The sequence below is a fragment of the Oncorhynchus keta genome, chromosome 11 (genome assembly GCF_023373465.1).
Source record: "Oncorhynchus keta strain PuntledgeMale-10-30-2019 chromosome 11, Oket_V2, whole genome shotgun sequence".
Lineage (NCBI taxonomy): Eukaryota > Metazoa > Chordata > Actinopteri > Salmoniformes > Salmonidae > Oncorhynchus > Oncorhynchus keta.
The window spans coordinates 36221128-36293216 of NC_068431.1; the positions used below are offsets into that span (position 1 = coordinate 36221128).

General features: G+C 41.5%; 3 protein-coding genes across 3 annotated transcripts; 2 read left to right on the plus strand and 1 right to left on the minus strand.

The window, feature by feature from the left end:
* Positions 1–12864: 12864 nt before the first annotated feature.
* Positions 12865–23801, plus strand: LOC118390152 (very-long-chain 3-oxoacyl-CoA reductase-B-like). The gene is made up of 11 exons (XM_052457035.1): positions 12865–13289; positions 14998–15044; positions 15171–15246; positions 15365–15475; positions 17268–17335; positions 19501–19545; positions 19824–19858; positions 19957–20038; positions 23183–23248; positions 23359–23508; positions 23657–23801. Exons 1-11 carry the CDS (start codon positions 13121–13123, stop codon positions 23792–23794), a joined length of 987 nt encoding a protein of 328 aa, XP_052312995.1. The 5' UTR covers positions 12865–13120; the 3' UTR covers positions 23795–23801.
* A 9278-nt stretch (positions 23802–33079) lies between these two features.
* LOC118390151 (chromatin complexes subunit BAP18) lies at positions 33080–49452 on the minus strand. Its single transcript, XM_035780422.2, has 6 exons — positions 49166–49452; positions 48941–49035; positions 34589–34690; positions 34067–34293; positions 33744–33848; positions 33080–33609 (listed from the first exon to the last, which is right to left on the minus strand). Exons 1-6 carry the CDS (start codon positions 49184–49186, stop codon positions 33545–33547), a joined length of 615 nt encoding a protein of 204 aa, XP_035636315.2. The 5' UTR covers positions 49187–49452; the 3' UTR covers positions 33080–33544.
* A 74-nt stretch (positions 49453–49526) lies between these two features.
* On the plus strand, positions 49527–60077 carry LOC118390155 (ribonuclease kappa-B). The gene is made up of 3 exons (XM_035780426.2): positions 49527–49743; positions 59023–59105; positions 59270–60077. The coding sequence occupies exons 1-3, from the start codon at positions 49666–49668 to the stop codon at positions 59412–59414; spliced, it is 306 nt and encodes a 101-aa protein (XP_035636319.1). The 5' UTR covers positions 49527–49665; the 3' UTR covers positions 59415–60077.
* Positions 60078–72089: the final 12012 nt, after the last annotated feature.

Consider the following 72089-nt stretch of genomic DNA (forward strand, 5'->3'; position numbering starts at 1 on the left):
CTCGTCACCACTGTAATATTTGTGTTGTGGAGAAATGACCAGGCAGGAGACGGGAGTACAGTTAGTTTTCGTTTAGTCAAAACCCCTCCTGCTCTACAGTTCGCGGCACCCCAGTGCACATGTGCATTTCCTATTAGGTGTAGTAACATAACACTGCCGTAATGCATTACTGCTTAGTAACAGCACAGTAACTAATATAAACAGATGTAGATCACAGATACTACAAAAGTTTATCTCAATACTTTGTTATATACAATTTGTTGGCAATGACAGAGGTCAAACGTTTTCTGTAAGTCTTCACAAGGTTTTCACACACTGTTGCTGGTATTTTGGCCCATTCCTCCATGCAGATCTCCTCTAGAGCTTTGGGGCTGTTGCTGTCACCCAACTTATTGTGGGAAACTTGTGGAAGGCTACCTGAAACGTTTGACCCAAGTTGTAAAAAAAATTAAGGCAATGCTCCCGAATACTAATTGAGTGTATGTACATTTCTGACCCACTGGGAATGTGATGAAAGAAATAAAAGCTGAAATAAATCATTCTCTCTACTATTATTCTGACATTTCACATTCTTAAAATAAAGTGGTGATCCTAACTGACTTAAGACAGGGAACTTTTACTTGGATTAAATGTCAGGAATTGTGAAAACCTGAGTTTAAATGCATTTGGCTAAGGTGTATGTAAACTTCCGACTTCAACTGTATGTCATGACTAAACACATCTTGCTTTCACAATTTCATATTTGCTAAACAGCATCCGCTTTAGGATTCTGCAGCCTCACTCTACCCGTGATAAAGTTGTTTTTGATAAGGTGCGAAAATGAAAGAAGCGATTTGGTGTCATTTTATTGTGAAAGATGGAATTAGTGTGCTTCAAACTGTTTGTTTGAATGAGTTGTAACTATCATCTCTATCTGTGCATGAGAGTACATCCAACTGAGTTCCCTACCAGAAAACACGTGATATCGTAAAGTGGTGTGTATTCGGGTACCCACATTCAGGAGACTGAAGCGCGATGACTTGACTGCTTTTTTTTGCGAGTGTCTACTCACTTTACCGCAATGATATTTACAGCTTTTATTGCGGGACTTTAACTGTGTGAAATCACCTCACTATTAAGCCTATTGTGGGATTTGGACAGTCCTATTGCAATGTACATTGCAATATGAATGTTTAATACACATAGGTTGACATATGAGCTTAATGTTGCTAATTTCAGTGTTTTCAGAGTTGCGCAAAAAGAGCTATGATGCTAATATTTGTGAAAACTGTTCACAGTTGTGCTCTGTGAGAGTCACTGAGAACTCCATTTCATGGATCAAAGATCCATAAATTAGGCTGAACATTGCGCACAATAGACTGAATTGTGAGGTGAAAGTTAAAGCCCCACAATAAGAGCACACTAATATTTGTGTAAACTCTTTACAATTGTAATATGGCACTGAGTAGGCTGATACCCTATTTCATGGACCCAAGATCCATAGGTAAGGCTGTACATTGCAATATAAGAATGTACCTATAAGGGCACAAGGCGAGACCCAGATGCAGACACGGGAGGCAGATGGTTTGAGTATTTATTACATCCAAAAGGGGTAGGCAAGAGAATGGTCGTGGACAAGCAAAAGGTCAAAACCAGTTGAGAGTCCAGGAAGTACAGTGTGGGAGGCAGACTCGAGGTCAGGGCAGGCGGGTACAGAGTCCAGAAAACAAGGCAAGGGTTAAAACAGGGAGGACTAGTAGACGATAATAGAAAAGTAGGAGCACGGGAAAAACACGCTGGTTGACTTGGAACATACAAGACGAACTGGCACAGAGAGACAGGAAACAGGGATATATACACCAGGGATAACAAGTGACACCTGAAGGAGGTGGAGACAATAAGCATTACAGGTGAAACTGATCAGGGTGTGAATGTACCCAATGCAATTCTGAAGACTAATACATCCACAGTGCCATATCAACAGATTTGTTACATTATGTTTGTGTAAAATTAACTAATTATAACCTTTTATTGAATTTATTCAACAACATTCCAACCTACACATTCATTATCTAGTCCAATTGTGGCAGGCTTCCACTTTTTTTATCTGTTTGCATTGGTTTCAATGGGGGACTTTTATGTTGAATTCTCTTTTCCAGCAGTAATAAGCGTGCAGATGAAATGTAGATGCCTTTAAATCCATAATAAACTAATAATCCTGTGCTAAAAATCGTGGTGACGTCCTGTTAGTTCTGATGTGAAGGCTATTTAAAGTGCCATCACCAGGTGTCAGTTATGTATGATTGAGTTATAACATGGCTGTATATAGACAGTCAGGCCAAAAATATGACCATTCTCAGAACACTAGTCAGGTGTAATAAGACTGGAATGGAGGTTCCACCATCTGTGTATAGGAGGAGTGTTTATAAATGGCCACCTGATTATAGACTGTCTGTGATATGATTCCTGAACCCATCATCGGCCACAAAAACATGTTAATCTCCTCCCCCCTGATATTCAGAAACTCATGATTGGTCTCAGAACACAAATGATAATTTCTGGATTTATTAATATTTTACTTGAGTAGCATGCAGACAACTGAGGAAAAATTGACAATAATGAAGCCTAGCAATTTACTGTCTTTGTACAATATAATTTGTGTAATATTTCCATGAGTAATTACAATCAATATGATTTCCTTTTGCAAGTGATAATGAATGAGGCATTAATTAATGTTCCAAAGACCATGTGCCATAGCCTCTACATTCCCAACTCTCTGAGAGACTGACTGTTACCCACCACAGTGCATTGTAGATGGGACTCAAAAACATAATCAATCTCAAAATAGCACTTCAAGCAGCGGAAGCAGAACACTTTATTGCAGTGTGGACAGACGATATTGGGGCATCCCTTTCCGGTGTGAGTGAGGAGGGCCTTACAGCCAGGACAGGCCCTGAAGAAGGGGCATCCCTTGACTAAATTGCAGGGATCAGCTATGACCTCTGGGGAGAGGAGGGCAGCCCTGAGGGCACAGCCTGGCAGAGGGCAGGAGGAATTGCTCCCTTGGCCCTCCAGGGTTCCTCCTGACTGAGGCCACTCCCTCTCACAGGCCCAGCAGAACTGGTAGACACGGTGCAGAGCCTCGGAGCAGCGTTGACACACAGCACGATGGCCTTTGACCTTTCTGGCCCCAGCCTGGTAGCAGCAAGGGCACTTCAGTGGGGATGGAGGAATGGACTGGTGAGGAGTGGGGAGGGGAGAGGTATACAATGTTATAAACCATTATCTGTGAGATGACCTGTTATATACAGTGCATCTGGAAAGTATTCAGACCCCTTGACTTTTTCCACATTTTGTTACGTTACAGCCTTATTCTAAAATGGATTAAATAAAATAATGTCCTCAGCAATCTACACACAATACCCCATAATGACAAAACAGAAACAGTTTTTTAGACATTTTGCAAATGTATACATGTGTCAACACAGTTGACAGTGCATGTCAGAGCAAACACCAAGCCATGAGATCGAAGGAATTGTTCGTAGGAATCCGAGACAGGATTGTGTTGAGGCACAGATCTGGGGAAGGGTACCAAAACATTTCTGCAGCATTGAAGGTCCCTAAGAACAGGGCGGCAGGTAGCTTAGTGGTGAGAGCTTTGGGCTAGAAACCGAAAGGTTGCTATATCGAATCCCTGAGCTGACAAGGTAAAATTATGTCGTTCTGCTGCTGAATAAGGCAGTTTAACCCACTGTTCCTAGGTTGTCATTGTAAATAAGAATTTGTTCTTAACTGACTTGCCTAGTTAAATAATTGTTTTCTTAAAAAAACACATTGGCCTCGATCATTCTTAAATGGAACCAAATCAAATCAAAATCAAATGTATTTATATAGCCCTTCGTACATCAGCTGATATCTCAAAGTGCTGTACAGAAACTCAGCCTAAAACCCCAAACAGCAAGCAATGAAGGTGTAGAAGCACGGTGGCTAGGAAAGGCCAAAACCCAGGAATAAACCTAGAGAGGAACCAGGCTATGTGGCTAACACTCAAGACTCTTCCTAGAGCTGGCCGCCCGGCCAAACTGAGCAATCGGGGGAGAAGGGCCTTGGTCAGGGAGGTGACCAAGAACCCGATGGTCACTCTGACAGAGCTCTAGAGTTCCTCTTTGGAAATGGGAGAACTTTCCTTGATGAAAACCTTCTCCAGAGCACTCAGGACCTCAGAATGAGCGAAGATTCACCTTCGAACAGGATGACCCTAAGCACACAACCAATACAACGGGCGGCAGGGTAGCCTAGTGGTTAGAGCGTGTGACTAATAACCGGAAGGTTGCGAGTTCAAACCCCTGAGCTGACAAGGTACAAATTTGACATTCTGCCCCTGAACAGGCAGTTAACCCACTGTCATTGAAAATAAGAATTTGTTCTTAACTGACTTGCCTGGTTAAATAAAGGTAAAAAAAATGTTAAAAAACAACACAGGAGTGGCTTTGGTACAAGTCTTTGAATGTCCTTGAGTGGCCCAGCCAGAGACCAGACTTGAACCTGATTAAACATCTCTGGAGAGTCCTGACAATAGCTGTGCAGCAACGCTCTCCATCCAACCTGACAGAGCTTGAGAAGATCTGCAGAGCTGAATGAGAGAAACTCCCCAAATATAGGTGTATCAAGCTTGTAGCGTCATAACCAGGAAGACTCAAGGCTGTAATCGCTGCCAAAGGTGCTTTAACAAAGTAAAGGGTCTGAATACTTATGTGATATTTCAGTTTTTGATTTTTAATAAATTAGCAAACATTTCTAAAAACCTGTTTTTGCTTTGTCATTATGGGGTATTGTGTGTAGATTGATGAGTAAAAAAATTATTTCATCAATTTTAGAATAAGGCTATAACGTAACAAAATGTGGAAAAGGTCAAGGGGTCTGAATACATTCCGAATGCACTGTACCTCATAATAACTTAATGCTGTTGTATAGGTCTTGCACTGGACAGCCCAACTTGCTTGGTACCAAAAATAGTGACAGTACAAGACGGTGACTTTATACTCTGTCTCTGTGGAAGTGTGCAGCTTACCTGTGCAAGCAGCAGTGAGACACTCATTATCAACTGTCCTCTGAGTGGCTTGGGAAATAGAACATTACAGTAAAGAGGGTCAGTGAACATCAGGAAGGTCTATGGTAAGTAAAGGGCGCTTCTACTCTTTAAAACTTCCAGGAACGTGCCTTTTCATTGGTTGCTATATCATCCACATTTAAAGTAATTCCTTGTGAAGATTCATACTGTTATCCTAAAAAAAACATAAGTATCTTACAAATCAAGGAACCTGGTTCAAAGATCGATAATTAACTACTTGATTTACTTAAAAAATTGATCTATCAATATGCAAGCATACCAATGACATACAATAATTTTTCGTTTACCTTTTAATCATAAGTCCCAACGGGAAAAAAACGTCAGCTCCTCTTCCTTTCTCTGCCTAAATCCACTGTGACAGAACAATGTGTTCTTTTGTTTTTCATCTCACAAAACAAGGGGAAATCCAGGACTTAAACCGAAAGTTACTTGATGTGACCATTCAATTTTCACTTTCACTTCGAACAGGGATGGACAACTGGCGGCCCGGGGCAATTTCACAACAACTAAAAATGTCAATGTATTATTATTATACATTTTTGTAGGAACTCAGTCGGGGTCTCAGCTTACTGTTGAGAGTTAGAATAATAGAATACACAAGGTGCATTAGAACTCGTTCAATTAGCCCATGTCAGATATTTTATTTTGGATTGGTAAATTAGTCTAGCAGCCAGCTATCTAAACTGGTAGTAAGCATGGTCGAATTACCAAGCGGGGTGGTGCCCAATGATCCTCACTTATTATATTAAAAACTGCAAACATTTGCCTCCATCATATGGCAAAATGTGTAGAATTGCAGGAAATTAGCTGTGAAACTGCACATTTATCTCTACACCCCATGGAAAAATAAGTACAATTCCATGACATATAACATTGCTAAATCTTCTCTCAGCCCAATGGCAAAATGTTCAGAATTATAGCAAACTTGCTTTAAAATGGCAAACTGTTATCTACACCCCTGTCATGACTTCCGCCGAAGTCGGCCCTTTTCCTTGTTCGGGTGGTGTTCGCGTTCAACGTCACCGGCTTTCAAGTCACCATCGATCCATGTTTCAGTTTCGTTTTGTTTTGTCTGTATTCCACACACACCTGGTTTCTATTACATATCACGTTCCTTATTTAACCCTCTGAACATGAATTGTAAAAGTGCCATTTGCTCTTTCCATGGAGTTTTAAAAGCGTAGTTGCCTCTTCCTCTATGGGGACTGTTACGGATACCAGTATCCTGTGTGTGTGTGTGTGTGTGTGTGTGTGTGTGTGTATCCTGTGTTCTTTTCTCTCCTTCTCCCCTCACAGGTGAAAATCATCACTCCCCAATCAGTCACCAATCCAATCATCAATCAGAAGACACACCTCCTCCTGTTTCCTACCCTATCACAGTTCCTTTCTCTTGGTTTAAAAACCCTGTCAGTTGTTTGCTCTAGAGCTCAATCTCTCTGTAAATGACATGTCTGTAGGTCTCTGTGTTACTCTCTCTTTGTGTATTAACCTCTCTTTGTGTATTAACCTCTCTTTGTGTATTAACCTCTCTTTGTGTATTAACCTCTCTTTGTGTATTAACCTCTCTTTGTGTATTAACCTCTCTTTGTGTATTAACCTCTCTTTTGTTTGAGCAGCTCCATAGCACTTTGTCCTCACCTGTGAGTATTGTTTTTGGTTATGGTGTTTGTTTGCTGGTGGGAAAAAGGGAAACCAAGACAAGTCGCCCATGGGCATACACTACCCGTAGGTAAACTTTGTTAAATACACTAGTTAGAACTGGGCGGACCACCCACTGTATTTTGGTTAGTTAGCTGTTAAAGTAGTCTAGCTTAGGGGTGTTTTTGAATACTTGTTTCTTTCCTTGGGTCCAGCTCAGCCCCTTTTCCTGCTCCCCCCGTGTGTTTATTAATAAACCCTGAGTTTGACGGTAGATTTCAGTTGTCGTGGTTATTTTGTTCACACTTTTACATTGTCACTATTATAATTTGCATGAGTTGTGTCACGGGTCTCATTACCCCCCTAGACTGTCAGGCCAAAAGGGATTCGTAACAGGGATATATATATATATATATATATATATATATATATATATATTCACACTTTTTCAAAAGTTGGGGGTCAGTTAGAAATTTCCTTGTTACTGAAAGAAAAGCAAAATTTTTGTCCATTAAATTAACATCAAATTGATCAGAAATACAGTGTAGACATTGTTAATGTTGTAAATGACTATTGTAGCTGGACATAGCTGATTTTTAATGGAATATCTACGTAGGCGTACAGAGGCCCATCAGCAACCATCACTCCTGTTTTCCAATGGCACTTCGTGTTAGCTAATCCAAGTTTTCCCTTTTTAAAAGGCTAATTGATCATTCGAAACCCCTTTTGCAATTATGTTGGCACAGCTGAAAACTTGATTAAAGAAGCAATAAAACCAGTCTCCTTTAGACTAGTTGAGTGTCTGGAGCATCAGCATTTGTGGGTTTGATTACAGGCTAAAGATGACCAGAAACAACTTTTGTCTGAAACTTCAGTCTAGTGGTGTGGGGGCTGTGCTTTGGCAAAGTGGGTGGGGTTATATCCTTCCTGTTTGGCCCTGTCCGGGGGTGTCCTCGGATGGGGCCACAGTGTCTCCTGTCCCCTCCTGTCTCAGCCTCCAGTATTTATGCTGCAGTAGTTTGTCGGGGGGCTAGGGTCAGTTTGTTATATCTGGAGTACTTCTCCTGTCCTATTCGGTGTCCTGTGTGAATCTAAGTGTGCGTTCTCTAATTCTCTCCTTCTTTCTCTCTCTCGGAGGACCTGAGCCCTAGGACCATGCCCCAGGACTACCTGACATGATTACTCCTTGCTGTACCCAGTCCACCTGGCCATGCTGCTGCTCCAGTTTCAACTGACCTGAGCCCTAGGACCATGCCCCAGGACTACCTGACATGATGACTCCTTGCTGTCCCCAGTCCACCTGGCCATGCTGCTGTTCCAGTTTCAACTGTTCTGCCTTACTATTATTCGACCATGCTGGTCATTTAGGAACATTTGAACATCTTGGCCATGTTCTGTTATCTCCACCCGGCACAGCCAGAAGAGGACGGGCCACCCCACATATGCTCTCTCTAATTCTCTCTTTCTTTCTCTCGGAGGACCTGAGTCCTAGGACCGTGCCCCAGGACTACCTGACATGATGACTCCTTGCTGTCCCCGGTCCACCTGGCCATGCTGCTGCTCCAGTTTCAACTGTTCTGCCTTACTATTATTTGACCATGCTGGTCATTTAGGAACATTTGAACATCTTGGCCATGTTCTGTTATAATCTCCACCCGGCACAGCCAGAAGAGGACTGGCCACCCCACATAGCCTGGTTCCTCTCTAGGTTTCTTCCTAGGTTTTGGCCTTTCTAGGGAGTTTTTCCTAGCCACTGTGCTTCTACACCTGCATTGCTTGCTGTTTGGGGTTTTAGGCTGGGTTTCTGTACAGCACTTTGAGATCAGCTGATGTACGAAGGGCTATATAAATAAATTTGATTTTGATTTGATTTATTCTTGTTCTGAGAAATGAAGGCTATTCCATGCCAGAAATTGCCAAGAAACAGAAGATCTCATACAGCGCTGTGTACTGCTCCCTTCACAGAACGGTGCAAGCTGTCTCTAACCAGAATATAAAGAGGAGTGGGAGGCCCCAGTGCACAACTGAGCAAGAGGACAAGTACGTTAGTGTCTAGTTTGAGAAACAGACACCTCGCAAGTCCTCAACTGGCAGATTCATTAGTGCCCGCAAAACACCAGTCTCAATGTCAACAGTGAAGAGGCAACTCCGGGATACTGGCCTTCTATGCAGAACAAGAATAGACTGACGAGTTTCAGAAAAGTTATTTTGTTTCTGGCCATTTTGAGCCTGTAATCAAACCCCAAAATGCTGATGCTCCATATACTCAACTAGTCTAAAGGACAGTTTTATTGCCTATTTAACCAGAACAGTTTTCAGCTGCACTAACAGTTGCATTATGATTAATTAGCCTTTTAAAATTAAACTTCGATTAGCTAACACATTGTGCTATTGGAACACGGAGTGATGGTTGCTGATAATGGGCCTCTGTATCCTTATGTAGATATTCCATAAATCAGCTGTATCCAGTAATGGTCATTTACAACATTAACAATGTCCACTGTATTTCTGATCAATTTAATTTTAATGGACAAATGTGATTTTCCTTAAACAATGACATATCTATGTGACCCCAAACTTTTGAACTGTAGTGTATTTTGTGTACAGTGCATCACATACAGATGTAGGATCTTAATTTGACCAGTTTCGTTGCAGGAGTAAAATAATCCTGCAGCAGGAATATTTGATTACTGTCAAATAATTTCCAATGGGAAATCAGTTTTCATAGACTACAGTAAGTTATAATTTAGGTGTAGCCTATGGCTGTATTTTGAATACACTTGTATGTTGTGGAGATCAATATATATATTGTGTGTTATCAGTGGTGGAGAAAGTAATCAATTGTCACACATGAGTAAAAGTAACGTTACCTGATATAAAACAGAAGTGAGTCACCCAGTAAAATACTACTTGAGTAAAAGTAAAAAAAGATCTGGTTTTAAATGTACTCTGGTTTTAAATGTAGTGGTGGAAAAAGTCAAAAGTAAAAGTAAATGCTATACACGAAATTCCTTTATATTAATTAAGCAAACCAAAGGGCCATTTTTTAAAAATTCAAATTGCATTTATGGACATCAGGAGCACACTACAACACTCAGACATCATTTACAAATGCAATATTTGTGTTTACTGAGTCTGCCAGGTGAGTGAATTAGACCATATTACTGTCCTTTCTGAACATTCAACATGTAACTTGTAGGCCTACTTTTGGGTGCTAGGGAAAATGCAGTGTAGTGGAGTAAAAGTAAAGGCTGCCAAAAATATAAATAGTAAAGTGAATTACAGACACCCTCAAACGAAGTAGTACTTCAAAATATTTTTTACTTAAGTTACTTCACACCACTGTGTGTTAAGCTATATAAAATGATGGTTGTTGATGTGTATTGCTGCATTTCAAATACATTTTTGTACATTTGAATGTCGCAGTAGTAGGACCTACAATAGTAGGATCTTTAATTATGTCTGATACTATAGCGTTCGATCGAGAGAGAGGTCTGCAGGTTTTCACGTAAATCACGAGGCTCATTTGAATTTCCTTAAGCTCAGAAAAAAATCATAGTGATAACAGAGTGATCAAATTAAGATACCCCAACTGTGACAATATCTGACACCTCAACTACTGGCACCTTAAAAGCTTGAGATGCCAGTAGGCTCCCTATCAGTCTCTGTTGGCTACTTCTAGACTGAGGTGCCAGTAAAGGCAATTCTGCTGGCTCCCTCTAGTGTTATATAGCATATATGGTCAGATGTTTCGATTTTTAGTTTTTGGTGAATATTAAAACACACAATCTACCTGCAGTGAAGCCGCTCAACATTTACATTACATTCAGTCATCTAACTTGACTCCAATTCAGAGCGACTCTCCCTCCATAACTGTTTATTTTTATATTGACTTTATTTTTTACTTTTATCTTTGACAGTCATAATGATCTCACTTTTCTTATAGTAATAGGCCTACATAGCATTGTGCTGTACTGTATTCATTTGACTGAACAGAGCTTCCATTATTTCCATACATTTATACATACTCCATACTGCAACAACACTTGGAATGTTATGTAAAACCCCTATCTATCCAAACCATAGGATTGACATCTGATTGTTTGAGGGACAGGGACTGGCAGTACAATCAGATTCTATCAAATTCTCTCGCTCAACATGAACTGCTCCACTAACATGCACCTATAGGCTCCAGTGGTAGCATTGCCAAAACTTGAATAGCCTTTACCTATTCATTCTTCTTCATTAACCTTTACCCGAGTGCAAACGTTCTTTTTTCAAATATAGTGCCTAACAAATGTTTCATGTCAACCTTTTGCAGGGGGCAGAGGGTATCCATGTTTTAATCAGATGAAACATCTCAATGATATTAGTAGGCCTACAAGTGTATTACCTTATCATAAACTAAAGATTATGGCGGTTATTATAAAACTATGGAGATTGCATGGAGGGGAAGCACACAGTTTGTACAGTGAATAAACCCTAAAGCTATCACAGGGATGGATGTACATTACTGAGCAGCAGACGTCACACTCTCAATTATGATGCTGAACACTTACTCACGCACATTTTTAGCTTATCTGTAAGCATAACATAAACATGATGTTTTTAAACATCACCACACACAATGAGTTAATCTGTCAGTATAGCGTTTGGTCATTTATCTGCATAGGACAAGCAAGTGATACAAAGTACATAACAAGCACAGCCTCTACAATGGAGCCACGCAACTTACAGATAACTGATTGCTTGTTACACTGTATTGATAAGACTGCAATGCCACATGTGTAGACGATGTGAAAGAGCCCATGTTGTATGTTCCCAAGTTTTAAACACAGTCAAAACTATTTCAAAGTAGTTCTGCTCTCACCTACAATTGGTAAAATTGTGAACTTTTTGAACATGACTTAACGTTAGCGCATTGATGTGAATCACACTGCTGCTCTCTCATTTAGCTATTTGCGCCTTACGGAGTGTGGTTGTTGTGGATGGTTCTTCACAAATCTAAATGTGTATTTGAACCCAATAATGTTTGAATTCAAGAAGTTTAAGCTGCCAATGAATCATTGTTTTTGAAACCAGTGGACAGCCAGTGAAAAATGCGCTCTTGCAACAGCTGCATAGTGCGGATCCAAGCCTATGGAATAAAAACCGGGCTTTTATTGCTCAACCTAATTCATGCTGATAAAAAAAAATATCCATAGGCTTAATGGACATATTCTCAAACTTGCACACTTTTGATAGACTTAAATTGGCAATCTAATTGCTACATCTATTTTTGGATTTATAAATTATATATACATTACCGGTCAAAAGTTTTAGAACACCTACTCATTCAAGGGCTTTTCTTTATTTTTACAATTTTCTACATTGTAGAATAATAGTGAAGAGACATCTTAACTATGAAATAACACATACGGAATCATGTAGTAACCAAAAAAAGTGTTAAAACAAATCAAAATATATTTTAGATTCTTCAAAGTAGCCACCCTTTGCCTTGATGAAAGCTTTGCACACCCACAGCACTTATTTTTCAACTCAAATCAATGAGCCCAATCAGTCCTCCATGACAACAAAATCATAAACAACAGAGTAGGGCTGGCTATTAAGTCCTTAGTTTTGGGGTCATGCTCAGGTAAAACAATTTGGCTAATCTATACTTCCATATTTCCAAGTCCTATTCTTGAAGGTCAAGGGGTATAACATTTATTGGAATGACTGGAATTCTGATAGACTTTGGTTTTTAATGTAAACATATAATTTAATCGTATATGTATGTAGTAGAAAGCAATGGATTAGAAAAAGCCACATAACCAACCCATAAAGTACATTTTAACATCCATATATGGCCAGCTATGTAAACTTTAACATTGATTTATCCTGCAATAGATGTATTTCAATTGGTAACATACATTTATTGTCTGATTGTTGGAGTGTTAAAACAAATCAATAAAGTCAAGAAAACAAGAAAATCGTTTGGTTTACTTAAAATAAGGAATTTGAAATTATTTATCCTTTACTTTTAATACTTAAGTATATTTTTGCAGTTACATTTACTTTTGATACTTAAGTATATTTAAAACTAAGTGTTTTTAGACTTTTAGACTGAAGTAATATTTTACTGGGTGACCTTCATTCTTACTTGAGTCACTTTACCGTGCGGAAAAGCGTCATACTGCTTTTGCCTATTGATTTGCTGAGATGACGCACCAGGAAATATTCCCGACCAATGCGCCGATTAGATCAAGATTCTTGGGCGGAGCGTTGCACGTTTTATGTCTAAGTAACCATGTTTATTTCTAATTTAAAACCAGCCAAAGTTCATATTTTTGAAGAACTGTCTGCTGAAGTGTGAGTGAAATTTGCCCAGACATGGATACTGTATCAGACTCGATGCTTGTGAGGGGATTGGTGTTCATAGGTGGCTTCACAGTGCTGTATTACATGCTGAAATGGTCCTGGATTTGCTGGTGTGGATTCAGAGTGTATGTGCTGTCAAAAGTTTGGCAAACTGATTTAAAGGCATATGGACAATGGGCAGGTAAGGCAGGCTACATGTTATGTAAAGGAAGCTATTTTTACAGTAGACTGATATTTGTTTATTTATGAAAATAAATGCATTCTCTTTTTAGTCATAGTGATGGCTATTTTACATGATTCTTTAGACATTCTCTACAAGATAAAAACAAATTACTACAGTAGACTGAGGGTGGGTTAAACCAACATGGATTAACTCTTAAACTGGGTTAAATCAAGGTTTATCTATTAATCTTGTTGCACCAAATGTTAAACCTAGTTTTAAATTAATCCTAGTTAAATTACATAATTCCTATAATCTACGTTTAGTTTTCACTTTAAACCTAGATGAATTGTAAACCTGTTGCTAAATTAATTTAAAAGATTATATACATTTAGATTGGAGATTAATTCTAAACTGCCACTTGAGGTGGTTTAACTGATTAAATGACAACATGTGTACTGCGGAGAGACCAAAACGAGTTCCTCAGAGAATAATTAGAGACCTGTTGAGTTTTCTGATTAATTAACTCATGAGTAGGCTATTTACGTGCCCATGTTGTACAACAATTGAATTGGGGTTTATGATATGCCCAGCCTTGGTACGAATGATGATGTTATGCAACATGCTGTAACGGGCCTGACAACGGTAACATTGTAGTGAAGTAGTGTTAACGTTAGTTTTAACATGCATTATAGGCATTGCTATAGTTATTTATGCTTACTAAATATTGGTGGGTCAAGTTGTCCATCGTCATCATAGGGGTTATGGAGAGGGGCAAACTGCTGAGGAATCATCTCGCATATCTTCTGGGAGAGAGGATCAATTCCATTGGACGGAGGCCCCCCTCCGGTCTGAAATAGCCCCCGCCTCTCCTCTGCCGCATCCTTTTTGGCTTTCTAATTTAATTGTTTTCCAGCACGCTTTCATCCAATTTGGGTCCCTCTTCTCTTTAATCCGTGCCGATCCATTACATTTGTCGCATAAAATGGCCCAGGCGTCTTCCTCCTTTTGGACAGTCGTGTTGTCTGTCTTTATATCCTCCAGTATGTTCCTACATTTCTCCATCAGCTCCGACAATAGGCGGTTAGCGGACAAATAATAAATGGGTCATTAACGTTAAGTAATGACAATAATAAATCATACAAAAAACAAAACCTAGATTAATTTAAACCATGTTGGTGGAACCCACCTGGAGTGTATCATGTTTCCCCTGTGCACCTTACCCTAGCCCTGTTCAATGGAAGACTGAGAGAGGCAGGTCACATTCCACTTTACAGCTCACTATTTTGCCCTGTGCACAAGATGATATCTGCTGTTAGGTGGAACAGGATTTGTGTGGGCACTGGTCCACTTCAGTCTCATTTGGAAACTTAACTTTCCTGTTGGTTATTGCAGCACATCTTTTTAAATTTATGGCAGCAGTTGGAGAAAAGTTGTTGCCAGTGCTTGACAAAGGCCACTATAAAACAATTTTACAAGTATCTGATGACAAAGGATAGTATGCTTCCACCGAGCAGACCAGGATAGCAGCATTCCTGCCAGCATTGTGAAAGAAAGGAAGAGAGAGATCCTTAAATGTTCCTCCATCCTGCAGTCATACCCAAAGTCCGACCTGACCTCTCTCAGAGACCTCTCACTGCAGAGGATGAGGAGACACAACAATAGTAGTAATATGTAATTATGGAAGTCTGCGGACTAACTAATTCTGACCATGATCTCCTTTCTACAGTTGTCACAGGGGCTACCGCAGGGATTGGCAAAGCTTACGCAAATGAGGTGAGTCTTTACTGATTCTCGCCTGTGTACAGACGAGATTGAAGCATGCATAAGCATGTAATTCAAGTGCTTTGTAAAATGAGTGTTTTCTCACGTAACAGTTGCCTTTCTTCCTGGACACTACAGTTGGCCAGAAGAGGTCTGGACATTGTACTGGTCAGCCGATCAAAAGATAAACTCCACATTGTCGCCAAGGAGATTGGTGAGTGAAGGGCAGAGATTGAAAAACATAGCTAAATGAAGAGTTGAGGTACAAAAGATCAATATGCAAATTTAATTGTCCCTTTATATGAAATTGTATGTCAATATGTTTGTTCCAGAGAGCCAACATGGACGCCAGACCCAGATCATCCAGACAGACTTCACAGAGGGCCATGACATCTACCCTGCTATAGCTGAGGCACTACGGGACCTGGACATAGGCATCCTGGGTAGGGAACCTATGGCAATGATATATAGGAGGAAGAGAACAAGGAGTCAAAAAGGGGACGACAATCAGGAAATGAGAAAGGAACTAAAGCTAGTCTGCAATTAAATGTAGAATGTGCTCTTATTACCGTCAACATACAGTGCCTTCAGAAAGTATTCATACCCCCACATTGTGTTGTGTTACAGCCTGAATTCAAAATTGATTTGAAAAAACACAATACCCCATTATGACAAAGTGAAAACATGTTTTTAGACATGTTTGCAAATGTATTGAAAATAAAATACAGAAATATCTCATTTACATAAGTATTCACACCCCTGAGTCAATACATGTTAGAATCACCATTGGCAGTGATTATAACAGTTAGTTTTTCTGGGTAAAGTCTCTAAGAGCTTTGCTCACCTGGATTGTAAAATATTTGCACATTATTTTTTAAATTCTTCAAGCTCTGTCAAGTTGATTGTTGGTCATTGCTAGACAGCCATTTTCAATTTGTAAGTCGCTCTGGATAAGAGCGTCTGCTAAATGACTTAAATGTAAATGTAAATGTAAGTCTTGCCATAGATTTTCAAGCTGATTTAAGTCAAAACCGTAACTATGCCACTCAGGAATATTCAATGTCGTCTTGGTAAACAACTCCAGTGTATATTTATCCTTGTGTTTGAGGTTATTGTCCTGCTGAAAGGTGGATTTGTCTCCCAGTGTCTGTTGGAAAGCAGACTGAACCAGGTTTGCCAATGATAAGCATACCCATAACATGATGCAGCCACCATGATGCTTGAAAATATGAATAGTGGTACTGAGTGTTGTGTTATGTTGGATTTACCCCAAACAACACTTTGTATTAAGGACAAAAAGTTAATTTCTTTGCCACTGGTTTTGCAGTTTTATTTTAGTGCCTTATTGCAAACAGGATGCATGCTTTGTAATATTTTTATTCTGTACAGGCTTCCTTCTTTTCACTCTGATTTAGGTTAGTATTGTGGAAAAAGTACAATGTTGTTGATCCATCCTCAGTTTTCTCCTATCACAGCTCCTTAAACTCTGTAACTTGTTTTAAAGTCACCATTGGCCTCATAGTGAAATCTCTGAGCTGTTTCCTTTGTCTCCAGCAACCGAGTTAGGAAGGACGTCTGTATTTTTGTAGTGACTGGATGTATTGATACACCATATAAAGTGTAATTAATAACTTCACCATCCTCTAAGGGATATACAGTGTCTGCTTTTTTTGTTTAAATATCACCCATCTACCAATAGGTGGCCTTCTTTGCGAGTCATTATGAAAAGCTCCCCGGTCTTTGTGGTTGAATCTGTTGTTCTAAATTCACTGCTCAACTGAGGGAACATACAGATAATTGTATTTGTGGGGTATAGGGATGAGGTAGTCATTCAAAATCATGTTAAACACTATTATTTCACACAGAGCCCGTGCAACCTATTATGTCTTGTTAAGCACATTCTTACTCCTGAACTTATTTAGGCTTGTCATTACAAAGGGGTTGAATACTTATTGACTTGAGACATTTCAGATTTTCATTTTTAATGAATTTGTGAACATTTCTAAAAACATAATTCCACTTTGACGTTATGGGGTGTTGTGTGTAGGCCAGTGACAACACATCTCAATTTAATACATTTTAAATTCAGGCTGTAACACAACAAAAAAAATGAAAAATCAAGGGGTTTGAATACTTTCTCAAGACACTGTAGCTTTTCTCTCTTTCAATGGATGTTAGTAGTGAAATGTAATAATCAATTACATAGAAATATATTCTGACACTCCTCATTTACAGTTAACAATGTAGGCATGAACTATTCTGACAAGTTGGTACATTTCCTGGACATTCCCAACCCTGAGCAGGTAAGATTCACCCCCCACTCACATTAATGGTCTATGTATACAGTTGAAGTCGGACGTTTACACACACTTGGGTTGGAGTCATTAAAACTCGTTTTTCAACCACTCCACAAATTTCCTGTTTAACAAACTATAGTTTTGGTAAGTCGGTTAGGATATCTACTTTGTGCTTGATAAGTACATTTTCCAACAATTGTTTACAGACAGATTATTTCACTTATAATTCACTGTATCACAATTCCAGTGGGTCAGATGTTTACATACACTAAGTTGACTGTGCCTTTAAACAGCTTGGAAAATTCCTGAAAACAATGTCACGGCTTTAGAAGCTTCTGATAGGCTAATTAGCATCATTTGAGTCAATTGGAGGTGTACCTGTGGATGTATTTCCTTCAAACTCAGTGCCTCTTTGCTTGACATCATGGGAAAATCAAAAGAAATCAGCCAAGACATCATAAAAATAATTGTAGACCCCCACAAGTCTGGTTCATCCTTGGGAGCAATTTCCAAACGCCTGAAGATACCACGTTCATCTGTACAAACAATAGTACGCGAGTAGAAACACCATGGGACCACACAGCCGTCATACCGCTCAGGAAGAAGATTCTTTCTGTCTCCTAGAGATTAACGTACTTTGGTGCGAACAGTGCAAATCAATTCAAGGTCAACAGCAAAGGACCTTGTGAAGATGCTGGAGGAAACAGGTACAAAAGTATCTATATCCATAGTCCTATATCGACATAACCTGAAAGGCCACTCAGCAAGGAAGAAGCCACTGCTCCAAAACCGCCATAAAAAAGCCAGACTACAGTTTGCAACTGCACATGGGGACAAAGATCGTACTTTTTGGAGAAAGGTCCTCTGGTCCGATGAAACAAAAATAGAACTGTTTGGCCATAATGACCATTGTTCTGTTTGGAGGAAAAAGGAGAGATGCTTGCAAGCCGAAGAACACCATCCCAATCATGAAGCATGGTGGTGGCAGCATCATGTTGTGGGGGTGCTTTGCTGCAGGAGGGACTGGTGCACTTCACAAAATAGATGGCATCAGGAGGCAGGAAAATTATGTGAATGTATTGAAGCAACATCTCAAGACATCAGTCAGGAAGTTAAAGCTTGGTCGCAAAAGGGTCTTCCAAATGGACAATGGCCCCAAGCATACTTCTGAGGTTGTGGCAAAATGGCTTAAGGACAACAAAGTCAAGGTATTGGAATGGCCATCACAAAGCCCTGACCTCATCCTATAGAACATTTTTGGGCAGACCTGAAAGTGTGTGTGAGCAAGGAGGCCTACAAACCTGACTCGGTTACACCAGCTCTGTCAGGAGGAATGGGCCAAAATTCACCCAACTTATTGTGGGAAGCTTGTGGAAGGCTACCTAAAACGTTTGACCCAAGTTAAACAATTTAAAGGCAATGCTACCAAATACTAATTGAGTGTATGTAAACTTTTGACCCACTGGGAATGTGATGAAAGAAATAAAAGTTGAAATAAATCATTCTCTCTGTCACGTTCTGACCTTTATTTCCTTTGTTTTGTATTTATTTTAGTATGGTCAGGGCGTGAGTTGGGTGGGCAGTCTGTTTGTTTTTCTATGTTTTGGGGTATTTCTATGTTTCAGCCTAGTATGGTTCTCAATCAGAGGCAGGTGTCATTAGTTGTCTCTGATTGAGAATCATACTTAGGTAGCCTGTGTTTCACTGTGTGTTTGTGGGTGATTGTTCCTGTCTCTGCACCAGATAGGACTGTTTAGGTTTTCCATGTTTATTGTTTTGTAGTGTTCATGTGTACATTTACGTATTAAAAGAACCATGGACACTTACCACGCCGCATATTGGTCCTCTGATCCTTTTCGCCTCTCCGGAAGAAGAGGAGGAATTCCCTGACACTCTCTACTATTATTCGGACATTTCACATTCTTAAAATAAAGTGGTGATCCTAACTGATCTCAGACAGGGAATTTTTACTAGGATTAAATGTCAGGAATTGTGGAAAAACAAAGTTTTAATTTTTTTGGCTAAGGTGTATGTAAACTTCCGACCTCAACTGTATATATCATGTTTTGGGTGCCATTTTGATTCTAACAAGGTAATAATGTACTATGGTTTGATTTAAAACTTCAGTTAATAGTTGAGTTAATTTGTGTTTTCATTCCTCCCTAACACAGAGAATCACCCAGGTGATCAACTGTAACATCCTCTCTGTCACCCAGGTGAGATGATCTGTCAGGACTTATAGACTCCCTCTGTGAAGTTCTATGCATGGTCCATGTCTTGGTTTATGTTTCTAAACTAGTGTATGGCTCATACAAAGTCATAGCTTTTAATATTTGGTCATTATGTGAAAAATATAATGCTAACATTTAGGAGATTAACATTGGTGTTGTTGAACATGATCATGATGCGGATGATGATGGTGATGGGGGTGAAAGAGGATTCTGGTGATTATGGAGATGTTGGTGATGGTACTGATGGCGTTATCATTCCTCAGATGACTAGACTGGTTCTCCCACGCATGGTTTCAAGGTACATATGCATCATGGTGATGTCAATGAAACGTGAATCTTATTAATGATTTCAATCTATGGAATTGCCCCTTTATTTACCTGTCCTGTCTTTCCCAGAGGGAACGGTCTGATCATCAACATGTCTTCAGAGGCAGGTGCTCAACCACAACCCATGCTGTCTCTCTACTCCGCCACCAAGGTGCCACTCCCTTTCACTTAACTTTCTCTCACTCAAGCATACACAATGTATCACACACATACACGCTCAACCTCATGTACATACACTGAACAAAAATATAAACGCTACAAGCAACACTTTTACTGAGTTACAGTTCATATAAGGATATCAGTCAATTTAAATAAATTCATTAGGCTCTAATCTATGAATTTCACAAGACTTGGCAGGGGTGCAGCCATCGGTGGGCCTGGGAGGGTATAGGCCTACCAGTCAGAATGAGTTTTTCCCCACAAAAGGACTTTATTACAGACAGAAATACTCCTTCATTTAAAAAAAACTCCCCCCTCCAACGATCACGCAAGTGTTGGACTAAGAGTCTAACCTTTACAAAAAATGCTGTTTCTTATATAGCTGACACTAAGAATGCTGGTTATAGCTGACACTAAGAATGCTGGTTATAGCTGACACTAAGAATGCTTGTTATAGCTGACACTAAGAATGCTGGTTACAGCCGACACTAAGAACGCTGGTTATAGCTGACACTAAGAACGCTGGTTATAGCTGACACTAAGAACGCTGGTTATAGCTGACACTAAGAATGCTGGTTCCACACCTCCCATGCAGATTGGGGGCACCATAAGACATCTTGGGTTCATCTGGTTATCTGCACCTGATATTTGTTCTACTCCTCCAAGTTATCTCTATCTCAAGTCACACACACCACATCTTATCTATGGAATGCAGGCTGTCAGCCAAGAGACATATGTCTCACATGCACCACTAATCATATAATGGAATGTGGCTGTTTAGTTTTCATCACCAATCAATTTTCAGCTCAAGCTATCTATAGTAAAAGCCCATGTCCTCGACACTCAGACTAGCTACAGGAAGCTAGAGTAACCATAAAAACACAGCATTAGTAGGACAGAAATGTCTTACTGTTGTTTAGTATATATTGTTAACTATTAAAATCAAACAAATCAGGTGAATACGTAATTCCTCTCACGGAAATTAACATTCAATTCTCTGGCAACAGCTTTGGTGGACATTTCTGCAGTTAGCATGCCAAATGCACACTGCCTCAACTTGAGACATCTGTGGCATTGTGTTGTGTGACAAAACTGCACATTTTAGAGTGGCCTTTTATTGGCCCAGGCACAAGGTGCACCTGTGTAATGATCATGCTGTTTAATTAGCTTCCTGATATGCCACACCTGTCAGGTGGATGGAAAATCTTGGCAAAGGAGAAATGCTCACTAACAGGGATGTAAACTAATATGTGCACAGAATTTGAGAGTAATAAGCATTTTGTGCGTATGGAAAATGTCTGTGATCTTTTATTTCAGCTCATGAACCATGGGACCAACACTTTACATGTTGCGATTATATTTTTGTTCAGTGTATATACAGTTGAAGACAGAAGTTTACATACACTTAGGTTAGAGTCATTAAAACTTGTTTTTCAACCACTCCACAAATTTCTTGTTAATTATTCATTATTAATTGTTATTATTCATTATTTTACTTATAATTCACTGTATCACAATTCCAGTGGGTCAGAAGTTTACATACACTAAGTTGACTGTGCCTTTAAACAGCTTGGAAAATTTCAGAAAATGATGTCCTGGCTTTAGAAGCTTCTGATAGGCTAATTGACATAATTTGAGTCAATTGGAGGTGTACCTGTGGATGTATTTCAAGGCCTACCTTCAAACTCAGTGCCTCTTTGATTGACATCATGGGAAAATCAAAAGAAATCAGCCAAGAATTCAGAAAAGAAATTGTAGACCTCCACAAGTCTGGTTCATCCTTGGGAGCAATTTCCAAACGCCTGAAGGTACCACGTTCATCTGTACAAACAATAATACGCAAGTATAAACACCATGGGACCACACAGCCGTCATACCGCTCAGGAAGGAGACGTTTTCTGTCTCCTAGAGATGAACCTACTTTGGTGCGAAAAGTGCAATCAATCCCAGAACAATAGCAAAGGACCTTGTGAAGATGCTGGAGGAAACAGGTACAAAAATATCTATATCCACAGTAAAACGAGTCCTATATCAACATAACCTGAAAGGCCGCTCAGCAAGGAAGAAGCAACTGCTCGAAAAACCGCCATAAAAAAAGCCATACTACGGTTTGCAACTGCACATGGGGACAAAGATTGTACTTTTTAGAGAAATGTCCTCTGGTCTGATGAAACAAAAATAGAACTGTTTAGTCATAATGACCATTTTTATGTTTGGAGGAAAAAGGGGGAGTCTTGCAAGCCAAAGAACACCATCCTAAACGTGAAGTACGGGGGTGGCAGCATCATGTTGTGGGGGTGCTTTGCTGCAGGAGGAACTGGTGCACTTCACAAAATAGATGGCTTCATGAGGCAGAAAATTATGTGGATATATTGAAGCAACATCTCAAGACATCAGTCAGGAAGTTGAAGCTTGGTCGTAAATGCGTCTTCCAAATGGACAATGACGCCAAGCATACTTCCGAAGTTGTGGCAAAATGGCTTGAGGACAACAAAGTCAAGGTATTGGAGTGGCCATCACAAAGCCCTGACCTCATCCGATAGAAAATTTGTGGGCAGAACTGAAAAAGTGTGTGTGAGCAAGGATGCCTACAAACCTGAGTCAGTTACACCAGCTCTGTCAGGAGGAATGGGCTGAAATTCACCCAACTTATTGTGGGAAGCTTGTGGAAGGCTACCCGAAACGTTTGACCCAAGTTAAACAATTTAAAGGCAATGTTACCAAATACTAATTGGGTGTATGCAAATTTCTGACCCGCTGGGAATGTGATGAAAGAAATAAAAGCTGAAATAATCAATCTCTCTACTATTATTCTGACATTTCACATTCTTAAGATAAAGTGGTGATCCTAACTGACCTAAGACAGGGAATTATTCCTATGATTAAATGTCAGGAATTGTGAAAAAATTGAGTTTAAATGTATTTGGCTAAGGTGTATATAAACGTCTGACTTCTGTATATGCCATATATAACTGTATATGGCATTCAGCAGATGCTTTTGTCCAAAGCGACTTACATGCATGCATACATTTTACATACGGATGGTCCGGGAATCAAACCCACTATCCTGGTGTTGTCAGTGACATGCTCTATAACAGCTACAGAGGATCCATGTTATCCATTCTTTTCTTGGCAGATTTTTGTGACATATTTTTCCAGATCTCTGAATTCAGAGTACAAGTCACAGGGAATAACAGTTCAGGTAAAATACTTTAAGAATTTTGTATCACATGCACTCCTGTTACAGTATCCTTCCTTGCATCTTTGTGTTTCTTCCAATCGCTTGTGCTTTCTTAATTTCCTCTCCTTTAGTGTGTGGCTCCCTTTATGGTGTCCACTAACATGACCCACAACTTGCCCCCCAACCTGTTGTTGAAGAGTGCCAGTGCTTTTGCCCGTGAAGCTCTGAACACAGTGGGTCACTCTAGCTACACCAGCGGCTGTGTCTCTCACGCTCTTCAAGTAGGAACTCCTCTTATCCACTCAAATATTCAAAACAAACTACTCTATACGTTTTTGTTACCTTAGCCAAAAATGAGCCATGCAGAATATATTATTAGACTATTTTATGTGATTGTAAATATCTCGGTCTCTCTTTGCCATCTCACAGAACATTGCTCTGTCCATTTTCTTCCCTGATTGGCTACGCCTTTCATCCTACTGTGTGAAGCAGACAGAGAAATTTGCACAGAGCATGGAGAAGAAAATTGATGAAATGACAGAACTTTCGGCAAGCAAAGAGGACTAAGGAGTGCAAAGGAGGTTGCTACTGAAACGTTGGTGGTGCTTTAAAGAGGTCATATTGGAAATTGATATGAGAAGTTTTACTTCATATGTAGAGAACTAATTGATCAATGTTACTGTTTTTCCATTGACTGCCATTGAAAGGTATTGGTTATAGGAAAGAGATTGTGTAATGTTGATGTGATGTAAACAAGCTGACCCCAAATCCATCATGAACTATATAGCCTGAGTGCAGCAGAGTATGATCTGTGGGAGACTCTCAAACAGGCTTCTACAGTACATATATTAGCTATATACTTATTAGGGATATAGACTACAACATAACTGAATGCTTGAACATATGCATGTTCTGGTTGATTTGGACTTTTAACAGAGTACAATTTTTGGTATCAACCGTCACATTTTTGTGATCTCGATTTTCTTAGAAATAAATAGAAAGATAATTACTTTTGTTTGTTTTATTGCCTTTTGCTAACCCATTCACAAATGACTCAAGTTGTTGTTACTGAGTAACATATGTGTAAAGGAAACAGTATGTTATAAAAACGCATGTTTAATGTAATTACTTTGGTTTTTGACATTTTCTATTGCGTCATTTGTTTGGACAGAGTCCTTATTAACTCACAAGCAGCCTGTCTGGCACTCACTGATCAGTCCACAAACTCTAGAGAACAGACTGTGGCACAACCTGAGAACAGTACATGGATTCTGAGCAGAGTCAGAAATATACAGTAACTTCATAGGACTGTAAAGAGGAAACTATTTCTGCTTAAGCACAAACATCCCACCACAAGTTGTGAAATGTGTAAGCTTTCATATAGTGCCAACTACATGCCTGTAAATTAGTAAATAGTTTTCATAGATACCAAACTCCTTGCAGTAACATTCTGTTTCCAAAATCTGTACATAAGAAAAATATAGCAAGACAGCATAAAAATAGAAATCATTTTTCCAAGTAACAAATGAATGGCATGATCCTTAGCATTTGGTAGAAGGGTGATGCATTATAAATTAGACTAAATACATCAGCAATCCATATTTAGTCTGCCTGCCAGTGGCTTAATGCTGGTGTATTATGACAATATTGTCAAGCATTAGGCACTAATGTATTTCATAGTGGTTTCAGGAAGTTTGAATTCATGTTCCATCATGGACCACATAGTAGTCCGAAGAAGCAGCATTTCAAGCACGACCATTTGGTGAGTGACCCAAAATCCTAAGAGATCATTTGGTCAAAAGACACTCGTGAGCTCACCCAAACTGGGTCACAATCTGAAGAGGAATACACTGGGAAAACGGATCAATGGAATGCGATTGTACCAGCATCAAATAACAAATAAAAGAACACAAGGAACACAACATTCTAATTTCCATAGCTAGTTAGCATATGTTGCCCTTTCTGTATTTCAGAATCCATTTTCCCTCCATCACCATTCAACCTATCATATGATTCTTCTTTGGTCCTGTGCCGCAGAACAGATCATTTGATCTACTGACATGTAACATTCACTCACACTGAATCAGTGTCACTCTCAGGCCACACGGTCAATTCCAGAGCGGAGTTTTTTTATGAAAACTACATCTGCTATATCAGGCACAGCATTAATGTATTTATATTATTACCCAACCAACACAAAGGCATGAGACAAGTACTCCATTAAATTACAGTTAACAAATAAATATATTACAGAAAGTAGGTAGGTACCACTGTGACTGACTAGGTGTTGAATGTGTTCATTTGAGAAATGAGTGGATGTGTCAATGAGTTACAATACAAAATGTGAAACTACATGCCCAGGGAACAGAACTATACTTATAGGTCCCGTTGTGTAGTGTGCCTGTGTGTTTATTTTCTAACTAAAAAGTATGTTATGTAAAGTAGCTCATATTGTAAGCATTTAGACTGCCCTTTCTATCATGTTCAGGATGAAGTTAATTACATGACATTTTGATCCTATAAACACAGAGTGACACACTCAAAGCTCAGTGCATGTGACTGGGGTGAGATCCTGAATCAAGAGGGTTGGGCCTAAACCATAAATCACAGCTTCCAGCTGACTGAGATGTGTGTGATTGGCTGGAGTGAGCAGGGGGGCGTGGTAAATACAGGAAGCGGACAGCAGCCTCAGCACTGTGCTCCATCAGCATCCTGTTGACTGCAGACTGGAAGTCCTCTGAAAGGGCCTGGGCCGGCTTTGTCTGGTCCTCCAGCTCTGGGTCCTGTGTCTGTTTCTGTCCGTAGAGCTGCACCACAGAGTCCCAGGGCACTATCTTGATGGAGGCCCTGATCTTCAGCTTCCTCAACAGCTCCTGGTAGGTCTCCTCTTTAACCACCCAACCTTGGTCGCTGGACTCTGCCTCCACACACAGGAATTTCCTCATTCTTGCATGGCGCCAGCTGCTGGCCATGTTGAGAGCACACGCCATCTGCAGCAGGAAGAGATTGCACACGTCCACGGAGGCTGCAGACATGCTGCTCGGCTGCAGCAGGTTGAGGGGCCACACTTCGATGATCCTCGCGGCCCCGTCCATCTTGGTCCCCATGCCCTCTCCCTGCAGCTGGAAGAAATGGCGGACACACCTTCTTACTCATCTTGATGGCATCTGAGATGATTCCCACATACTCCTCTGACGGGAGCCAGCGTGGGCTCTCCACATGGCAGACCGGGGGAAGTTGGCTTGCAGAGAGGGCAGATCCACCCTAAAATCACCCCCACCAGACCCTTTTGACTCACAAAAGGCAGGGTCTTAAAGTATAATCACAGTTATCGTGAACAGTGTGGTCTATTTATTGTTTGTGTTTAACTTTATTTGTGTGATCACCAGCCAACGAAGACTGGATTTTAGGGGGAGTGTCCTGTGATAATTGGCCAATCCATAAGGAGGGTAGGTTAATGAACCTCCCTTTCATCTGGTCTACATACAATACTGTATGTCCTCTGACACTGCACATTGCTTAATCTGACACCCTCACACATCTTTGAACTCTGTATTCATTCACAGAACATCTCCCTCCCTCTCGTCAGAGGAGTAGACAATGTCCTCATGCAGCACTCCAGCCTTCTCATGTTGCAATGAATCTCCTTCGCGTAATATTCTATCTAGCCAAGGAGAGGCGCTGTAATCACAGATGACGAACTACCTCTAGTTGTTGGAGGACTATGTTGTAAAATCTTTCAATTAGTTATATTTCGATATAGTTCAAATGCTGGGAGATTTGTGCAATTAACAACTTAACCGGAGGATGCACCACTTCAACGATCCAAAACCAAAGGTTATATTGTTGTTGAGGACAGTGCCGTTTTATTCTGACTGACTGGTTAGCTGCTAGCCAACAGTTGGAGTTGCTAGCTACCCAGCTAGCTAATCTTAAAAAGTCACGTCTCCAGCTGGCCTGCTAACCTAATTTACGTTAACATTTGATGTAAGGGATATATCTCGCTAGTTTATTGTTTTTCAATGCGTTGTTTGTTTAGCCTTTGTGCAACCATATGAATTGGGTTTCTGGGTGTTTTATTAAAAGGTTAGCTTGCTAGCTAGCTACGAATAGTCGCTTGCAGTAACTGGAGTCAAAAGTCTGACTTCATTTAACAAAATGAGATAGAAGGAAGACACCAAGTACATTTCCCGCTGATTTTAGCGACTCTGAATTGGATCGAAAGCTTTGTGTGTGAGGCCTGCAGGTCGGGCTTTCACCGAGCTAGATTAGGACCGTACGCCTGTGAACACTCTTAGGCCGACAGCTCGCGCTGCTAGGCTGGAGGCCGGGGATTTCAACAAATGGAACGAATGGAAGTGGACCAGTGCGCAGGCGCAACTATCGGGAGCGGAGGAGGGGCCCTTCGTAGATCGAACAGCGCCCCCATGATCACAAGTGTCAGGTCAGTGAAATTGATATTCTCTTTGAGTGAATGCAACTGTATGTCATTTTGTTTTTCATGTCTGCTTTGGAATGACTGAGTTTTATTGTATTGTTTGTTTCCCTCCGTGTAACAGTGATGGTATGACAGTGTTCAGTCCAACTAGTTCAGTCCGGTATCGGCGGAGCAGTGTCTCTGTGAATCCCAGTTGCCCTTATCGGGTGAGTGTGTGTGTGTGTGTTGTGTCTGACTAAGTTGGTGTTGAAATGCCTTCAGTGTTTTCTGATCTCTCAATCTCCATGTATTTCTGTCTGTCTCTGGTCGCCTGTCTGTTATCATTCAGTATTCTGTCAGTTACTCCGTCAAGAGGAGGCCGACAATAATACCTTCAGTCTTGTTTCCACAGGCCGTCCCCTTGTCCCCTTTCTCATTGGGTGGTGAGAGACCAGACCACAAAAGGCAGGTGAGAACAAGGTTAGGGATATTTGTGCAAATGCCTGCCTCTGAGTAATGATGCTGGTTTGAGTGTTTGCTTATGCATTAGCCTGTGTGTTAGTACAGTTCTGTGTGAGGTTATCTTATGTGAGTGCTCACATTGGTGTTTCAGAGTGTGTGCAGCATGCTGTAGTATGTGTGGTGTATGACCACTGACTGGAAGTTTTTATTTTTGTTCCAGGTTGAGAATATGGAGATGACACTCAGGGGGAGTCTTCAGAGACTAAGGTATGGTAGTAAAATGCTGTACAAATTCACATACATACTACTATGTTTTCTCTCTCTCTTGCTGTAGTGCTTCCAACCTGGTCCCTCCTCCAGTCAGTCACTGGCATGACCATTCATCAGGGGTGAGTACTCCCTCTGTGTTCTGCATGTGACTGTAGTGCTTTGTCAAACCAAAGCTTGGACAGAGGTGTAATGAATGAATGATTAATAAATAGATGGATAAAGAGGCTTCTTACCATTTATTTATTTATCTTGGTCCGCTGGCTTTCACAGGGATTCCATTCACAGGACAGTGGTGTCACACCCAATTCGTCCCCTAGTCCAACTCGAAGGTTTAGGGGGTAAGTTGAGTTCCACGCTGTTTGGCAAACTAAATTGAGTGCAGATTCATTGCCATCCTATGATTGTGGACTGAAAGTGTGTCCACACCATCTTAACACAAAATGTGTCCCCCACCAGGCCTACAGTCAGTTCTACTGTGAGATGGCCTGCCCTGACGCCACTGAAAAGGAAAGGTAAGAACGATGCTTCAAGAATAGTGCTTACTTTGCTCAGTCTTGGTGTGTGTGTTTGTCTGTGTTCTCTCCTCCATCCTGTTGTTCTGCCATGTAGGAGGTGTGGAGTCTGATGGCCCGCCCAAGAAGCTGTTTGTTGCCGGGGTAACAGAACCTGCTCACCGGACTAGTTACACAGTCAGGTGAGAACTAGAAACATACTCACACAAACACACTCTTGCAAATATGGTGCTAGCTGCATCTCTGTTAACCTCTTTCTATATGTCCTTCTTTCCCCTCCCCCAGTGTGTCCCAGGCATCAGCAGACTCTCCTACAGGTGGTGTGTCTGTGTGTGATGCCAGTCCCCAGGGTAGTCCACTGTCCCTGTCTCCTCCCCCCTCTTACCAGCCCAACATCTAGACACCCCAACACTAGGAGCCTATCATAGACCAGGACTACAGTCAGCCTGTCAGGGCCCTGGATCCCTCTCAACACAGCCCCACCCACCCAGTCCACCTACAGAGCCTGGGAATCAACTCAGTAAGCCTATCAGAACCTTAGTTTCTACGCAATCTGCCTATCAGGGAGCACTCCTCTCTCTCAAACCATCAGAGCCTTGGGGAAACATGGCTCCTTGGCTCCTGAAGTAATCAGATCTGGATTTGTAATCAAGATAATATCTAGATGTTATACAAAGACTGGCACCCGTGCTTTGTTAATCAAAATGTTGCAGGAAATGCCCTGCTAAAGGAAGTTGGTGACCAGCGCATTATAAGGTAGTGTCAGGGTGAAGAGATTGTGATGACAATGGGAAAGAACTAAGAAAATAATTTGACTAACTTCTGGACTCACTTTTCGCTGTAGTTGACATGTGGGTTGTGTTGTGAAAACCAATGTCAACTATGGTTGTAATTTTCCTTGTTGGGATTTTCTTTTTCTCATATCCAGAGGTGTTACTGGTACTGTAAAACAGAATGACTTCCAATAGTCTTCCAATAGTCAAGAAAAGGCCTTGTCTGAAGTTGTGTTCAGGGGTAACGGTGAGGGAACGTTATATCCCACTGAACGGGACCCAATGGTCCAGTATTCTTTGATAGTCCAGAAGTTAGCGCTCAAACATGAGACATTAAGTCACCACAGCGGACTGCCGAGCCGGTGTATATGTGAATAGTGTATTGACATGTGAATACGAGGATATAACCAGGGCTGCCTTTATGGCCCCTCACTTTCTCTGGCTGTGGGGGTTTGTACTGTAAATATAGAATCCCCAAGCAAAGCTCTGCCCAGAGGACCCTCCCAATCCTGGTCCTTAAGGGCCCAATCCTAATGATTGTTCTGCGTGGATACTGGTAACTCAAATTTTATCACAAATCTGTCATTGACATGACAGAGAAATTCCACTGTATCAGAGTGACACAAACCATGTTTCCATCCACAGTTTTTATGCCAGTAAAGTCATTGTATAAAAACATTTTTTTTACGACAGCTGTGATGGTAACAGGAAGTTTCAGTACAATATCCTAAATGCCGACAGATCATTTGTTAATTCGACATGGGATCTTTTGTCTGTAAAATAAATTATGCGAGAAATGGCTTTATGCTCTAATATTGATAAAATAACCATCATATCGAAGTAAACTTGGAGTCACACGATGATGTGTTGTCCTCCCACTACAACTCAGGGAAACAATGCAGTTTATTAGCCTACAGATTAAATAAATTATGAACTTCACAGGGTGGGGAAAGTACACAATGCTCCTTTGTAATAAATATCGAGTCTTATTCTGGTGACATGATGATCGATACTTGACTGCCATTTTGACAAATAAAAATATTCTGGCTCTGATCCATAATAATCTCATCATGTAGACTAGGCAACCTGCATTGTATTGGCTAGAGCGCAGGTGCCAAGACCAGAGTAGGCACATTTGCTATTTAACACAACTGTTTGTGACCAAAGTATTGGTAGAGTGAAAACTTAAGCGAAAAAGTATGTTTTGTGTGCACTGTCATCACACACCGATTATTATTGGTCAGTTTGGTGGAAACCACCACCGTATTTTAGAATATTCAAATGATAATGTGTCGCTAATTGGATTGGAAACCTAGCTACAGACTCACTTTTTAAATAGAAAAAACTATGTCAAACACCATACAACTCTATGCACAAGGACTACTTTGAACAATTACCTGAAAATTTTACAACACATTTACTTGACGAAGGAATCACCTCTTGACAGGTGTGTGTGTGTTCTTTAGTTAAGATAGAAAGGACCAGGACTGGGGATCTCAGTCCTCTGGGTAGAGCGTGATATTACCCTTTTTCTATATGAGTACTTTAACAGAGGTAGTCTGTGGGGTGTTAACATACATTTTTCCCATGGATTACATTGCTGACCGGTCTTATTCAAATTCGGTAAAGTGGTATGGTTATACATGCTCAGTACCCTGGTAGATAGATAACATAAGTGACATCAAGGGCATATCATGTTGTTTGGGTTGATGTAATTTATGGGAAAGTTGTGGTTTTTAACTGACTATGTGACCTCCAGACCTTTTGACTTGTGAAATATATAGTCTATATAAGCTGCAGTGTCTTATACAAAAACAGAATGTTATCGACAGTAACTGTAATACTCTTAATTCAAATACCCTTTCCAGAGCTGAGTTTTACAGCAAATGTCTTTTTGTAGACATTCTACTTCCAATTTCACAATTTTGCACAGTATTAGTTTCACGTTATTAATCAATATGGCTGTTACACGAATGGGATCATATCCTGATTAAGACATGCTGTTGCTTTGTATATTTTGCTTCATTTGCTCGTTTCTCATCAGGTTACTTTCTCTGTCCTGTCTCAGAGAAGTGCTTGGGTCAGCAAGGGTTGAGGGTCATCTGCTGATCTTAACCACTGATTTTAGATGAAGGAATTTTGTTTTTCCTTAGTGACAATCAGTGAATATGGAGGTAAATAAAAACCTCCAGTTCAAGTTATATTCATGTTCACTTATTCTCAAGACTAGTTATATTTTGACTGCATACATTGTTTAGATTGACAACCAGCATCACAGCTCCATTTCTCACCAAGGTGTATGATTGAGATCCTAGTGTAGATGATCAACTCACGTTGCCAAAGCCAAATGATTACCTTTTGATACTCATTGTACAGACAGACTAGCTTTCAGACGCATGTATTCAATACTCTTTCCTAATTATGGGGAGATATCCTGTAAATGCATACTGAGTCAAATGACATGAACATCCACAGAAGATGCTGATCTGTCTGATATAGCTAACTCCATGTTAACCTACAAGTAAAACTTGCAATCAAATGGCACTAACATTCAATGGTAGTTTCACCAATCCCATCCTTGTTGCAGAAGATAAACTAGTGGGAAATAAATACATTTGGACATGATCTGAAGCCAAATATAAAATATTTAAATAATCTGTTGATGTTCATTGTAGTTGACCCACAGGGTTTGCATGCCTTATCAGCAGTGTTTCCCAGTGTCCTGTCATATGAGACCACTGCCTGTAGGAGATAAGCCTGGGTCTGACCAAGGTGACATATCTAGGAGACAAACAGAAGCCACGTCTGGCAGTCTCAATTGCAATACTTCAACAAGGAGACCAGCTGGTTGTTGCGAGGTCAGTTAAAAACACTTGTATTGCCATTTACTGATTATTTTATTGTTTCCTTTTCATTATTGTTGCTGTTGTCATTATACAAAATATCACATTTAAAAAAAAAAATGTGAACAGCCACAATCTTAATGATTGTTTTCCAAATATGATATGTCAGTGTTAGAGGGCTCCTTTTACCCTTTTTTTTTTATTTTTTACTGACAATAGAATAAAACAGAGAGAGAAGAGGTGAGAAAGGGAATTAAAGCACATTGCCAGAACATTCAGACAAGTATTTTCAAACTGTAAATAGCTTTGACAAGTCTCTACATAAAGAGAAGATTGTATTTTTATGGAACTGTAAGCACAAGAAAGTGAGAATGTACACCTTTTAAATATTGTATTATATATATATATAAATAAATATCATTTTAGAAAACCTGTGGACTTTCCTTTGTCTCCATAGATAATGTGATTTGGTCACCTGTACATTTCTGCTATCTTTTTTTTATAACAGCCACTAGATGGCAGTCTGAACCGCTACCCTCTATCACATTCTTCGAGCCCAGTGAAACAGACACAAAAGATATTAACATTTTACTACACATCAACATAAGAGGAATCATGTCATGCACAACCATTGTGAACAAAATGAAATACCAGTAATAGCTGGATAGCTGGTGTCTTGCATTTATAAATATCAACCAGTGGTAGACAACATGTACACTCTACGTTACACAATGGACATCTGCACTGAAACACCATTTCTCTCTGGAGATCATATGTAGCTGCAATACACTACTTTGAAAATGAGCAGAGCAAATAAATGTTACAATACAAAAAAGCAGCAAAACAGCCAAATAGAAGGGTTCCTCAGTAGAAATGACTGAATAGAGAAGTACATGATGGGGAGAGAGGTCTGTTCATAAAAATACACATCTGCTTAAATGTGTCCAAAAATGCTCTGTAACAAAGATACTAACTGTAGTCTGCTCTCTGGTGATATAGGGACCGAGTGTTTCCAACCCAATGGTACAGTGGGTTAGAGGTCAGCGAGACAGGAGGGGAAGGTCACTGGAGTTCATGATTAGGCTGGAGTCCAGGTTGAGGCTTTCTGGGAAAACAAGATGAGCCACATAGATTTAAGACAGAACTGATAAAGACACTATTCAGCTAAATACCTTAGACTTTGGCATAATGCCACCATGTTGATTGAGAGCCAGTGATGGAGCAGATATTATCATTCACCTTGATCAAAGTTGAGCTTCTTGGTGTTGGAACTATCTCCCAGTCCCTCAATGTCCACCAAGTCACTGTTCACATCAGAGTCATTCAGAGCACTGAGCGTCACATCTACACACAGACAGGGAAACATGTTAGTAAACTTGCACATACATTCAAGTCAGCCAATGTTTGCGGTAAACATATCACAAGTATTGATTCGAAAAGGGTTAGCATATGTCTTTATTCGACTTTCATCCATAGTCAAAAGACAAACTAAAATCAGTATACAGGCCATATTCATTACAATCCCTGTCCCATGACGTAAAGGCCTGTATCATTCCATTTACCTGCTGTTTTCTGTTTCTTGATGGCAGTGGGCATAGAGGGGCTCTGCAGCCCTGTAGTCACGACAACCTGTGAGGTGGGCACTGCGATGACAGTGGGGGCCACGGGTGCTAGTGCGGCTGCCATGATGACTGTGGTCTTCTTGGTGATCTTTTTGGGGGAGTCGGAGGAGAGGGGCACCCTGCTGTCCTCATACAGTTTCCTCTTCACTGTTGTCTTTATCTGGGCTCTGCATAAAACAGAGGAGGCAACAGACTGGTTATGTGATTTTCATACAGGTGTAAACATAGGATGTATAATGGTAAACAAGGTAATTTGCCAACAGAGATGTCAGGAGTTGAAGTCAACCCCACCAGATGTCTTCTTTAGAAAAAAGGCAGTAAAGATACAAGATCAATGGATGAAAGATTGTAAGAGTGGGTGCAGTATGATGAGATAGAGAGGGAGAAAGAAAGAAATATTGAAAGTGTGGCAGGATAGAATAAACATGGATTGCAAGAAAGAGGGGACAGAAGGGTCCTTACACAGTGCGCTCCTTAATCACAGAGCTGATACTGTTCAGATCATCACCGAAGCGCCGCACAGCTGACCGCAGCATCTCGACCTCCGTCTCTGTCCATTTGGCTCTGGGGAGAGGGGCATTGTAATGGGAAGAAGAAAGGAGAAGAGTCAGTAGGAAGGTTTCCATTGACCCAGATTTATCACTCCCAAAAAACATTGCCGTCGGTAATGGAAACGGCAGATAAAATTGTTTCTTTGTAGGGCTTAAAAACTATTACGGACTACAAAAGGGAAACCCAGACGGGAGCTGCCCAGTGACGCGAGCCTACCAGACGAGCTAAATTCCTTTTATGCTCGCTTCGAGGCAAGCAACACTGAAGCATGCACAAGGGCACCAGCTCTTCTGTATGACTGTGTGATAACGCTCTCGGTAGCCGATGTGAGCAAGACCTTTAAACAGGTCAACATTCAAAGCCCCGGGGCTAGATGGATTACCAGGACGTGTACTCAAAGCATGTGCGGACCAACTGGAAAGTGTCGTCACTGACATTTTCAACCTCTCCCTGACTGAGTCTGTAATAGCTACATGTTTCAAGCAGACCACCACAGTCCCTGAACCAAAGGAAGCGAAGGTAACCTGCCTAAATGATTACCGCCCCGTAGCACTCACGTCGGTAGCCATGAAGTGCTTAGAAAGGCTGGTCATGGTTCACTTAGTCCCCACCTGTACTCCCTGTTCACCCACGACTGCGTGGCCAAACATGACTCCAACACCATCATTAAGTTTGCTGATATCAACAGTGGTAGGCCTGATCACCGACAACAATGAGACAGCATATAAGGAGGTCAGAGAACTGGCAGTGTGGTGCCAGGACAACAATCTCTACCTCAAGGTGAACAAGACAAAGGAGCTGATCGTGGACTACAGGAAAAGGCTGGCCGAACAGGCCCATTAACATCAACGGGGCTGTAGTAGAGCGGGTAGAGAGTTTCAAGTTATTGGTGTCCACATCACCAATGATCTATCATGGTCGAAACACAACAAGACAGTCATGAAGAGGGCACGACAAAACCTTTACCCCCTCAGGAGACTGAAAAGATTTGGCATGGGTCCACAGATCCTCAAAAGGTTCTATAGCTGCACCATCGAGAGCATCCTGACTGGCTGCATCACCACCTGGTATGGCAACTGCTCGGCATCAGACCGTAAGGTGCTACAGAGGGTAGTGCGTACGGCCCAGTACATCACTGGGGCCAAGCTTCCTGCCATCCAGGCCAAATATAATAGGTGGTGTCAGAGGAAAGCCCATAAAATTGTCAGAGACTCCAGTCACCCAAGTCAGGCTGTTTTCTCTGCTACCGGCAAGCGCCAAGTCTGGGACTAAAAGGCTCCTTAACGGCTTCTACCCCCAAGCCATAAGACTGCTAAACAAAATGGCCACCGGACTATTACATTAACGTCACCTCCATTTGTTTGCTACACGGCTGCTACCCGCTGTTTATCATCTATGCATAGTCACTTCACTCCTAGCTACATGTACAGTCGTGGCCAAGTTTTGAGAATGACACATTAATTTTCAAAGTCTGCTGCCTCAGTTTGTATGATGGCAATTTACATATACTCCATGCCAACAGTAAAGCATCCTGAGACCATTCATGTGTGGGGGCTGCATCTCAGCCAAGGGAGTGGGCTCACTCACAATTTTGCCTAAGAACACAGCCATGAATAAAGAATAGCACCAACACATCCTCAGAGAGCAACTTCTCCCAACCATCCAGGAACAGTTTGGTGACGAACAATGCCTTTTCCAGCATAATGGAGCACATTGCCATAAGGCAAAAGTGATAACTAAGTGGCTCGGGGAACAAAAAAATATATATATTTTGGGTCCATGGCCAGGAAACTCCCCAGACCTGAATCCCATTGAACTTGTGGTCAATCCTCAAGAGGTGGATGGACAAACAAAAACCCACAAATTCTGTCCAACTCCAAGCATTGATTATGCAACAATGGGCTGCCATCAGTCAGGATGTGGCCCAGAAATTAATTGACATCATGCCGGGACGGATTGCAGAGGTCTTGAAAAAGAAGGGTCAACACTGCAAATAGACTCTTTGCATCAATTTCTTGTAATTGTCAATAAAAACTTATGAAATGGTTGTAATTATACTTCAGTATTCCATAGTAACATCTGATGAAAAATATATAAAGACACTGAAGCAGCAAACTTTGTGAAAATTAATATTTGTGTCATTCTCAAAACTGTTGGCCATGACTAACCTGTACCCCCCGCACACTGACTCGGTACCGGTACCCCCTGTATATAGCCTTGTTATTGTTATGTATTTGTATTACTTTAGCTTATTTGCTAACTATTTTCTTAACTCTTCTTGAACTGCACTGTTGGTTAAGGGCTTGTAAGTAAAGTCTACACTTGTTGTATTTGGCGCATGTGACAAAGTTTGATTTGATTTGACAAGGATTGTCCTGACTTTCAAGAATGCCTGAACTGCTTCGCCTTCTTTTTCTGGTCGGCTGGATGCAAGTTTCACCATCCAATTATTTCAGATCTACAGGACAGCAAGTTTTACCATGGCAGGGACCGTGGAGATATGTTGGCACATGAGAATTATTAGAATATGGCAAATTAGTCAATTCTTGCGTTCTATAAATGTGGGCTTTTGTGGGCTGGTGAAACATATACAGCGCATTCGGGAAGGTATTCAGACCCTTTGACTTTTCCCACTGTTACGTTTCAGCCTTATTCTAAAATGTATTAAATCGTTTCCCCCCCTCAATCTACACACAATACCCCATAATGACAAAGCAAGAAAAAAAAAGGTTTAGAATTTTTTGCTAATTTCTATCAAATAAAAAAACAGATATCAAATGTGCATATGTATTCAGACCCTTTACTCAGTACTTTGTTGAAGCACATTTGGCAGCGATTATAGCCTGGAGTCTTCTTTGGTATGATGCTACAAGCTTGGCACACCTGTATTTAGGGAGTTTCTCCTATTCTTCTCTGCAGATCATCTCAAGCTCTGTCAGGTTGGATGGAGAGCATCGCTGCACAGTTATTTTCAGGTCTCTCCAGAGATGTTCGATTGGGTTCAAGTCCGGGCTCTGGCTGGGCCACTCAGACATTCAGAGACTTGTCCCGAAGCCACTCTTGCATTGTCTTGGCTGTATGCTTCGGGTTGTTGTCCTTTTGGAAGGTGAACCTTCGCCCCCAGTCTAAGTTCTTCAACAGATCGCTCTGTACTTTGCTCCGTTAAACTTACCCTCAATCCTGACTAGTCTCGCAGTCCCTGCCCCTGAAAAACATCCCCACAGCATGATGCTGCCACCACCATGCTTCACCGTAGGGATGGTGTCAGGTTTCCTCCAGACGTGAAGCTTGGCATTCAGACCAAAGAGTTCAATCTTTTTTTCATCAGACCAGAGAATCTTGTTTTTCATGGTCTGAGAGTGCTTTACATGGCCTTTGGCAAACTGCAACCAGGTCTCGGAGCTCTACGGACAATTCGACCTCATGGCTTGGTTTTTGCTCTGACATGCACTGTCAACTAAGGGACCTTATATATAGACGTGTGTGCCTTTCCAAATCAATTGATTTTATCACAGGTGGACTCCAATCAAGTCGCAGAAACATCAAGGATGATCAATGGAAACAGGATGCACCTGATCTCAAGTCTCATAGCAAAGGGCCTGAATACACATTAAAAATAAAAACATGCCTTATTTACATAAACATGCAAATATTCCTAAAAACCTGTTTTTGCTTTGTCATTATGTGGTATTTTGTGTAGATTGTTGAGGGGGGGAGTATTTAATCCATTTTAGAATAAGGCTGTAACGTAACAAAATGCAGAAAAATTCAGAACATTTCAAGAACTTTGAAAGTTTCTTCAAGTGCAGTTGCAAAAACCAAGTGCTATGATGAAACTGGCTCTAATGAGGACCGCTACAGGAAAGGAAGACCCAGAGTTACCTCTGCTGCAGTCAACTGCATCTCAGATTGCAGCCATAATAAATGCTTCACAGAGTTCAAGGAACGGACACATCTCAACATCAACTGTTCAGAGGAGACTGCGTCAACCAGGCCTTCATGGTCTAATTGCTGCAAAGAAACCACTACTAAAGGACACCAATAAGAAGAAGAGATTGCTTTGACAATAGACTGGTGGAAATCTGTCCTTTGGTCTGATGAGTCCAAATTTGAGATTTTTGGTTCCAACCGCTGTGTCTATGAGATAGAGTAGGTAAGCGGATGATCTCTGCATGTGTGGTTCCCACTGAAGCATGGATGAGGAGGTGTGATGGTGCTTTGCTGGTGACACTGATTTATTTAGAATTCAAGGCACACTTAACCAGCATGGCTACCATAGCATTCTGCAGCGATACGCCATCCCATCTGGTTTGCACTTAGTGGGACTATCATTTGTTTTTCAACAGGACAATGACCCGAAACCCACCTCCAGATTTTATAAGGGCTATTTGACCAAGGAAATTTATGGAGTGCCGCATCAGATGACCAAGCCTCCACAATCACCTGACCACAACCCAATTGAGATGGTTTGGGATGAGTTAGACCGCAAAGTGAAGGAAAAGCAGCCAACAAGCGTTCAGCATGTGTGGGAGCTCCTTCAAGACTGTTGGAAAAAGCATTCCTCATGACGCTGGTTGAGAGAATGCCAAGAGTGTGCAAGCTGTCATCAAGGCAACAGGTGGTTATTTTGAAGAATATATTTGATAACACTTTTCTTTGTTGATTACTACATGATTCGACAATGTAGGTTATTGTGAAAAGTTTGTTTTTGGTGTGACGTCATTACATCCAGCTGTTTTTATTGACAAGACAGATAAATGGAAATTAAATTGTCGCATCTATTTTCTATGCAATCTTTGTAAACTGACAAAAAATAAATAATCACTGCTACTGTTATTGCTGGACAATTCCACAGTAACAGAGTGATGTTGAGATTTTCAACTTTAAGATGTATGTCAAACAAAAACTAATGACTGCAAAGTTAAACAAACCATATAACTATGCACAACTTGCAGTGGCGATTTTAGCATGTAAATCTTGGTGGGGCAAAAAATGTTTAAAGTGGAATTACATACCAGCAAAGCCACTACACAACACTAAATAATACATTAATTGCACTATAACAGTGACATACGGTGCCCACAAACTGTTAGGGCCTACATAAAGCTGTCCCGACATCTTACCACTGCTACACCTGGCTATCAGCGGAGCCTTGTCTGGCAGCGAAACAGTTCATTCAGCTTCATTTACTGCCTTTAAAAAAAACATAGCTGATATGGCTGACTTGCTTAAACAAATGTGATTTCTCATGACAATTGAGATGTACAAACTATGGCATAAGGGGACGACAAGTGGATAAAAGGCAATCCGTAATTTCGATGAAGACAATGAGTGAGCTAGAACGGACGTAACGTTAGTCAATATAACTATTTGTTTAGCACTTTTGAAATGTACAGCAACAGAATTTACGACATGGGCCGTTCTTACAGTGCTCTCCCTGTACACCATGCTAGAACCGTAGGATAAGGCGGCATATAAGCAGACAATGAAAGCTCTTACAATATTCAATGATTACATTTCTCTAAAACAGATTATAGGCTACAGAAGAACAGTCAGAACAGTAGTCGAAATTAAGAGGGGTAAATAGACCAAATTATTAGGGTGAGGCACATGGGCTACAAACATCTTACTACACAACATACACTTAGTACTACTTTCTTATCTATAGTATATATTTTTTTATATTTTTTTATTTCACCTTTATTTAACCAGGTAGGCTAGTTGAGAACAAGTTCTCATTTGCAACTGCGACCTGGCCAAGATAAAGCATAGCAGTGTGAACAGACAACACAGAGTTACACATGGAGTAAACAATTAACAAGTCAATAACACAGTAGAAAAAAAGGGGAGTCTATGTACAATGTGTGCAAAAGGCATGAGGAGGTAGGCGAATAATTACAATTTTGCAGATTAACACTGGAGTGATAAATGATCAGATGGTCATGTACAGGTAGAGATATTGGTGTGCAAAATAGCAGAAAAGTAAATAAATAAAAACAGTGTGGGGATGAGGTAGGGGAAAATGGGTGGGCTATTTACCAATAGACTATGTACAGCTGCAGCGATCGGTTAGCTGCTCAGATAGCTGATGTTTGAAGTTGGTGAGGGAGATGAAAGTCTCAGGCAGCAGAGTACTGGAACGAAAGGCTGGCCAAATGAGGTGTTGGCTTTAGGGATGATCAGTGAGATACACCTGCTGGAGCGCGTGCTACGGATGGGTGTTGCCATCATGACCAGTGAACTGAGATAAGGCGGAGCTTTACCTAGCATGGACTTGTAGATGACCTGGAGCCAGTGGGTCTGGCGACGAATATGTAGCGAGGGCCAGCCGACTAGAGCATACAAGTCGCAGTGGTGGGTGGTATAAGGTGCTTTAGTGACAAAACGGATGGCACTGTGATAAACTGCATCCAGTTTGCTGAGTAGAGTGTTGGAAGCAATTTTGTAGATGACATCGCCGAAGTTGAGGATCGGTAGGATAGTCAGTTTTACTAGGGTAAGCTTGGCGGCGTGAGTGAAGGAGGCTTTGTTGCGGAATAGAAAGCCGACTCTTGATTTGATTTTCGATTGGAGATGTTTGATATGAGTCTGGAAGGAGAGTTTGCAGTCTAGCCAGACACCTAGGTACTTATAGATGTCCACATATTCAAGGTCGGAACCATCCAGGGTGGTGATGCTAGTTGGGCATGCGGGTGCAGGCAGCGATCGGTTGAAAAGCATGCATTTGGTTTTACTAGCATTTAAGAGCAGTTGGAGGCCACGGAAGGAGTGTTGTATGGCATTGAAGCTCGTTTGGAGGTTAGATAGCACAGTGTCCAATGACGGGCCGAAAGTATATAGAATGGTGTCGTCTGCGTAGAGGTGGATCAGGGAATCGCCTGCAGCAAGAGCAACATCATTGATATATACAGAGAAAAGAGTCGGCCCGAGAATTGAACCCTGTGGCACCCCCATAGAGACTGCCAGAGGACCGGACAGCATGCCCTCCGATTTGACACACTGAACTCTGTCTGCAAAGTAATTGGTGAACCAGGCAAGGCAGTCATCCGAAAAACCGAGGCTACTGAGTCTGCCGATAAGAATATGGTGATTGACAGAGTCGAAAGCCTTGGCAAGGTCGATGAAGACGGCTGCACAGTGTCTTTTATCAATGGCGGTTATGATATCGTTTAGTATTATTGAGTGTGGCTGAGGTGCACCCGTGACCAGCTCGGAAACCAGATTGCACAGCGGAGAAGGTACGGTGGGATTCGAGATGGTCAGTGACCTGTTTGTTGACTTGGCTTTCGAAGACCTTAGATAGGCAGGGCAGGATGGATATAGGTCTGTAACAGTTTGGGTCCAGAGTGTCTCCCCCTTTGAAGAGGGGGATGACTGCCGCAGCTTTCCAATCCTTGGGGATCTCAGACGATATGAAAGAGAGGTTGAACAGGCTGGTAATAGGGGTTGCGACAATGGCGGCGAATAGTATATAAATCCCTGCACTACAGTATACATACACTGCTCAAAAAAATAAAGGGAACACTAAAATAACACATCCTAGATCTGAATGAATGAAATATTCTTGTTAAATACTTTTTTCTTTACATAGTTGAATGTGCTGACAACAAAAATCACAAAAATGATCAATGGAAATCAAATCTATCAACCCTTGGAGGTCTGGATTTGGAGTCCCACTCAAAATTATAGTGGAAAACCACACTACAGGCTGATCCAACTTTGATGTAATGTCCTTAAAACAAGTCAAAATGAGGCTCAGTAGTGTGTGTGGTCTCCATGTGCCTGTATGACCTCCCTACAACACCTGGGCATGCTCCTGATGAGGTGGCGGATGGTCTCCTGAGGTATCTCCTCCCAGACCTGGACTAAAGCATCCGCCAACTCCTGGACAGTCTGTTGGTGGATGGAGCGAGACATGATGTCCCAGATGTGCTCAATTGGATTCAGGTCTGGGGAACGGGTGGGCAAGTCCATAGCATCAATGCCTTCCTCTTGCAGGAACTGCTGACACACTCCAGCCACATGTGGTCTAGCATTGTCTTGCATTAGGAGGAACCCAGGGCCAACCGCACCAGCATATGGTCTCACAAGGGGTCTGAGGATCTCATCTCGGTACCTAATGGCAGTCAGGCTACCTCTGGCGAGCACATGGAGGGCTGTGCGGCCCTCCCAAAGAAATGCCACCCCACACCATGACTGACCCACCGCCAAACCGGTCATGCTGGAGGATGTTGCAGGCAGCAGAACGTTCTCCACGGCGTCTCCAGACTCTGTCACGTCTGTCACGTGTGCTCAGTGTCAACCTGCTTTCATCTGTGAAGAGCACAGGGCGCCAGTGGCGAATTTGCCAATCTTGGTGTTCTCTGGCAAATGCCAAACGTCCTGCACGGTGTTGGGCTGTAAGCACAACCCCCACCTGTGGACGTTGGGCCCTCATTACCACCCTCATGGAGTCTGTTTCTGACCGTTTGAGCAGACACATACACATTTGTGGCCTGCTGGAGGTCATTTTGCAGGGCTCTGGCAGTGCTCCTCCTGTTCCTCCTTGCACAAAGGCGGAGGTAGCGGTCCTGCTGCTGGGTTGTTGCCCTCCTACGACCTCCTCCACGTCTCCTGATGTACTGACCTGTCTCCTGGTAGCGCCTCCATGCTCTGGACACTACGCTGACAGACACAGCAACCCTTCTTGCCACAGCTCCCATTGATGTGCCATCCTGGATGAGCTGCACTACCTGAGCCACTTGTGTGGGTTGTAGACTCCGTCTTATGCTACCACTAGAGTGAAAGCACCGCCAGCATTCAAAAGTGACCAAAACATCAGCCAGGAAGCATAGGAACTGAGAAGTGGTCTGTGGTCACCACCTGCAGAACCACTCCTTTATTGGGGGTGTCTTGCTAATTGCCTATAATTTCCACCTGTTGTCTATTCCATTTGCACAACAGCATGTGAAATGTATTGTCAATCAGTGTTGCTTCCTAAGTAGACAGTTTGATGTCACAGAAGTGTGATTGACTTGGAGTTACATTGTGTTGTTTAAGTGTTCCCTTTATTTTTTTTGAGCAGTGTATTTCCCTAGTATATAACATCATTTAAGAAGCAGCATACAAAAAAATGTTGGACTCACATTGTTGTGCTTGGCTCACTTGAACAGTTGATGAGGCGGTCCACCAGGTTAAGAGTTGTTTTGAGCGTGGCACAAATTATGCTTCATTGACAGCTTGGCCAATGTTGACTGTTTATCATTTTAAATTTGGAAAAGAGCCCCTTAATCTCAGATTTTGCACCACACAGCCACTGTCACTGATTCCTTCCAAACCACTGAATTTGAGATTTCCAACTTGTTGTGTAATGTTTATGGCCGATGAGCACCGATACGTTTTATTTATAATTTCTCTTCATTATTTATCTTCATATGACAAGGATTAAAAAGGATTTGCCAGTATATTGAAATAGGGTGCAGGCCAGGCAGCAGGCAGTTAGCCAGCCAGCCTGCCAGCTTCGTGGAGTCTACCACTAGCACAGTCAGTGTAGTCAGCTCAGCTATCCCCATTGAGACCGTGTCTGTGCCTCGACCTAGGTTGTGCAAAATTAAACATGGCGGTGTTCGCCTAAGCAATCTCACTAGGATAAAGACCTCCTCCATTCCTGTCATTATTGAAAGAGATCGTGATACCTCACATCTCAAAATAGGGCTACTTAATGTTAGATCCCTTATTTTAAAGGCAGTTATAGTCAATGAACGAATCACTGATTATAGTCTTGATGTGATTGGCCTGACTGAAACATGGCTTAAGCTTGATGAATTTACTGTGTTAAATGAGGCCTCACCTACTGGCTATACTAGTGACCATATCCCCGTGCATCCCGCAAATGCGGAGGTGTTGCAAACATTTACGATAGCAAATTTCAATTTACAAAAAAAAAGGCGGTTTCATCTTTTGAGCTTCCGTCATGAAATCTATGCAGCCTACTCAATCACTTTTTATAGCTACTGTTTACAGGCCTCCCGGGCCATATACAGCATTCCTCATCGAGTTCCCTGAATTCCTATCGGACCTTGTAGTCATATCAGATACTATTCAAATTTTTGGTGACTTTAAGATTCACATGGAAAAGTCCACAGACCCACTCCAAAAGGCTTTCGGAGCCATCATCGACTCAGTGGGTTTTGTCCAACATGTCTCTGGACCTACTCACTGTCACAGTCATACTCTGGACCTAGTTTTGTCCCATGGAATAAATGTTGTGGATCTTAATGTTTTTCCTCGTAATCCTGGAATATCGGACCACCATTTTTTTACGTTTGCAATTGCAACAAATAATCTGCTCAGACCCCAACCAAGGAACATCAAAAGTCATGCTATAAATTCACAAACACAAAGATTCCTTGATGTCCTTCCAGACTCCCTCTGTCTACCCAAGGATGTCAGAGGACAAAAATCAGTTAACCACCTAACTGAGGAACTCAATTTAACCTTGCGCAATACCCTAGATGCAGTTGCACCCCTAAAAACTAAAAACATTTCTCATAAGAAACTAGCACCCTGGTATACAGAAAATACCCGAGCTCTGAAGCAAGCTTCCAGAAAATTGGAACGGAAATGGCGCCACACCAAACTGGAAGTCTTCAGACTAGCTTGGAAAGACAGTACCGTGCAGTATCGAAAAGCCCTTACTGCTGCTCGATCATCATATTTTTCCAACTTAATTGAGGAAAATAAGAACAATCTGAAATTTATTTTTGATACTGTCGCAAAGCTAACTAAAAAGCAGCATTCCCCAAGAGAGGATGGCTTTCACTTCAGCAGTAATAAATTCATTAACTTCTTTGAGGAAAAGATCATGATTATTAGAAAGCAAATTACGGACTCCTCTTTAAATCTGCGTCTTCCTTCAAAGCTCAGTTGTCCTGAGTCTGCACAACTCTGCCAGGACCTAGGATCAAGAGAGATGCTCAAGTGTTTTAGTACTATAGCTCTTGACACAATGATGAAAATAATCATGGCCTCTAATCCTTCAAGCTGCATACTGGACCCTATTCCAACTAAACTACTGAAAGAGCTGCTTCCTGTGCTTGGCCGTCCTATGTTGAACATAATAAACGGCTCTCTATCCACCGGATGTGTACCAAACTCACTAAAAGTGGCAGTAATAAAGCTTCTCTTGAAAAAGCCAAACCTTGACCCAGAAAATATAAAAAACTATCGGCCTATATCGAATCTTCCATTCCTCTCAATTTTTTCTAGAAAAGGCTGTTGCGCAGCAACTCACTGCCTTCCTGAAGACACACAATGTATACGAAATGCTTTAGTCTGGTTTTAGACCCCACCATAGCACTGAGACGGCACTTGTGAAGGTGGTAAATTACATTTTAATGGCATCAGACCGAGGCTTTGCATCTGTCCTCGTGCTCCTAGACCTTAGTGCTGCTTTTGATACCATCGATCACCACATTCTTTTGTAGAGATTGGAAACCCAAATTGGTCTACACGGACAAGTTCTGGCCTGGTTTAGATCTTATCTGTCGGAAAGATATCAGTTTGTCTCTGTGAATGGTTTGTCCTCTGACAAATCAACTGTACATTTCGGTGTTCCTCAAGGTTCCGTTTAAGGACCACTATTGTTTTCACTATATATTTTCACCTCTTGGGGATGACATTCAAAAACATAATGTTAACTTTCAATGCTATGTGGATGACACACAGCTGTACATTTCAACTAAACATGGTGAAGCCCCAAAATTTGCCTCGCTAGAAGCCTGTGTTTCAGACATAAGGAAGTGGATGGCTGCAAACTTTCTACTTTTAAACTCGGACAAAACAGAGATGCTTGTTCTAGGTCCCAAGAAACAAATAGATCTTCTGTTGAATCTGACAATTAATCTTAATGGTTGTACAGTCGTCTCAAATAAAACTGTGAAGGACCTCAGCGTTACTCTGGACCCTGATCTCTCTTTTGAAGAACATATCAAGACCATCAGGACAGCTTTTTTCCATCTACTTAACATTGCAAAAATCAGAAACTTTCTGTCCAAAAATTATGCAGAAAAATGTATCCATGCTTTTGTTACTTCTAGGTTAGACTACTGCAATGCTCTACTTTCCGGCTACCCAGATAAAAGACTAAATAAACTTCAGTTAGTGCTAAATACGGCTGCTAGAATCCTGACTAGAACCAAAAAATGTGATCATATTACTCCACTGCTAGCCTCCCTACACTGGCTTCCTGTCAAGGCAAGGGCTGATTTCAAGGCTTTACTGCTAACCTACAAAGCATTACATGGGCTTGCTCCTACCTGTCTCTCTGATTTGGTCCTGCTGTACATACCTACACGTACGCTACGGTCACAAGACGCAGGCCTCCTAATTGTCCCTAGAATCTCTAAGCAAACAACTGGAGGCAGGGCTTTCTCCTATAGGGCTCCATTTTTATGGAATGGTCTGTCTACCCATGTGAGAGACGCAAACTCGGTCTCAACCTTTAAAACTTTACTGAAGACTCATCTCTTCAGTGGGTCATATGATTGAGTGTAGTCTGGCCCGGGAGTGTGAAGCTGAACGGAAAGGCTCTGGAGCAACGAACCACCCTTGCTGTCTCTGCCTGGCCGGTTCCCCTCTTTCCACTGGGATTCTCTGCCTCTAACCCTATTACAGGGGCTGAGTCACTGGCTTACTGGTGCTCTTTCATGCCGTCCCTAGGAGGGGTGCGTCACTTGAGTGGGTTGAGTCACTGATGTGATCTTCCTGTCTGGGTTGGCGCCCCCCCCTTGGGTTGTGCCGTGGCGGAGATCTTTGTGGGCTATACTCGGCCTTGTCTCAAAATGGTAAGTTTGTGGTTGAAGATATCCCTCTAGTGGTGTGGGGGCTGTGCTTTGGCAAAGTGGGTGGGGTTATATCCTTCCTTTTTGGCCCTGTCCGGGGGTATCATCGGATGGGGCCACAGTGTCTCCTGATGTGTCGGGGGGCTAGGGTCAGTTTGTTATATCTGGAGTACCTCTCCTGTCTTATCCTGTGTCCTGTGTGAATTTAAGTATGCTCTCTCTAATTCTCTCTTTCTTTCTCTCTCTCGGAGGACCTGAGCCTCAGGACTACTTGGCATGATGACTCCTTGCTGTCCCCAGTCCACCTGGCCGTGCTGCTGCTCCAGTTTCAACTGTTCTGCCTGTGATTATTATTATTTGACCATGCTGGTCATTTATGAACATTTGAACATCTTGGCCATGTTCTGTTATAATCTCCACCCGGCACAGCCAGAAGAGGACTGGCCACCCCTCATAGCCTGGTTCCTCTCTAGGTTTCTTTCTAGGTTTTGGCCTTTCTAGGGAGTTTTTCCTAGCCACCGTGCTTCTACACCTGCATTGCTTGCTGTTTGGGGGTTTAGGCTGGGTTTCTGTACAGCACTTTGAGATATCAGCTGATGTACGAAGGACTATATAAATTTGATTTTGATTTGACTTGATTCATGATGATGACTGCTAGCTAAGATTTTGAAAGTATGATGTTGACATGATCAGTCCAATCAAAACTCCTGTACATATAATATGATTTGACGTAATTTTATCTGTGGCCAATGACCTTGAGCATTCTTGGATGGGCACTTCTATGACAGTAGCCAAATGGCTTGAATTTTCAATGTCTCCTCTTACACATGGCAGTGATGTAAAGTCCCCATGAGTGACAGAATACTGAGCCAATCCCGACGCCACGCTCTGTATTTTCTGCTGGCTTGCCCCACCACCACAGAAAGCACTGACTGAGCTAGGCTAAAACACCTTCATTTTGGAGCTGCCTTAATCAAGACAAAAACAAAAGAGAGTCCATGTTTGTATGCAGCTTTATTAACTAAATATATATTTCTACATTGTTCAAAACTGATATGTGACACATATTAATGCCAAAATAACATGCAAAACAGGCAAGCCCCCCCCTAAAAATCATGACGGGTCGCCACTGACAACTACTACTTTTAACAAAAATATTTACTTTTAGAACATTTTTGATGGTTTGTGCTGTCATTCTATTACCAAACGTTGCATCCGCACTATTATTCAAGTAAATGTGTTTTTGTAAAATTTTCTGTGGAAATTGTTAAGTAGTCCTTGTGCATAGAGTTGTATGGTATGTTTAACTTAGCAATCAATGGTTTTTGTTTGACATATATTTTAAAGTGAAAATCGGAGTCTCAGCATCAATCTTATTGTGGAATAACTAAACCTTAATCCCCATATTGTTTTGAGTGAGTGAAAGAGAGTGTACACTCACCCTGCAGGGCTAGAGTCAGCTACTGGATGCAGCTGCATGGTAAGCTCACCCAGCTTGGTGAAGGCTGCTCCTGCTGCAGAGAAGATTTCTCCCACCTGTCACAGAAATAGAGACATGGAAACGTAATAGTATTAAATTAGCTTAGGGCCATATCATATGACGCATTCACACTATGGTTACTAGTAAAATAGAGAAGCACTATTTAAGATCTTAGATTGGTCGTACCTTAGTAGAGGCTGAAGTCATTTTGGGCTGTTACTGTAGCTTGCTATCCCAGGCAACAACAATAGCAAATGTCTTCGGGGAAGCTAACGTAAGCAGGGTAGTTACAATAAAAGGCGGCAAATGAAGCGTTTCAACAATTAAGACGCAAGACAAATTCGCATAGACTAATGCGTTTACGAAGTGTAACTTTGTCTTTTGAAAACTACATTTTTCAATTTCGCAACAAAACGGTCAAATAAATTAATAAAGATGTGTTAACTAACGAGCTAGGCTGGTGACTGTCGCGCGAGATTCGAGAAAGGGAGAAGGCGGGGCCTGACTGAGGACCAATTTTGATTGGTTTTCGTACCGAAATAGACGAACATTTACGGAAATGAACGAAGGAAACGATTGTCATCTGATGCAGTCTAGGACGACGCTCGTCCTTTGAGAAAAGAAAATACTGTTTTAGATTAGTGTATCGAAATTGTTTATTTTGTTAGAAAAGATAAAGTACAAGAATGCCATCCCTTTTATTCTGTGGTCCGAAAATGGCCGCTTGTGGAATAGTGATCAGCATATGGGGAGTCATCATGCTGGTAAGGATTAGCTGGCTAACGTTAGCTCCCACCCCATCCTTGCCAGTAAAGTATCTGCTATAGCTAGCGTTAGTTATAGGTCGTGTCAATATTTTCCACCTTTCGATATTAGCTACTTAACAGTCATGGTTTTTGATAAGACACCTGTAGGTGATTGTGTGCTAAAGTAACTTTAGCTTTTCATTATCTGATAATTAGAGCCCAATTGGGCAGCCGCAAGCTAGCTAGCAGCCTGGAGACCAGATGTTGAATTGCATTGGATTCAACGTCGGGCATAAATGAGCATTTGGATCAGGAAAGTTTCCTCTCACGACCTCTACAAACCAGAATGTTAAATAAAATGTCATTTACTTTACCGGTGTGCCCGTTTGCAGGTAGGAATGTATCATAATCAGTGGTCGCATTATTAGCTTTCGGAAATCTTCAGTTTTAATACTCGGACCATTAAAAAAAATGTTGCGGCTTAAACCAGTGTGCACATAGCATGTCTTCTCTTGAGAACCAGATCTGCCTTCTGCGGCCTTTCTCAATAGCAAGGCTCTGCTCACTGTACATAGTCAAAGATTTCCTTAATTTTGGGTCAGTCACGGTGGTCAGGTATTCTGCCACTGTGTACTCTCTGTTTAGGGCCAAATAGCACTGTAGTTTTTCTGTTTTTGTCAAGTAATTATCTGTGTGTTTTCTCAAGATTTGGTTGGGTCTAATTGTGTTGCTGTCCTGGGGTTCTGTTTGTTTGTGAACAGAGCCCAAGGACCAGTTTGCTTAGGGGGCTCTTTTCCAGGTTTATTATTTCTCTGTACGTTATGGAAGGTTTAGTAATTGTTTTCCTTTTAAGTGGTTGTAGAATTGGTTCTTTTCTGGATTTTGATCATTAGTGGGTATCGGCCCAATTCTGCTCTGCATGCATTATTTGATGTTTTATGTTGTACACTGAGGATGTTTTTTGCAGAGTCAATTTGGTGTTTGTCCCATTTTGAGAATTCTTTGTTGGTGAGCGGACCCCAGACCTCACAACCATAAAGGGCAATGGGTTCTATATCTGATTCCAGTATTGTTAGTCAGATCCTAATTGGTATGGTGGGTATAATTTGTGGAACGTTCCAACGGGAATCTATTCCAAAAACTTTGTAAAGTACAAGGTTGCCAACAAACAACACATACAAAGTAGCACGTTCAATTCACCTAGCAAACGAGCTGCCGAATAGACATCAACTCACCTCGTAGCTTGTTTTTTTTTTTTTTTTTCACCTTTATTTAACCAGGTAGGCTAGTTGAGAATAAGTTCTCATTTGCAACTGCGACCTGGCCAAGATAAAGCATAGCAGTGTGAACAGACAACACAGAGTTACACATGGAGTAAACAATTAACAAGTCAATAACACAGTAGAAAAAAAGGGGAGTCTATATACAATGTGTGCAAAAGGCATGAGGAGGTAGGTGAATAATTACTATTTTGCAGATTAACACTGGAGTGATAAATTATCAGATGGTCATGTACAGGTAGAGATATTGGTGTGCAAAAGAGCAGAAAAGTAAATAAATAAAAACAGTGGGGATGAGGTAGGTGAAAATGGGTGGGCTATTTACCAATAGACTATGTACAGCTGCAGCGATCGGTTAGCTGCTCATATAGCTGATGTTTGAAGTTGGTGAGGGAGATAAAAGTCTCCAACTTCAGCGTTTTTTTTTTTTTTTTTTTTTTTTTTTGCAATTCGTTCCAGTCACAGGCAGCAGAGTACTGGAACGAAAGGCTGGCCAAAGGAGGTGTTGGCTTTAGGGATGATCAGTGAGATACACCTGCTGGAGCGCGTGCTACGGATGGGTGTTGCCATCATGACCAGTGAACTGAGATAAGGCGGAGGTTTACCTAGCATCGACTTGTAGATGACCTGGAGCCATTGGGTCTGGTGACGAATATGTAGCGAGGGCCAGCCGACTAGAGCATACAAGTCGCAGTGGTGTGTGGTATAAGGTGCTTTAGTGACAAAACGGATGGCACTGTGATAAACTGCATCCAGTTTGCTGAGTGTTGGAAGCAATTTTGTAGATGACATCGCCGAAGTCGAGGATCGGTAGGATAGTCAGTTTTACTAGGGTAAGCTTGGCGGCGTGAGTGAAGGAGGCTTTGTTGCGGAATAGAAAGCCGACTCTTGATTTGATTTTCGATTGGAGATTTTTAATATGAGTCTGGAAGGAGAGTTTGCAGTCTAGCCAGACACCTAGGTACTTATAGATGTCCACATATTCAAGGTCTGAACCATCCAGGGTGGTGATGCTAGTCGGGCATGCGGGTGCAGGCAGCGATCGGTTGAAAAGCATGCATTTGGTTTTACTAGCGTTTAAGAGCAGTTGGAGGCCACGGAAGGAGTGTTGTATGGCATTGAAGCTCGTTTGGAGGTTAGATAACACAGTGTCCAATGACGGGCCGAAAGTATATAGAATGGTGTCGTCTGCGTAGAGGTGGATCAGGGAATCGCCCGCAGCAAGAGCAACATCATTGATATATACAGAGAAAAGAGTCGGCCCGAGAATTGAATCCTGTGGCACCCCCATAGAGACTGCCAGAGGACCGGACAGCATGCCCTCCGATTTGACACACTGAACTCTGTCTGCAAAGTAATTGGTGAACCAGGCAAGGCAGTCATCCGAAAATCCGAGGCTACTGAGTCTGCCGATAAGAATATGGTGATTGACAGAGTCGAAAGCCTTGGCAAGGTCGATGAAGACAGCTGCACAGTACTGTCTTTTATCGATGGCGGTTATGATATCGTTTAGTACCTTGAGTGTGGCTGAGGTGCACCCGTGACCGGCTCGGAAACCAGATTGCACAGCGGAGAAGGTACGGTGGGATTCGAGATGGTCAGTGACCTGTTTGTTGACTTGGCTTTCGAAGACCTTAGATAGGCAGGGCAGGATGGATATAGGTCTGTAACAGTTTGGGTCCAGGGTGTCTCCCCCTTTGAAGAGGGGGATGACTGCGGCAGCTTTCCAATCCTTGGGGATCTCAGACGATATGAGAGGTTGAACAGGCTGGTAATAGGGGTTGCGACAATGGCGGCGGATAGTTTCAGAAATAGAGGGTCCAGATTGTCAAGCCCAGCTGATTTATACGGGTCCAGGTTTTGCAGCTCTTTCAGAACATCTGCTATCTGGATTTGGGTAAAGGAGAACCTGGAGAGGCTTGGGCGAGGAGCTACGGGGGGGCGGAGCTGTTGGCCGAGGTTGGAGTAGCCAGGCGGAAGGCATGGCCAGCCGTTGAGAAATGCTTGTTGAAGTTTTCGATAATCATGGATTTATCGGTGGTGACCGTGTTACCTAGCCTCGGTGTAGTGGGCAGCTGGGAGGAGGTGCTCTTGTTCTCCATGGACTTCAGTGTCCCAGAACTTTTTGGAGTTGGAGGTACAGGATGGAAACTTCTGCCTGAAGAAGCTGGCCTTAGCTTTCCTGACTGACTGCGTGTATTGGTTCCTGACTTCCCTGAACAGTTGCATATCGCGGGGACTATTCGATGCTATTGCAGTCCGCCACAGGATGTTTTTGTGCTGGTCGAGGGCAGTCAGGTCTGGAGTGAACCAAGGGCTGTATCTGTTCTTAGTTCTGCATTTTTTGAACGGAGCATGCTTATTTATCTAAAATGGTGAGGAAGTTACTTTTAAAGAATGACCAGGCATCCTCAACTGACGGGATGAGGTCAATGTCCTTCCAGGATACCCGGGCCAGGTCGATTAGAAACGCCTGCTCACAGAAGTGTTTTAGGGAGCGTTTGACAGTGATGAGGGGTGGTCGTTTGACTGCGGCTCCGTGGCGGATACAGGCAATGAGGCAGTGATCGCTGAGATCCTGGTTGAAGACAGCGGAGGTGTATTTGGAGGGCCAGTTGGTCAGGATGACGTCTATGAGGGTGCCCTTGTTTACAGAGTTAGGGTTGTACCTGGTGGGTTCCTTGATGATTTGTGTGAGATTGAGGGCATCTAGCTTAGATTGTAGGACTGCCGGGGTGTTAAGCATATCCCAGTTTAGGTCACCTAACAGAACAAACTCTGAAGCTAGATGGGGGGCGATCAATTCACAAATGGTGTCCAGGGCACAGCTGGGAGCTGAGGGGGGTCGGTAGCAGGCGGCAACAGCGAGAGACTTATTTCTGGAGAGAGTAATTTTCGAAATTAGTAGTTCGAACTGTTTGGGTATGGACCTGGAAGGTATGACATTACTTTGCAGGCTATCTCTGCAGTAGACTGCAACTCCTCCCCCTTTGGCAGTTCTATCTTGACGGAAGATGTTATAGTTGGGTATGGATATCTCTGAATTTTTGGTGGCCTTCCTGAGCCAGGATTCAGACACGGCAAGGACATCAGGGTTGCAGAGTGTGCTAAAGCAGTGAGTAAAACAAACTTAGGGAGGAGGCTTCTGATGTTGACATGCATGAAACCAAGGCTTTTTCCATCACAGAAGTCAACAAATTAGGGTGCCTGGGGACATGCAGGGCCTGGGTTTACCTCCACATCACCCGCGGAACAGAGAAAGAGTAGTATGAGGGTGTGGCTAAAGGCTATCAAAACTTGTCGCCTAGAGCGTTGGGGACAGAGAATAAGAGGAGCAGGTTTCTGGGCATGGTAGAATATATTCAGGGCATAATGCGCAGACAGGGGTATGGTGGGGTGCGGGTACAGCGGAGGTAAGCCCAGGCACTGGGTGATGAGAGAGGTTGTATCTCTGGACATGCTGGTTGTAATGGGTGAGGTCACCGCATGTGTGGGAGGTGGGACAAAGGAGGTATCAGGGGAATGAAGAGTGGAACTAGGGGCTCCATTGTGAACTAAAACAATGATAACTAACCTGAGCAACAGTATACAAGGCATATTGACATTTGAGAGAGACATACAGCGAGGCATACAGTAATCACAGGTGTTGAATTGGGAAAGCTAGCTAAAACAGTAGGTGAGACAACAACAGCTAATCAGCTAGCACAACAACAGCAGGTAAAATGGCGTTGACTAGGCAACGGGGCCGACAGATAAAACAAACAAGCAGAATGGAATACCGTGATTAATGGACAGTCCAGCGTGCATCAGCTATGTAGCCATGTGATCAGGGGGCAGCGGTGGATGGGGCAAGGAAGCTGGACTGGCGAGTGTTATCCAGGTTAAAAAACTAACAATGACTAAATAGCTTGTAGCTAGTTAGCTGGTTAGCTTCTGGAGGTTTTTGAGTGTGTTCTAAAAATTAAAAATAATAGTGATTCCGTATCACATTGGGTGAGGCAGGTTTCCGGAAGGTATAAACAAATTAAAAATCGGAAAGAGATAGAAAGTACATATGGGTCCAGTGAGTGTTTGGGACGCGGCGATGCAGACGGTTAGCAGGCCTGTGCTAACAAGCTAACAGTTAGCAGGCCGGGGTAAACAAGGTAGCAGTTAGCGGACCAGGGCTAAACAAGCTAGCAGTTAGCAGGCCGAATTAGCAAGCAAGGAGATAGCAAGGGCTAGAGAGTTAGCCTTTGGGGGAGGTCTCGATGGGGTGAGTCTGTTTATTCCTCTTCATGCGGTGACATCGATAGGGTCGTGGGCCCGGGTATTGTAACCCAGGAGTATGCTACGGTGGTAAGCACAGGTGCTCTGGCCGGGCTAGCTTCAAGCTAAGTGGGTGGAAACGCTAGCCAGGAGTAATCATCCGGGGTTGCGGTTTAGCTAGATAGCTAGTTGTGAAGATCCAGCTGAAAAATGTTCCGTTTGCGGTGGGAATCCGGGGATAAAAAAATAAATAGGTCCGTTATGCTCTGGTTAGCGTCGCGTTGTTCGAACTGGCGAGAGCTTTCCGAGCTAAAGGTTAGCTGATGACCGGTTAGCTGAAGACCGCTAGCATAGCTGGTGGTTAACTGGCTAGCTTCAGTTGAGGGGTTCCGGTTCCGAAGTAAATATAAATACTTTAGGAAAATGTAGCTACATTGGGTGAGACGGGTTGCAGGAGAGTATTTGGAAGCTTAGGTTTAGCAAAATGTTTTTAAAGATATGCGAAGAAAAATGTGTAAAAAACGAAAAAGAAACGATATATACAAGGGACACGATACGACAGGACGACTTACTGCTACGCCATCTTGGATGTTCTAAAACTGTGTATGCGTTGTTTCTTGGCAACCTTGTCATTTACAATGTTTTTGGAACCGATTCCTGTTGAAATGTTCCACAAATTATTCTCACCATAATTGATATGTAAAATGTTATGTTCTTTTGATTGCATAGAAGGCCCTTGCCTTGTGTCTCAGATCGTTCACAGCTTTGTGGAAGTTACCTGTGACGCTGAGGTATATACTGTTTTGTTTTTTGTGGTCCTGGGAACTGGACCTTTTTTGGAACACCATTATTTTTGTTTCCTGAGATTTACTGTCAGGGCCCAGGGCTGACAGAATCTGTGCAGAAGATCTAGGTGTTGCTGTAGGCCCTCCTTGGTTGGGGACAGAAGCACCAGATCATCAACAAACAGTAGACATTTGACTTCAGATTCTGGTAGGGTGAGGCCGGGTGCTGCGAACTGTTTTATTGCCCATGCAAATGATTTTAAATATATATATATCATGTTTTGAAGAGGGTGGGGCGTAAGCTGCATCCCAGTCTCATCTCCCAGCCCTATGGAAATAAATGTTTCTATGCCAATTTTAACCGCACACTTGTTTGTCTACATGGATTTTATAATGTCGTATGTTTTTCTGGCCACTTACGCAATGTAGTCGTTTACACTCATTCTTCAACATAAAGGCGTGAAACTACGTCACAATGCTGTAGACACCTTAGAGAATACGTAGAAAAAGGAATCTGGTTGATATCCCTTTCAGTGACCAATAGGGGTGCCATCGGAACACAACGGTTTCAAAACATGAGTCACTTGCTTTCGTCTGTAATATCAGTTCTGTTATACTCACGGACAATATTTTGACAGTTTTGGAAACTTTAGAGTTTTCTATCCTAAGCTGTCAATTATATGCATATTCTAGCATCTGGTCCTGAGAAATAGGCGGTTTACTTAAAAATAGTTCCCCCTAGTTTCAAGAGGTTTTAATCAACAAAGCATGAGAAGACTTTGCCTTTGTTTTGGTTTGTTTATTTGTCAAATAGGGTGTGCAGGGTGAATACGTGGTCTAATGTACAGTCATATGGTAAAACACATTTTTGACATTTTGCTCAGTACATGGTTTTTGCTGAGGAAACGTACAAGTCTGCTTTTAATGATAATGCAGAGGATTTTCCCATGGTTGCTGTTGACGTGTCCCACGGTAGCTATTGGGGTCAAATTTGTCTCTACTTTTGTATTGGGGAATGTGCCTGAGCTGAGGATGATGGTAAAGAGTTTAAGTATAGCCAATTGGAATTTGTGGTCTGTATATTTTATCATTTCATTTAGGATACCATCAACCCCACAGGCCTTTTTGGGTTGGAGGGTTTGTATTTTGTCCTGTAGTTCGTTCAATATAATTGGAGAATCCAGTGGGTTCTGGTAGTCTTTTAATAGTTCGTTCTAATACTTGTAATTGATCATGTATGTTTTTGCTGTTTGTTCTTTATCCCTCTCGCTTGAACTCTTCCTCTCGGTCATGTCTAGATGGCATCCAGCTATGGTCAACTTTATTCTGGGTTTTTTTTTGGGGGGGGGGGTTGTAGTCCTCTATTATGATTGAATTTTTCTATCTCGCATAGCTCATGAATATGCCCTTGTGTGTGGGTGTGTATATATTTTTAATTTCTATATACAGTGGGGCAAAAAAGTATTTAGTCAGCCACCAATTGTGCAAGCTCTCCCACTTAAAAAGATGAGGCCTGTAATTTGCATCATAGGTACACTTCAACTATGACAGACAAAATGAGAAAAAACAATCCAGAAAATCACATTGTAGTTGGGAGAATGTCATATGGTCAGATGAAACCAAAATATAACTTTTTGGTAAACTCAATCTTCTTCTGGATCATCCAAATGCTCTCTAGCAAACTTCAGACGGGCCTGGACATGTACTGGCTTAAGCAGGCGGACACGTCTGCCACTGCAGGATTTGAGTCCCTGGCGGCGTAGTGTGTTACTGATGGTAGGCTTTGTTACGTTGGTCCCAGCTCTCTGCAGGTCATTCACGAGGTCCCCCCGTGGGGTTCTGGGGTTTTTGCTCACCGTTCGTGTGATCATTTTGACCCCACGAGGTGAGATCTTGCATGGAGCCCCAGATCGAGGGAGATTATCAGTGGTCTTGTATGTCTTCCATTTCCTCATAATTGCTCCCACAGTTGATTTCTTCAAACCAAGCTGCTTACCTATTGCAGATTCAATCTTCCCAGCCTGGTGCAAGTCTACAATTTTGTTTCTGGTGTCCTTTGACAGCTCTTTCGTCTTGGCCATAGTGGAGTTTGGAGTGTGACTGTTTGAGGTTGTGGACAGGTGTCTTTTATACTGATAACAAGTTCAAACAGGTGCCATTAATACAGGTAATGAGTGGAGGACAGAGGAGCCTCTTAAAGAAGAAGTTACAGGTCTGTGAGAGCCAGAAATCTTGCTTGTTTGTAGGTGACCAAATACTTATTTTCCACCATAATTTGCAAATAAATTAATTAAAAATCCTAAAATTGGATTTTCTGGATTTTTTTTCTCAATTTGTCTGTCATAGTTGAATTTGACCTATGATGCACATTACAGGCCTCTCTCATCTTTTTAAGTGGGAGAACTTGCACAATTGGTGGCTGACTAAATACTTTTTTGCCCCACTGTATATACTGAGATTATGTGACACTTAGATTGCACACAGATGGACTTTATTGAACTAATTATGTGACTTCTGGAGGTAATTGGTTGCACCAGATCTTATTTAGGGGCTTCATAGCAAAGGCGGTGAATACATATGCACTCAATACTATTTTATAGAATTTTTTTGAAACAAGTCTTTTTTTTTTATTTCACTTTAGTAGTTAGCAGGTTGTCACTGTCAAAAACACTGTCCTTGGGGAGCAAATCTGAGGTAATCATTTTGCGAGGACTAGGTGAGGTGAACTAGGACTGCTAGGACTCCTCCTTCGCAACTGCTACGAGGTAAAATGGTGCCAAGTAACCAGCATAGCAACGGATGCTTTGGTTCATTACTTAATCCGGTCAGAATGTTGCAAGTTTTGGCAACAGAAGCTAGAACTCATCGAATCCCGTAGAGGGGGACACTATTTGGCATGACAGGCCCTAATTGGCCCCGTTTACTCTCTGACTACACTGAATGTGCATAATGCATAACATATGTATTCTCTTATTGTATTGTAGGTGATGTTGGGGATCTTCTTCAGTGCAAAGTCTGCTGTATTGATTGAGGACGTGCCCTTCACAGAGGAGGACATCCGCAATGAGTAAGTGGTGTGAAGAAAAGGAACCATTAGACTCTTACAATGAACTGAGTTTCTCTTCTAGTTTAGATCCCTTCTGAATTCACCCTTAGAAAACCATCCCATGTTGTCTCTCTTGGGTTTTCCCCCAAACTCAACTGTTTCTTTCATTTCTCTCTGCCCCACAGTAAGAACCCCCCGGGGACCATATATGGACTCTACAACCAGGTGGGCATCAACTGCTTCATCGCAGCAGCCATTTATGTTGCAGTGGGGGCGGTGTCACTCTGCCAGGTTCGACTCAACAAGCGCCAGGAGTACATGGTGACATAAGTTCCCCTGCAGCATCAGAAGATTACACACACACACTCTATTTCAAGTTCTCAAGGGAAGCAACCTTATAAAAAGCTATTTATTTGTAACTTCAGAGTAAAACATTCAACATAAGTCATGTCTGTTATATGCTAATGAATCATTCCTTGTATTTGCATACAACTATTTATTGAATTGACCAAAAATTCGAACTGTCAATTGATCATGCTGAATAAAATTGTAAATCTTGTTCCCCTCAAGGACCATTTCAGTGCATACATCGTGTGCTAGATAACTCAACACACATTCCTAGATGCAACAGACAACTACAAAGTTTTTAAAAATCTATAGAACGATCTATTTCAATAGAGCAATCGTAGTTCACAATGGTCAATGTTTGTCAAATCAAGAGATATGTCAAAAATGGTTAAATATGTACTGTCTTTCGTGTTTGCTGTTGTGAATTGTATGCTGTTGAGATATAGCTCTTAATTTGTTAGTCACTTATGTAGTAGTTCCTCAGAAAAATATGGTGCACCAAATGTTTGAATGAAATATTTATTTAATGTGTTTGTTTTCCTGAGTGTAATGATGTGAAAGGATCTATCTAAATGGTACTTGATGTGAAGGACCTCAATCTCTTGTAGATGTTCCCTGCAATAAACTGGAAGGATAAAAAGGAAATTGCTTCCTTGACGATACATGTTTGACAAAAGGCCATAGCCAAGCCTCCCTGAAAAAAAAACATGACGGTGGCAAGGATAAACATTGGAGTTTGATGGGCTCTATTCGATCCATATTGCAGAAGTTCAGCATTAAAGCCCAATTTAAATTTAAAGGCAATGGTCCCACGTTGACGGTAAACGCTGCATATGTCTGCTCAATTGGAAATTACCATTAGATTTGTATTGTGCATACAGATTGAAATAGAGCCCTATGTACAGTATTTATAATACAGGCATCATCCAGGTCTCTTTCAGCTTCTAATAAAAGCAATTTCTTTTAGCTGAATACATTGTGTATAATAGTTTAAAGATAGAAACCCATTACCCCTCTCTTACCACTGGTGAAATACAATGGTTTTACATGCGGAATTAAACTGAAATCAGACAAATCTTGGATTCAATGATATTTGTTTGCGGTGTACCACTTCAGCTCAGTTCATTACTAAATGAAAAAGTTAAAGTAAAAATACAAATCAATACATTAACAATTATATTCTAGCTCAAGTCATTGGTTATGTGGCCAAAGTTGCCAGTAATCCAACTTTTCATCCACAAAACCTTTTATCATTCAGAATGGACTTCAATCTTTGAGAGTTGTAATTCTATTGCCTTGTATTTTTGCCTCTGCAAAAGGTGGCATTCTCTTAAGAAGCCTCTCTTCAAAGTCTCAAGTTTAATGCCATAGGTCTGTACCAGGATCTCCAATGCTACAATGAAGGGTCTCAGCTTTCCATCTGTCTGTTTCCATGGTCACCCCCATCTTAGTACACTTTTCAATTGCTTCAATAGACAGCCTCACAGTCTCCAAAGTAGCAGGCTTGGACCTAATTTACACCACAGAGTGAGAGAGACCATAACATTTATAGGTTTTATATGAATATCATCACTAGCCTGCAATAAAGAGCTGATCATCTATTTGAAAAGCAGAGGCAATGGCAGACCACCCGGCCCTTAGTAACAGGACCCACCTTATAAACACTGGTTCTTCCAGTTGAGTTGAGAGAAATACTGTCAAAGTACTCACTGGAGTACACATTGGTCACCCTTACGGCATCTCCAACCAAAGCACTGCAGTTGCGGGCCTGCTCTCTCCAGAGACAGACCTCAATAGAACCAGTCTGCAAGGTCATGCTGTGGCGCTCAATCAACTTCCTGGTGCTCTCCTTTTTCACGTTCACTTTATTCACAGGTGTCATCTGAACAAAAAGAGGGTGTTGTTAGCTAAAAACAATTAACAAATGGTTATTTTAAGGTCATTTCAAGAGGTACTGTATGACTCACATCAATAACAGTTCCATCAATGCTCATCTAGCTGCCTGGGTAAGAGGCCTTGACATCAGTGATGGAGCAGATTGGATGGTGGGCCGGTTCAATGAGCATTCTTGCCTCCAACTCCAGCCTCTGAGGAACTTCTAATTGGCTTGTTTTGGACACTTTTAATTTTTTTGTGACCTTCACTATATCCCCTTCCACAATGAGGGCTTTGAACTGGTAAAAGCTTCCCTTTTGGAATAAGTCGTATCACTCCTTCCCATATCAAATCAAATCAATATACAGTGACTTTGATACTGGCTGTGTCATCAGTCAGACCTACATGGAAAATAATTTGTTTTTTCTTTGCCTTTGTGTCATAATATATCAGATCAGATTTTTATCACCAAGTCCTCCCAGGTTTTTCATGTCTGCCATGGTTAGCATCTGACAAACACAGTGTAGAAGAGGATCTGTCACACAATTTATAACCACATATAATATCCAATTGACTCTGTGTGACCGATCAGGTATTTAACCCTTGACTGTAGGCGTCTGTGTGACTCAAGCTCTGGGACCTAATGATTCTTCAGGTTTCAGAAAAGGATAGGCTGAGTTTACACAGGCAGACAGATTCTGATTTTTTTTCCCAATTATTGGCTAAAGAATTTATCTGATTGGTAAAAAACAAAACAATAAGTGAAACAAATATCAGCATTGGGTTGCCTGTGTAAATACAGCCAAACTTACACAGGAGTTGGATTTGCACTTGGAAGAGGGGGGAGGATTACCCTGAGAAAGTACAAATATGTGTGGTTCTGTCATATAAACATAATGGGTAGAACATACATACAAATTACTGTAATTATATGGGGGGTTTAGTCAAACCATCCTCACCTATACCAGTTCAAAGTATCTGTATTGCTAACTTCAGCTTGTAAATGGATTGCAAAATGTGCCCATACCTTGTTATTTTCCCCTTGCACCTTGTTCTCTGGACCTTAAAACAAATGAGTCACAATGAATTCTGCTCAAAATTGGCATGACACAATTAAAATAATAATTGTCAAGTGAACATCTACAGTTGAAGTCGGAAATGTACATACACCTTAGCCAATACATTTAAACTCAGTTTTCCACAATTGCTGACATGTAATACTAGTAAAAATTCCCTGTCTTAGGTCAGTTTGGATCACCACTTTATTTTAAGAACGTGAAATGTCAGAATTGTAAAAAAATAATAATTGGTTTCTTTCATCACATTCCCAGTGGGTCAGAAGCTTACATGCACTCAATTAGTATTTGGTAGCATTGCCTTTAAATTGTTTAACTTGGGTCAAACGTTTCGGGTAGCCTTCCACAAACTTCCCACAATAAGTTGGGTGAATTTTGGCCCATTCCTCCTGACAGAGCTGTTGTAACTGAGTCAGGTTTGTAGGCATCCTTGCTCGCACATGCTTTTTCAGTTCTTCCCACACATTTTCTATGGGATTGAGTTCAGGGCTTTGTGATGGCCACTCCAATACCTTGACTTGGTTGTCCTTAAGCCATTTTTCCACAACTTTGGAAGTATGCTTGGGGTCATTGTCCATTTGGAAGACCCGTTTGTGACCAAGCTTTAACTTCGTGACTGATGTCTTGAGATGTTGCTTCAATATATCCACATAATTTTCCTGCCTCATGATGCCATCTATTTTGTGAAGTGCAGCAGTCCCTACTGCAGCACAGCACCCACACAACATGATGCTGCCACCCCCGTGCTTCACGGTTGGGATGGTGTCTTCGGTTTGCAAGCCCTTTTTCCTCCAAACATAATGATGGTCATTATGGCCAAACAGTTCTATTTTTGGTTCATCAGAAGAGGTCATTTCTCCAAAAAGTATGATTTTTGTCCCCATGTGCAGTTGCAAACCGTAGTCTGGCTTTTTTATGGTGGGTTTGGAGCAGTGACTTCTTCCTTGCTGAGCAGCCTTTCAGGTTATGTCGATATAGGACTCGTTTTACTGTGGATATAGATACTTTTGTACCTGTTTCCTCCAGCATCTTCACACGGTCCTTTGCTGTTGTTCTGAGATTGATTTGCTCTTTTCGCACCAAAGTACGTTCATCTCTAGGAGACAGAATGCGTCTCCTTCCTGAGCGGTATGATGGCTGCGTGGTCCCATGGTGTTTATACTTGCGTACTATTGTTTGAATAGATTAGCGTGGTACCTTCAGACATTTGAAAATTGCTCCCAAGGATGAACCAGATGTGTGGAGGTCTACAATTTATTTTCTGAAGTCGTGGCTGATTTCTTTTGATTTTCCCATGATGTCAAGCAAAGAGGCAGTGAGTTTGAAGGTAGGCCTTGAAATACATCAACAGGTACACCTCCAATTGACTCAAATTATGTAAATTAGCCTATCAGAAGCTTCTAAAGCCATGACATAATGTCATGAAATTTTCCAAGCTGTTTAAAGGCCCAGTCAACATAGTGTATGTAAACTTCTGACCCACTGGAATTGTGATACAGTGAATTATAAGTGAAATAATCTGTCTGCAAACAATTGTTGGAAAAATTACTTGTGTCATGCACAAAGTAGATGTCCAACCCGACTTGCCAAAACTATAGTTTGTGAACCAGAAATTTGTGGAGTGGTTGAAAAATGAGTATTAATGACTCCAACCTAAGTGTATGTAAACTTCTGACTTCAACTGTATGTAGAATATGAATGGCCCTCATAAATTGATTGACTGAAACTTGAAAACATATTCTTTAGAACCTGGTTCTGACTCCTTGTCCTCTGATTCGCTCATATATTTCCTCTTCTGTCCTGAAAAATAAATGTATTTTCTATCAAATAATAATTGTATTGTTGTTTTTATGAATATTGTTTTTCCTTCATCTCAATGTCCTATGCACAACAGAAATGTACCACTAGACGAGAGCAGTGGAAATCTGCTTTAAATGAATTTCCTATACCAACAGTTCAAGTGATCTCATCATTCACACACCCTGCTAGATGTTACTAATTTGAATGGACACTGGACCAACGGAGAAAATTAATGTAGTCAAAAACACTTTCTCAAATAAAATAAATTCAAACCAGTGGCTGCAGGTATCTCTTCCTCAGCCTCGAATCAGTTGTGTGGTTCTTATGCAGTCCTACAGGGATGGGAAAAACAAACACAATAATTAACAACCCAGTGGGCATTTGACGATAACGACGTCTTTTACTTGTTGAAATCTGGTCAGGACGTTTTATAACCAGAACCAACCAGATTAAGACGTAAAAGACGTCATGTGTTCTTTACATTTTGTTTTGTGGGAAATAGAAATGTGTCTGTTATTATTTACACTACAGTCTAACTGTTATTCAACTAAACTGTTTTTGGAATATCAAATGCCAACAACAATGGTGGTTTAGTTTGTCTTGCAAAATAACTTTTTTTTGTCTAACATTGTGGGTGTCAATGTCAACAATTAAATGTTTAAAAACAATATATTATTAGCTTTTTTTTAAGTAGCTTAAAAAATATATTTCCTTAGTAAACTAGTAAGCTATGTGACTGACTTCCTATTCATCTGTAGACACATTTTTTTATTTTTATCAGAACACAAAAGGTTTGGAACGACAACAAGCTGTCAATCATTTACATAACTACGTTTCACAGGTCATGGCTAGAAAGTAACCAGCTTTTGCCAAAATAACGTCAGATTTAATTTTTCGTAGCATTTTGGAAGAATTTACGCTGCAGGTTAGGAGAATTAACATAGCATGTTAGGAGCATTAGGTTAAGGTTAGGAAAATAATTAGGCTTAGGGTTAGCTAAAAATGCACACAACAAAATCTACCTTTGACGTTAATTTGACAAAAGCTGGATCCCTTCTAGCCATGTCTCAAAGGGATTGAAGAAAACAAAATTATTCTGTTGATTATTCTTCGCATTTAGGCTACGCATAAAGTAGGCTACTTAGCCTTGGCCTCTACGGGAGGTTTGTACCTTGGGATAATAGTTCATTTGGCTGGTGTGTAACTTTCATTGGGTTGTAATCTATTGTAACCTACATCGAATCTATCTGCCACAGTTTTGTAAATGTCTTATGATTAAATATTTGTTTTGCCTCTTTCCAAAGATGCCTTCATGCAATGAGGAAAAGTGGTGCCAAGCACTCACTAAGATTATAGAGGAACGCCCTAACAAAAGTAAAACAATGGACCTTTATATACTCTGTCCCAGTCTTTCTATGCATGTAATGTATTTTGGTGGATTCTGAAACAATTGCTGTATGCAGATGTGCAAAAAATTGTACTATAGATTCGTTTTTGCCATTGCTTGATCAATTTTAAATAATTTCTTGCAGATTTCAACTTTATTTTTGTGACTATGGAAACAATTAGACATTTAATTAACAATTTTTTCAATATCCAACTTTATTCTCTGCTTTTTACAGTAGGTAATAAACTGTAGTCAGGTGGTCATTACCAGGTTATGATGAGGTCTTAACCTAATGCTCCTAACATGCTATGTTAATTCTCCTAACCTGCAGCGTAAATTCTTCCAAAATGCTACGAAAAATTAAATCTGACATTATTTTGACAAAAGCTGGTTACTTTCTAGCCATGACCTGTGAAACGTACTAATGTAAATGATTGACAGCTTGTTGTCGTTCCAAACCCTTTGTGTTCTGATAAAAAATAAAAAATAAATAGTCTACAGATGAATAGGAAGTCAGTCACATAGCTTACTAGTTTACTAAGGAAATATATTTTTTAAGCTACTTAAAAAAAAGCTAATAATATATTGTTTTTAAACATTTAATTGTTGACATTGACATCCACAATGTTAGACAAAAAAAGCTTATTTTGCAAGACAAACTAAACCAGTGTAAATAATGACAGACACATTTCTATTTCCTACACAACAAAACGTGAAGAACACAGATAATCTCTTTTGGCAACTGCAGGGTTGGGGAGTATTGGATTACATGTAATCCCTTACATGTAAAGGATTACAAAAACCGGTAACTGTAATCCGTTACATTACCAGCAATCAGATTACAGATACTTTTGAAAAACTAGATGATTACTTCGAGGATTGCTTTTACATTCAGAAAGTATGTTTGCGGAAAAAAAATATTTGACACTTCTGTTTTCTTAATGACATTTCAAATCAACATTGAAAAAATGCGCAAATGTAAGTTTGTTCTACCTGAGCGAGCCTGACCACAAGTCAGAGACCACTATGATGACACACCAAATGTGTTTGATGGATCGCGGGAAAATAGCTGTTTCTTCCAATGGTGCGATTGCCTTCGGCATCCAAATATGATCCATTTGAATAAAGGCTTGGAGGTAAGGATGACAGCATTGGTGTAGTCTACGGCGATGCAGATATCACTTACTATTGATATCTACATAACACATTGATGTGAATCACACTGCTGCTCTCTCATTTAGCTATTTGTGCCTTAAGGAAAGAGGGGCTTTTATTGCTCAATCTCATTTTTGCTGATAACAAACAAAATAATCCAAAAGCAGAATGAACACATGCTCAAACTTGTACACATTTGTTGGATTTATAAATTATATATACAAAACTGGTCAAAAGTTTTAGAACACCTACTCATTCAAGGGTTTTTCTTTTTTTTTTACTATTTTCTACATTGTAGAATAATAGTGACATCAAAACTATGAAATAACACATGGAATAATATACTAAACATAAAAAGTGTTAAACAAATCAAAATATATTATATATTTGAGATTCTTCAAATAGCCACCCTTTGCTTAATCATTATAATGATTTACTGCCTTGTGCAGTCAACTGGTGTCTAGTTGTCTTTTTGGTCAGGGAATTAACAAAGTTAGACCTATATTTACTGTGGGATTGACCTTTTGTGATGATGGGTGGAGGTCTTGTGATGTTGGAGGGTACTCTGTCTGGCTCCACCATGGCCAGGGCTTGGAATGGAACTCGTGTCACCTGTTTGGTTAGGTAATATAAGGAGATATTCAAAAAGTGTATTTGGTATCAATACAACTCCATCCAGACAAATAAACAAGTTTGTAGATGTTCACTGGTTGTTTGTCTGTTAGTAAACCAGCGGTCCCTACCTGAGAGGTGTCATGGGAGGAGAGTGTGAGCTGAGATAGGTCTGGCATGGAGACCGACAGGATGTTGTTGGGGTATTCGAGTAGGTAGGAATCCACTAGGGTGTGACCACCCTTAGTGCTTCCTTCTCTTCACTCTCTTTTCCTTCCGTGTCACTGCAGGACGATTCTAGGATCTCGCTCATGTCCATGTTCCTGAATGTCAGGTCATCATTGCAGATGCTGATATTACCTAGACAGAGAGAATAAAGGCAATTACAAAGAAGAATCACATAGGACCCAAGGCCAAGGTTGGTTATTGTTGATCACAAGAGAAACAGAAAGTGAGACAGAGAAAGATAAACAGACAGAGAGAGAGAGAGAGAGAGAGAGAGAGAGAGAGAGAGAGAGAGAGAGAGAGAGAGAGAGAGAGAGAGAGAGAGAGAGAGAGAGAGAAATGCAGGCAAAGAGAAACAGACACAAATAGATGGAGAGACAGACAGAGACAGACAGAGACAGACAGAACGAGACAGAGAGACAGAGGCAGAGATAAAGACAGATAGAGAGAAAAAGACAGATAGGGCTGATCCCAATTAGTCGACTGGTCGATTGTTTGGTCGATAAGCTGTTGGTTGACCGAAAATTTTCTTTGTCAAGCAGTAGCAAATTTACAGTGCATTCGGGAAGTACTCAGACCCCTTCCCTTTTTCCACATTTTGTTACATAACAGCCTTATTCTAAAATTGATCAAATTTGTCCTCGTCAATCTACACACAATACAACAAACAGAAATGCCTTATTTAAGAAAGAATTCAGACCCTTTGCTATGAGGCTTGAAACTGAGCTCAAGTGTATCCTGTTTCCATTGATCATCCTTGAGATGTTCCTACGACTTGATTGGAGTCCACCTGTGGTAAATTCAATTGATTGGACTTGATTCGGAAAGGCAAATACTTGTCTATATAAGATCCCACAGTTAGTGCATGTCAGAGCAAAAACCAAGCCATGAGGTCGAAGGAATTGTCCGTAGAGCTCCAAGACAGGATTGTGTTGAGGCACAGATCTAGGAAAGGGTAGCAAAAAATGTCTACAGCATTGAGGGTCCCCAAGAACACAGTGGTCCTCCATCATTCTTTGACGGAAGAAGTTTGGAACCAACAAGACTCTTCCTGGAGCTGACTGCCCAGTCAAACTGAGCAATCGGGGGAGAAGAGCCTTGGTCAGGGAGGTGACCAAGAACCCGATGGTCGCTCTGTCAGAGCTCCAGAATCCCTCTGTTGAAATCACTAACTAACATCAAGGCGGTGTCCCGTTCCTGTAGGTTCATGCTCTACAACATCCGCAGAGTACGACCCTGCCTCACACAGGAAGCGGCGCAGGTCCTAATCCAGGCACTTGTCATCTCCCGTCTTGATTACTGCAACTCGCTGTTGGCTGGGCTCCCTGCCTGTGCCATTAAACCCCTACAACTCATCCAGAACGCCGCAGCCCGTCTGGTGTTCAACCTTCCCAAGTTCTCTCACGTCACCCCGCTCCTCCGCTCTCTCCACTGGCTTCCAGTTGAAGCTCGCATCCGCTACAAGACCATGGTGCTCGCCCACGGAGCTGTGAGGGGAACGGCACCTCAGTACCTCCAGGCTCTGATCAGACCCTACACCCAAACAAGGGCACTGCGTTCATCCACCTCTGGCCTGCTCGCCTCCCTACCACTGAGGAAGTACAGTTCCCGCTCAGCCCAGTCAAAACTGTTCGCTGCTCTGGCCCCCCAATGGTGGAACAAACTCCCTCACGACGCCAGGACAGCGGAGTCAATCACCACCTTCCGGAGACACCTGAAACCCCACCTCTTCAAGGAATACCTAGGATAGGGTAAGTAAGGGTAAGTAATCCTTCTCCCCCCCCTCCCCCAACAAGATTTAGATGCAAGTGGCTGTTCCACTGGTTGTCTTAAGGTGTATGCACCAATTTGTAAGTCGCTCTGGATAAGAGCGTCTGCTAAATGACTTAAATGTAAATGTAAATGTTGAAATGGGAGAACCTTACAGAAGGACAGCCATCTCTGTAGCACTCTACCAATCAGGCTTTTGTGGTAGAGTGGCCAGACGGAAGCCACTCCTCATTAAAAAGGCACATGACAGCCCGCTTGGAGTTTTCCAAATGGCACCTAAAGGACTCTCAGACCATGAGAAACAAGATTGTCTGTTCTGATGAAACCAAGATTGAACTCTTTGGCATGACTAGTCAGGATCGAGGGTAAGATTAATGGAGCGAAGTACAGAGAGATCCTTGATGAAAACCTGTTCCAGAGCTTTCAGGACCTCAGACTGGGGCGAAGGTTCACCTTCTTTAAGGACAATGACCCTAAGCACACAGCCAAGACAACACAGGAGTGGCTTCGGGACAAGTCTCTGAATGTCCTTGAGTGGCCCAGCCAGAGCCCGGACTTGAACCTGATCGAACATCTGTGGAGAGACCTGAAAATAGCTGTGCAGCAACGCACCCCATCCAACCTGCCAGAGCTTGAGAGGATCTGCAGAGAAGAGTGAGAGAAACTCCCCAAATACAGGTGTGCCAAGATTATAGCGTCATATCCAAGAAGACTCGAGGCTGTAAACGCTGCCAAAGGTGCTTCAACAAAGTACTGAGTAAAGGGTCTGAATACATACGTAAATGTGATATTTCAATTTTCTCTTTGTCATTATGGGGTACTGTGTGTAGAATGATGGGGAAAAACATTTAATTTAGTGTAACAAAATATGTACAAAGGGAAGGGGTCTGAAACCTTTCCGAATGCCCTGTATATAGAGCACCAGTCAAAAGTTTGGACACACCTACTCATTCAAGGGTTTTTCTTTAGTTCTACTGTTTAATACATTGTAGAACAATAGTGAAGACATCGAAATAACACATATGGAATCATGTAGTAACCAAAGAAATGTTAAACAAATCCAAATATATTTTTGATTCTTCAAGGTAGCCACTCTTTGCCTTGATGACATCTTTGCACACCCTTGGCATTCTCTCAACCAGCTTCACGAGGTAGTCATCTGGAATGCATTTCAATTAACAGATGTGCTTTATAAAAAGTTGATGTGTTATTTCTTCTCTTCTTAATGCTTGTGAGCCAATTAGTTGTGTAATAAAATGGTAAGGGTGGTATACAGAAGATAGCCCTATTTCGTAAAAGACCAAGTCCATATTATGGCAAGAACAGCTCAAATAAGCAAAGAGAAACGACAGTCCATCATTACTTTAAGACATGAAGGTCAGTCAATCCGGAAAATGTCAAGAATTTATGAAAGTTTCTTCAAGTGCAGTTGCAAAAACGATCAAGCGCTATGATGAAACTGGCTCTCATGAGGACCGCCACAGGAAGAGAGAGTTAACTGTGTTGCAGAGCTTAAGTTCATTAGAGTTACTAGCCTTAGAAATTGCAGCCCAAATAAATGCTTCCCAGAGTTCAAGTAACGGACACATCTCAACATCAACTGTTCAGAGGAGACTGCGTGAATCAGGCCTTCATGGTCAAATTGCTGCAAAGAACCCACTATTAAAGGACACCAATAAGAAGAAAAGACTTGCTTGGGCCAAGAAACACGAGCAATGGACTTTAGTGGTGGAAAACTGTCCTTTGGTTTGATGAGTTCAAATTTGAGATGTTGGTTCCAACCGCCGTGTCTTTGTGAGATGCATAGTAGGTGAACTGAGGATCTCCGCATGTGTGGTTCCCACCGTGAAGCATGGAGGAGGAGGTGTGATGGTGCTTTGCTGGTGACACTGCCAGTGATTTATTTAGAATTCAAGGCACACTTAACCAGCATGGCTACCACAGCATTCTGCAGTGATACGCCATCCCATCTGGTTTGGGCTTAGTGGGCCTATCATTTGTTTTTCAACAGGACAATGACACAACACACCTCCAAGTTGTGTAAGGGCTATTTGACCAAGAAGGAGAGTGATGGAGGGCTGTATCAGATGACCTGGCCTCCACAATCACCCGACCTCAACCCAATTGAGATGGTTTGGGATGAGTTGGACCGCAGAGTGAAGGAAAAGCAGCCAACAAGTTCTCGGCATATGTGGGAACTCCTTCAAGACTGTTGGAAAAGCATTCCAGGTGAAGCTGTTTGAGAGTAATGCCAAGAGTGTGCAAAGCTGTCATCAAGGCAAAGGGTGGCTACTTCGAAGAATCTAAAATCAAAAATATATTTTGATATGTTTAACAGTTTTTTGGATACTACATGATTCCATGTGTGTTATTTCATAGTTTTGATGTCTTCACTATTATTCTACAATGTAGAAAATAGTACAAAATAAAGAAAAACCCTTGAATGAGTAGGTGTGTACAAACTTTGGACTGGTACTATATATATATATATATATATATATATATATATATATATATATATAGTGTTTATCAATTGCCTATTACATACACTATATATACAAAAGTATGTGGTCACCTCTTCACATAAGTGGATTTGGCACACAGCCATGCAATCTCCATAGTCATTGGCAGTAGAATAGTTTTATTCAAGAGCTCAGTGACTTTCAACGTGGTACCGTCATACAGTATGTAGGATGCCACCTTTCCAACAAGTCAGTTCATCAAATTTCTGCCCTGCTAGAGCTACCCTGGTCAAAT

What these genes read in the sequence shown, in the direction of transcription:
- LOC118390152 (XM_052457035.1), top strand. Translation starts at nt 13,121, where the DNA reads ATGGATACTGTATCAGACTCGATGCTTGTGAGGGGATTGGTGTTCATA. An exon ending in CCTGGACATAGGCATCCTGG is followed by an intron (nt 15,476 to 17,267) that starts GTAGGGAACCTA and finishes CCTCATTTACAG; the next exon opens with TTAACAATGTAGGCATGAAC. An exon ending in CTCTCTACTCCGCCACCAAG is followed by an intron (nt 20,039 to 23,182) that starts GTGCCACTCCCT and finishes TTTTCTTGGCAG; the next exon opens with ATTTTTGTGACATATTTTTC.
- LOC118390151 (XM_035780422.2), bottom strand. Translation starts at nt 49,186, where the DNA reads ATGACTTCAGCCTCTACTAAG. An exon ending in GTGATTAAGGAGCGCACTGT is followed by an intron (nt 34,294 to 34,588) that starts GTAAGGACCCTT and finishes TGTTTTATGCAG; the next exon opens with AGCCCAGATAAAGACAACAG. An exon ending in CAAGAAACAGAAAACAGCAG is followed by an intron (nt 33,849 to 34,066) that starts GTAAATGGAATG and finishes GTCTGTGTGTAG; the next exon opens with ATGTGACGCTCAGTGCTCTG.
- LOC118390155 (XM_035780426.2), top strand. Translation starts at nt 49,666, where the DNA reads ATGCCATCCCTTTTATTCTGTGGTCCGAAAATGGCCGCTTGTGGAATA. An exon ending in TATGGGGAGTCATCATGCTG is followed by an intron (nt 49,744 to 59,022) that starts GTAAGGATTAGC and finishes ATTGTATTGTAG; the next exon opens with GTGATGTTGGGGATCTTCTT. An exon ending in GAGGAGGACATCCGCAATGA is followed by an intron (nt 59,106 to 59,269) that starts GTAAGTGGTGTG and finishes TCTGCCCCACAG; the next exon opens with TAAGAACCCCCCGGGGACCA.